The 72,089-nt window shown below is 35.6% G+C and overlaps 3 protein-coding genes, 1 non-coding gene and 7 pseudogenes across 4 annotated transcripts; 5 read left to right on the top strand and 6 right to left on the bottom strand.

Annotated features, from left to right (window-relative positions):
* Positions 1–11,664: 11,664 nt before the first annotated feature.
* LOC131642310 (NAD(P)H-quinone oxidoreductase subunit H, chloroplastic-like) lies at positions 11,665–12,246 on the bottom strand. The gene has a single exon (XM_058912586.1). The coding sequence runs from the start codon at positions 12,244–12,246 to the stop codon at positions 11,665–11,667; it is 582 nt and encodes a 193-aa protein (XP_058768569.1).
* Positions 12,201–13,313, bottom strand: LOC131642309 (NAD(P)H-quinone oxidoreductase subunit K, chloroplastic-like). Its single transcript, XM_058912585.1, is given in 2 exon segments — positions 12,201–13,060; positions 13,108–13,313. Coding segments are annotated over 2 exon segments (891 nt in total). The 3' UTR covers positions 12,201–12,375.
* Positions 13,314–13,927: 614 nt separating this feature from the next.
* Positions 13,928–14,996, bottom strand: LOC131642308 (NAD(P)H-quinone oxidoreductase subunit 5, chloroplastic-like; annotated as a pseudogene).
* A 21,797-nt stretch (positions 14,997–36,793) lies between these two features.
* Positions 36,794–44,104, bottom strand: LOC131642315 (NAD(P)H-quinone oxidoreductase subunit 1, chloroplastic-like; annotated as a pseudogene).
* On the bottom strand, positions 44,074–45,025 carry LOC131642314 (NAD(P)H-quinone oxidoreductase subunit H, chloroplastic-like; annotated as a pseudogene).
* A 5,250-nt stretch (positions 45,026–50,275) lies between these two features.
* TRNAP-AGG (transfer RNA proline (anticodon AGG)) lies at positions 50,276–50,349 on the top strand. The gene has a single exon. It is a non-coding gene; the product is annotated as a tRNA-Pro (tRNA).
* A 189-nt stretch (positions 50,350–50,538) lies between these two features.
* Positions 50,539–52,102, bottom strand: LOC131642312 (ribulose bisphosphate carboxylase large chain-like; annotated as a pseudogene).
* Positions 52,103–52,675: 573 nt separating this feature from the next.
* Positions 52,676–55,353, top strand: LOC131642313 (ATP synthase subunit beta, chloroplastic-like; annotated as a pseudogene).
* Positions 55,354–56,904: 1,551 nt separating this feature from the next.
* On the top strand, positions 56,905–57,662 carry LOC131642311 (small ribosomal subunit protein uS3c-like; annotated as a pseudogene).
* A 3,545-nt stretch (positions 57,663–61,207) lies between these two features.
* LOC131642316 (small ribosomal subunit protein uS11c-like) lies at positions 61,208–61,725 on the top strand. Its single transcript, XM_058912588.1, has one exon. The coding sequence runs from the start codon at positions 61,312–61,314 to the stop codon at positions 61,723–61,725; it is 414 nt and encodes a 137-aa protein (XP_058768571.1). The 5' UTR covers positions 61,208–61,311.
* Positions 61,726–64,463: 2,738 nt separating this feature from the next.
* LOC131642317 (photosystem II CP43 reaction center protein-like) lies at positions 64,464–70,904 on the top strand (annotated as a pseudogene).
* Positions 70,905–72,089: the final 1,185 nt, after the last annotated feature.

Genomic DNA, 72,089 nt, shown 5'->3' with positions numbered 1-72,089 from the left:
AATAATAGGGAAAATTCTCCGAATGTCGATCTCAGGGACTGCGCAGGAATAATGAGTTCAATTCAAGGTTCAATTAAACAAAAAACTTCAATGGGGTTTTGTTTGGTAATTATAACTTAACGAAAAATAGAATAAGCAGTAAATGAAATTGACTTTGTAACAAATGTGAGTAACATGCTAGGGATAGTGGATGATTGACAATGTAACAACTCTGAAATTTCTATTGCAACAACTTATTTTCAATAATCAATTACCGGTTCTTAAGGTTGTTTGATCCTAAGTCCTTAGCGAAAAAACCTTTGATCCTTCATCCTAAACCCTAAGTCCTTAGAAATTTACGATGAAATCAAGCAATTAGTTATCAAGAATATCTGGTTGCTATAAGGTATTCCTAGTCCTAGGTAATATCTATTATAGCATATTCTCATGAAAGCATTATCAATGGTGGTCCGCCTAAATGATAATCATAGATCAATTCCAATTTGTCCGAAAGGAAAAGCATTAGAAACATCAAGAGAATAAATCAACAATTAAAAACATGATTGTTATTGCAATTGCAAACTCAGAGTCATTACAACGTTAAATCAGAGCCACCCCCCTAGCATTGGGCGGTTTAGCTACTCACAGTATTCAAAGAAAACATAATAATGAATAAAGACATTACAAGAAATTGGAGGAGATTGAATCTTCAATTGCTTCCATTCATGAAGATATTCTTCTCTCCCAAACCCTTGCTTTCTCCAAACTTCTCTTGTATTCTTTTCTCTAATCTGTCAAAAAGTCCCCTCTCTCTTGCCCTAAAGTTGTTTTTATAATCACTCTTCCATTCCGGTTGAAACCAAATGCCAAGAATACCCTTAATGATCCTATTTGAGTGAGGAATCTTATAAACACATATTCAGCCCGCGCTCATCAACACGGGCCGTGTTCCTGCACACGGGCGCCCGTGTTGATCCTCTGACTTTGGTTCAAACTCGCATTTCCAGCCACATTTCAACACGGGTGGCCGTGTAGATTAACACGGTCCGTGTGAGCCCTTAACTTCATAATTTTTCTTTGTGTTCTTCATCAAAGTTGTAGCCCTTTTCGTTAGCGAAATTTCGCCACCGGAACCGCGTCATTCCGAGTTACGAAGCTCTAGTTATGATCAAAATACTACACGCATATCACGATGAGAAACATGCTGAAAATTTCCATATCTCACACTTGCTAACACGAGCCGTGTCAGCCCCGTGACTCTCATCTCTTTTGCATTTTCTTTGCCACGCTTCATCCTAACATGGCCAGTTTCAGGTGACACAGGTGGTCGTGTCATACCTCATGTAGCTTGACTTTTCACTTCCTTCGAAACTCCCCTTTTTGTACTTTTTGGCATTGATTTGTCTCGATTTATTCCTTTAAGCCTGCAAACAGTAAAATACACAACCAAAGCATAAAATGTAGAATAAAGAAATAAAACACTCAATAACATAAATTAAACATACTTAAAAACAATGGTAAATATATGTGTGAAAACCACTGATCAAACTCCCCCAAACTTAAACCGTTGCCACTGATCAAACTCCCCCAAACTTTAAAGGAAGATTACTTCTGGAAGTTGTCAATTTCTTGGAAGTCATCTGATCTCCTGGTACAGCAAGAAGCAAGCTACTATAGCTCTTTCAACAATAGAAGCAGAATACGTTGCTGCTGCTGGTTGTAGTACACAAATGCTCTAGATGAAGAGTCAGCTAGAAGATTATCAGATATATGAGAGTAACATTCCTATTTTTTGTGATAATACTTCTGCTATATGTTTATCTAAGAATCCTATCTTACATTCCAAAGCTAAACATATTGAGATTAAACATCATTTCATAAGGGACTATGTTCAGAAGGGTGTTATATCTTTAAACTTTGTGGATACAGACCATCAATGGGCTGATATCTTTACAAAACCCCTTGCTGAAGATAGGTTTAAGTCCATTCTGAAGAATATCAGTATGGATTTGTGCCCAGAATGAGAAGATGAGAAGATCTCTGTATGAATATCTTCTGAAATGTGTTAGGACTAGGCAGTCATAAGAAGTTCTGATATTAATCAATTAAAAATTCTGGTTCTGTTATCTCTAACGTTTCATTATCTAAGTTGATTCAGAATCTCTTTTAAAGCAAAACAGCTGTCACCAGTCTTTCCAAAAAATGAACACGTGTTCTCTATTTTTGGACAAGCATTCGTGCAGTTGAGGAGACGCCGCCCTAGGTAACTGTGCAAATCATTTCACTTTGTCACATTATCTCTCCTAATGTCATTTCTCATTAAATGCACATTGATGTTTTTTTTTCTTGTAATCATTTCATTTAAAACAGTTTTCTTTTTTCTTTAATTTTAATTTCTTTTTCAAACCGTTTAAATAACTCGCTTCATCTTCATTTCATCCTTTTCACTCTCTCTCTCCATTTGTGTATCTCTTTCTCTGCATTTGTTCCCTTCAAACCCTTGTTTCTGATCTGATCTCAAATCATAATCATCATGTATTCATCTTCAAGTTCATCAAGCCCAGTAAAAAGACTCACCTCTACTCAGATTCTTCTACGCAAATATGGGTATGCTCCTTTGAAAACATGCATGATTCCCACTGACGAACTGGAAGTTCTCTGTGAATCTGCTGTGGACTTCAACAACCTCAGAGCAAATGGTTTTCTGTATGACGTTAGAATATTGGAGCAAGGATGGTCAAAATATCTTGATAGGTTGGTTGGACCAATTTATCCTGAACTTGTGAAGGACTTCTGGGTACATGCAACGGTTACCCCAACTGCTATCATTTCCTTCGTGCTAGGGCATGAAGTGGTTATCACTGAAAAGCTCATCAGGAAGCTATACAATCTGAATGATGAAGAAGGTTGGACTGATCTTCAACCTGGAACGGTTAACTGGTATCAAGTTGAAAATCAAATCTCTCTTGCCTTCGGAACTGAATCTCATAAAACAGGCACTTTGAGGCCGTTTTATCAAGTATGGGCTGAGATTATTCTGGGTTCTCTTCACCACAGAAAGAAGATGTTCTCCTCCTCCGCCTACATCAGTCCGGATCACAAGTACACTCTCTTCTGCATTGGCAGAAAGATAGAACTCAACATCTCTCACATTCTGTTTGAGAATCTGAAAACTGCTATTTTTGAGTCAAGAGAAGAAGAAAGGGTTAAGTACCCTCATATTCCAAGGAACACTATTCCTTTTGCCAGAATGATTTCTGACATTCTGACTGAAAGCAATCTGCTGGATTCCATCAGGACCCTTGATGCGTCCCAATTTCTTGGAGTGGTTCAAGGTCCCGTCTTCAACGGTGTGGATTTGTTCAGACTTGATCTCATCCAGACGGTATCGTCTGTTGGTACAAGCTTCCTGACATTCTGTCAAGGAGAGTTCCTGTTGAAGGTTTTGCCACATTGTTCCATCTAGAACTTCACAAGGCTGTCAAGCATCACTTGGAAGATTCTGTTAGGAAGCAATCAGAAGTTGATCCTGCTTGGATCCGTGGCAGAGTACTTCTGTCCAAAGCTGATCTTCAGAAGAAGGATCAGAAGAAACAACAGGCTAGGCTAAAAAGAAAGGCTCATGAAGATGAGGCCAAGTAAGCCAAGAAGCTGAGGGTCACCTATGATCCTGACAAGGTGAACACTCCTGAATACAGGCAGCAGAAGATCAGAGATTCGTTTCGTACTCCCAGATCTGCAAATGCTCCTTCTGCAACAGTTACAAGGCATGTCTTTACACCTCCTCCTTCTGTTCCTCAATCTTCTACCCAACCACTTCCTTCTGAACCACAAAATACCTTCTCTATACCTAATCCTCTTCCACCTTCTCTTTCCTCTCCAGTCTTAAACCCTACACCACTGAGTATCCTTCCCCCAACTCCTTCTGATAAACCATCTTCATCAACCCCCATCATAATAATTCCTTCTTCTCCTACCCCAATATCAGATATCCCTTCATCCTCTATCATCCCCACAGATATCCCATCCTCCTCAAACACCGCACCTTCACCTTCTCTATCCCATCCCCTACCTACCAGAAAATCCAATCCCTACTGCCTTCTCTACCCTGACTACAAATTCACCTTCAACCCACCTGAACCTGAACCCCATATCTACCTAGAGTTGTTCAGACATGAGGTGATTAACAGGCTGGATCTTCTGAAGGATGCTTTCTTCAGTGGTATTGATGATGTTTCTATGCGAAACCTCTGGAGAAACTTTCGCCAGGAGTTTCAAGTAGGAGCAATGGGAGTACAGAAGAGACTAGTGGCTGCTGCCCCTGGTTATGCTGGTTACCTTCTGGAGGGTGACAATGGTATCTACTATCATCCCCTCAGAAACAGTGTTGCTGCTGAGGAGAAGAAGTTTGTGGATGAAATGGAAGAAGCAAGAATTGCTGCTGAAATGGAAGCAAATCCTTGCAGGGAAATTGTGGTATGGAAGCCTCACTACCCTGTTCTGCTGGGAGATTTCAAGACTCTCTTTGACTTTCTGAGGGAAAATCCTTCTGAGGAAGACCCAAGCTTAGTCATTCCAGAAGTTGTTGACCCACCAGAAGTTGAAGGACCTTCTGCTCCTAGGAATCTGGCTGCCATTCTTCAGGCACTTGAAGATGGAGATTCTGAGATTCCGGCTGCAGAATATGGAGATGCTTCTATGCAAGAAGCAGATGCTGAGGATCATGTTGCTGAAACAATTCCTGTTGAGGAAAATCATGCAAATGATCTTACTATGGAAGTTGTGGATCACAATGCCATCCCTGTGGATAGAAGTTGTGAAGCTTCTTCTGATGAACCTTCTCGTCTTGCAAGGACTCTGGAAGTTATTCAGAAGAACCAGGATGAGCAGAGAACAATCAATGATGAATTTCGTGCTTTCATGGAAAGGAAGAATGAGAGCAACAGTGGGATTCATGAGATGCTGGCCAAGATCATGTCAAAGCTAGGGTCATCTTAGATTGAGTCTTAGTTGTTTTTCTCTTTGGTTTTGCAGCCTCTGTTTTTGCATCTTCTTTTGCTTTCCTCTTGTACTTATGTACTTCTCTCTCTTTGAGCTTAATGATAATTATCCTTTTCTTCCATATATTTGTTTTGTTTTTCATCTGAGTCTTTTAAGTTTTTGATGTTATGACAAAAAGGGGGAGAAAAATGTGATAAATGATCTGATTTAATTTTATCAGTTGCTGGGAGAAAGGCTCCACATTTCTAACAGAACTTGCAAAGTTCTATGTTTTTAAGTGTTGTCTTGCAGGAATTGAAGATCCTCCTTAAAGCTCATCATGAGAAGCAAAGAGATGAGGAAAAGCTTTTCTATAAGGAATCAAGCTTTTGGAAATTGAAGCAAGCTGAGTGCTAGAAAGCTTCAAGATCAGAAGCAAGAAGGAAGAATGTTCAGATATTCTGATGATAGAATATACTTTCATTCCTATTCTTTATATGATGCTCTGAAACATTATGTTTATTTTCCCTGATACATATTATATGTTCTGAAACATATTCTATGTTCTGATTCATTCATGCTGACTTTTGTCGTTTAGTTTGTTCTATAACATTTCAGGATGTAGAGATGCTCTGATGATGCTCTGGTACATTCAACAATGTTCTGATACAATCTAGCATGCAATGATTCAAGAAGAAATTCAAGCTCTGAAGCTGTCCTATGGAAGCAAGAATCAGAAGCTGTGAATACTCTAAGGATCTAGGAAATTCAAGTTCTGAAGCTGTCCTATGGAAGCAAGAATCAGAAGCTGTGAATGTTCTGAAGATCTAAGCATATGTGAACGTCTCTACTGAAATAATCAGGGAAGTCTTTTATCATTAAAATTCTTCGAGTATCTATTCCAGGGGGAGATTATCTATCTCAGGGGGAGATTATCAATCTCAGGGGGAGACATATTCACATTGTCTATATGCTTATGCTATAGCTGTGTAATTGTCCTTTGCCGTCTGTTCTTTTCTGATTGCAAATTCATATCATTTATGTTTGTTTTTGTCATCATCAAAAAGGGGGAGATTGTTAGAACAAGATTTGTTCTGATCAATATTCTTAGTTTTGATGATAACAAGGATATGAATTTTGGCATAAGATAATGTGGTACTCTAATACATTGCAATTTCCCTTTCAGGAATTATACAAAGAGTATGCACAAATCAGCGCAAGAAGCACTGACTCAGAAGGTTCAGCATGCAACATCAGAACAAGGTCTGGCAAGACATCAGAAGATGGTCAAGCAGAATCAGAACATGGGTATATGGAAGCATCAGAAGAACTTGAGTTCAGAAGTAGAAGCACTGAAGTTCTCATGGTATCACGCTCAGAAGCACTTCAAGGTCAGAAGACAAGAAGATGCTCTGCACCAAGCTGTTTGACTCTGATGATATTCAAACGTTGTTTACACAAACATCAGATCAGAAGCAAGTACTAGATGGCAGGCTACGCTGACTGACAAAAGGAACGTTAGAAGCTATTACAGGCAACGTCAGTAGACATAGTGGAAACAAGGCTCGAGGTAGTTGACAAAAGAGTGAAACATTAAATGCAATGCTGTACGGAATACGCAAAGCATTAAATGCTCCCAACGGTCATCTTCTCAAGTGCCTATATATATGAAGTTCTGATGAGAAGCTCAAAACGATACTTGTGCATAATACAGAAACGCTGTCAAATTCAAAAGCTCTCAAACTTCATCATCAAGCTCACTACATTGTTGTTGTAATATATTAGTAAGATTAAGCTTAAACTTTAAGAGAAATATCACAGTTGTGATTATAGCTATTCAGAAGCATTGTAATACTCTTAGAATTTGTTTACATTAATTTGTAAAGGACTAGAGTGATCAGTATGTTGATCAGTATACTCTAGCAAGTCTTAGAAGTTGTCTAAGCAGTTTGTTCCTAGAGTGATCAGGTTGTGATCAGGATACTCTAGAAGACTTAGCAGTTGTCTAAGTGGAAAACCATTGTAATCAAGTGTGATTAGTGGATTAAATCCTCAGGTGAGGTAAATCACTCCAAGGGGGTGGGCTGGAGTAATTTAGTTAACAACGAACCAGGATAAAAATCATTGTGCAAATTGTTTTTATCTTACAAGTTTTAAAGCTACACTTATTCAAACCCCCCCTTTCTAAGTGTTTTTCTATCCTTCAGTGTTTGCTACTTATGACTCAGCAGGGTTTAATCAAGAATTTACTCATCAGTACAAGTAATAATCAATTAGGATTTTGTTCTCCCTCCATATCAAATGAACCATCTTCATCAACATTTGGTCCTCAAAGATTCATTTCAACAAGCTCAAAAGTTTTGAATCAACCAAATTAGGGTTTTGACTGAAGACATCATACTCCTGACTTTTGCTCAGGATTTTACCTATTGGCTTGGGACGTGACCTCAAGAACCCAAATCCATCATCTTGACCTAATATATTGGCTCAAGACATCTCCCACACAAGGATTGATCAATAGTGAAATTTCAAGTCATCAGACTAGGGTTTTGACCTATCAGGGACTGAAATCAGGGATCACATTTGGGAAACCTTAAAAGCTCCAAGGCATCACTCAAAGGATTCAATCATCTTCAAATAATCCCTATTTCAATATCCAATGGAAATTGTACTTCAATTCAAGAGCCACAGTCATCAATTTCATCTGGCCCACAATTAGGGTTTTTAACCTAATTCACCTGAACAACTAACTTTTTAATCAGGACATGGTTCCATAACTCAAAACATGGATCAAGATCCTCCAATAACTCAATATGATCCATTCATATCATTCATTTGATGAGGATAGCTTAATTCACTTGAAATCTCCAGAAACGCGATTGACTTGAAAAATTCAACTATACAAGATCACCATTGACTTTTTGGAAATTTTGGTCAGCCATGACTTTTGAAGTTTTAAATCATCAATATATGATATTTGAAGTCATTTGATCAAGGAAAATCAATCAAGAATTAAAAAAGTCAAAGTTTGACTTTTCATACTTAGAAAATTTTCTAAGTGTTTTCAAGTGGTTTTTACCAAACTTTGGAAGGGAATATCTCAAAATTTCACCTACAAACTGAAAAAAACTTCCAACATGAAAGTTTTATATTTTGATCCAATGAAAAACTTTGTCACATATAATTTTTTTTCCATAAGATTAACCATTTAAGAGATATGGAGCTTCAAAGTTGGTATCTTTTGAGAAATTCACTAAAAACTTCATTTTTTCCAAAGTTCATGGATATTTTTCACCCATTTCCTTAAAGATCTTGAAGAAGCTTTCAACTAGGGATTTTAAGTACATAACAAGAGCTTTCCAAAATGTCGTAGAGCATGAAAAAATATGGAGTGGAGCTATGGTTTTGAATTTTGACATTAGTGACCATTATGCTTGAAATTTCAAACCATTTTCACAAAGTTATGAACACTTTATGACCTATAATGCAAGCAATGACCTCTTGCAACTCCAAAGGGAAAGTTCCAAGCATTAAAGATTGGATAGGAAAGAATCTCCATGCACTTGAGATTTTTAACCATGGTTAAAGGTTTTAACCTTTTGCATTTAATATTAAAATGCCATTTTATCTCTTAATGCCAAATCACCAAAGAAAGATCAACTTGCTTAGCCTTGTATTCAGAATCCTTGGCCTATAAATAGAGGTCATTTCTTCATTCAAAATCTCACCAAAACCTTTCCAAGCATTGGTTTTCTCTTTCTTTCTTAAGTTGCAAGTTTCTTGATTTTCAAAGAGGTAGAAATTCCAACCTTCGAATCCTTGAAGTTATGGCCAAAGTGATGGTTCTAACATTTCATAAACATCATATGGGATGTGTTTGATCCACTCACACACCCCAAAACACCCTAAAAATCAAAATCACTACCTCACTTCCATATATGCATAAAGAGATCCTTATCATGTCAATTCTCACACTAGGCAATATCTGTCCAAACTAACCTTCCAAACATCATCAATACACTTCATATGAATGATCCAAACACTCACCATCAATCTAAAACATCAGAATCATCAAATTCGACTCCCACTTGGTCCTACTACAAATCGGGTACCACATATTGATCCAGAGGTTTTCAGATCATTCTAGGCATTGAAACACCTTCCATAAGGTCCATTGAAGCTGTCCAGATCAAGAGACAACATCTGGAACCTCTCTTTTGTAGAATTTGATTTCCAGTTTTGCAAGCTTTTAAGGTAAGTGTTTTGAACTTCAAACTCCATCATACATGCATCATAAATGAAATATTGCTTTGCTATCTTGTTTCTGCACTATCACTGATCATTAACCCTCAATCAATTGCATAATTCATCAATCATACACGATTTCATGTTCAAATTCAGTTTTAGGGTTCTTCATGATTTCCACAATATTGATAGCCTTAGAGTGATAATAAATGAAATTAAAGATCATCATTGTGTTCCTTGTGAAAAACCGAGTGAGATAGACTATCTACTCGATCAAAATGATTAAGTTTTAAAGATTTTCAAAATCAAATGGGGATGGTGTTCTTGGCGCCATTTTCTGTTCAGAAATTTCAAATATTAGTTTTTAAATATAATTACATGGAAGCGTTATATTTACAATCTGCGCGCGCAGCTCCGTTGGCAAGTGATTTGGTTGGTAACCTCCAGGTCGTGGGTTCAACACCCTTAGGGATCAAACCTTCTTTTTTAATACTTATTTTCTTCATTTATTTTCACAAATTCAACACTTGTTTTAACCAATCAAAACTCATCAGTTTTACTTCATTTTTTGTACACTCTTTATTTAATATGTATATTTTATGAATATCCCAAAAAATCACAAAAAATAATATTTATTTGATACATTTTTATTAGGTTTAAAATGACATATTTTTAAGTGTTTTTAATACTTTAAATGTTGTTTTTTCATTTGATTTTAAAAAACCTAATCATTTGTAAATATTTTGTGATCAAACCCTAATCACTTAGGTCTTAATTAGGTATAAGCTTTGTCTTTATCTTAATTAAGTTGACTTTTGCCAAAATTCAAACTGTTTTCAACAAATGATTAAAGTTTTTCAAAACGATGAAACCTCACATCTTTTAACAAAACAATCAACCATGTTTTATAAAATAAAACATGGGCCTCTCCTTATGAGTTGTAAGTCCCATTCCTTTTTTTGCTTTTGTACATATCTTCTTAAAAGTTTTTGTACATAACTTCTGCGAAACTTATGTTTTAAACCAAAACTAGGGTTTTCCAATAACAACAAAACACTTGGGCCTCCCTCAAGGTATAAGTCCCAACCCCCTTTGTAAATATTTGTTTACATAGCTTTGAATAAACTCATTGGGCCTCTCCCGAGTATAAGTCCCAATTCCCGTGTACATAACCTTGTTTGATAAATCGTTCATCCTTAAAGGTATATTTCCTTCATAAACTCCAATGTACACATACACTTTGTCATATATACTTGTTCATATACTTGTTCATGTTTGTTCATATACTTGTTCATGTTTGTTCATATAATTGTTCATATACATGTTCATGTTAAATATACTTGTTCAACTTAGTACAACACTAGGTTCCGCATAGCCTCCTATTGGGCATAGAGTATGGTTTCCCGGTGAAATCGCTCTAAGAGCTCAAACCAACTATACCATGCCTCCTCTTGGGCTTGATACAAACGACTTGTCCCTCCAATAGCCTCCTCTTGGGCTTACAATACAAGGACCCTCGATTGTCCCTCCCTTAGCCTCCTCTTGGGCTTACAATGCAAGGACCCTCGGATAGCCTCCTCTTGGGCTTCGTACAAGGACCCACGAGCTTCTTAAAAGCATCCCCATCTCTATGATAGGAGTATCTCTTCTATATCATCACAATCAAACTTTCTTTTTGCCACAAGGCTGGATCATCAAAACCTTTTGCCACAAGGCTGGCTCATCAAAACTTTTTGCCACAAGGCTGGCTTATCAACAGTTTTTGCCACAAGGCTGGCTAATCAAACTTGTTTTTGCCACAAGGTTGGCTAAACAAAACATCTTTATCATTCTAAGAACCATAAGTGGCACAACCCAGGTCTTATAATGAAAAGATTCAAACAAAAATCAAACAGATGTATGTGATGAAATAGATTAGATACATCGAGCATTAAGATGACATTTGTCTCTTATCCTTTGCTTCCACTAGCATAAGTGGGAACTACGATTGCTCTGACTTTCTCAACATCCCTTTGAGAATACGTAGGCAAAAGGTCTTATTCCTTGGCGAGCAAAACTTCTATCTCCCTCAAACCACTCAAACCTTAGCACCCCGTAGACCTCGAGCTACAGATGCTCTGATCCCCTCTATGGGATATGTATGCAGAAGATTGTGATGATCTTTGCGAGCATAATCAAACAAACACCTTAGGTCCCACCTATCTCACAACAGATAACCTCCCCAATAGAATAGAGAAAATAAACAGACAAACATAACAAAGAAACCTATAGAGTACTATAGATACGTAGGGTGCTAATACCTTCCCTTCGTATAACCAACCCCTTACTCGGAATCTCTCCCCCTTTTGCATTGCTTTTAATTTTATTATTTGCATTGCATATCTTTTAAGGTTTGTGCAACTTTTTCCCTTTTCTTGTTTTGGAAACAATAAAAAGTTTGGTCGTGACAAAAACAAAAAATCATTTCTTGAGCCCGAGCCCAGAGAAGGCATCCGGTTTCATTCTTTTAACTAATTGAGGAAGAATTTGCAAATTGATAAAACCAGGTGGACGAATTTTCCATCTAGAAGGAAAACCATTTTGATCTCCTATTAGAAAAATTCCTAATTCTCCCTTGGGAGCCTCAACTCTCACATAAAGTTCTTGTTTCGGCAATTCAAAAGTAGGAGACGATTTTTTTATCAATGAATCTATATTCAAAATCATTCCATTCTGGCTCCTTTTCTCTATCAAAGCAGCGAATTTCAAAATTTTCATAAGGCCCCCTGGAATTCCTTCCAAAGCCTGTTGAATTATTTTTATGGATTCCACCATTTCACCAATTCGAACTAAATAACGAGCTAATGAATCTCCTTCTTTTTGCCATTGAACTTCCCAATCAAATTCCTTGTAACACTCATAATTAGCAACATATAAAATAACAGCCATCGAATGCCAATCCTCGGGCTTTATTTGTAAAGTCTCTATTCCTTGGTAATCAAAACCCAAAGATCTATGAACTATTCCGTTTTTGACTAGCCAAGCAGACAAATTACCTTGCATTTTTTTACTTCTCCCGAGTTTTTTATAAGATTGGTATAAATATTTACCATTTATTTACATTTCAATGAAATTTTTTAAGATTGACTTGCTTGCTATTTCTTATTTTATTTTGCACAAAAGGATCCTTGTTTAATTCACTTTTTCGTTCGTCGGAGGATACTGAACTTTGTTATATTGAAAATATTTGTCAGAGGTTATCTCTGAAATAGATGATGGATGATAGAATAATCCTTGATTATAATTGCAGGAATGAGTACTGCGTCCAACATAAAATTTGTGGTCGGTAGTAAAACACATACTCTCTCGTTGATAACTAATTTGATCTTCATAGATTTCTCGAGATATTTTCTTACGAAGTTTTGTTATAGCATCTATAACGGCTTCTGGTTTAGGGGGACAGCCCGGCAAATAGACATCCACAGGAATTAGCTTATCCACGCCCCGAACAGTACTATAAGAACCGGTACTGAACATACCTCCTGTAATTGTACAGGCTCCCGTAGCAATAACATATTTTGGTTCGGGCATTTTCTCATATAATCGAACTAAAGAAGGAGCCATTTTCATAGTTACGGTGCCCGCTGTTAAAATGAGGCCTGCCTTCCTAGGACTAGATCGTGGTACCAGTCCATAACGATCAAAGTCAAATCGCGATCCTATTAATGAAGCAAATTCACTGAAGCAACAACTAGTACCATAGAGAAGCGATCATAAATTGGATAGTCTTGATCAATTTGAAAGATCATTTAATGTAGTAGAAAGAACTGAATTTTTGGTATTTTGATCAAGTAAGGGAAACTCAATGGAATTATAACTGTCTCAATGTTTTGTTTAATTGTCTAAATATTCAACAATTAAGACCATTCTAATGCTCCCTTTCGCCATGCATAAACTAAACCAACAACTAGGATAAGCACGGAGATGAAAGCTTCTATAAATACGGATACCCCCAATAGATCAAAACTCATTGCCCATGGGTAAAGAAAGACTGTTTCAACATCAAAAACAACAAAAACTAGAGAAAACATATAATAACGGATTTGAAATTGTAACCAAGCATCACCCATCGGTTCTATTCCAGATTCATAATTAGAAAGTTTTTCTAGCCCTTTCCTAATTGGAGCTAAAATTCCAGAAATTAGAAATGCCAAAATAGGAATCAAGATCGATATTATTAGAAATGTCCAAAAAAATATCATATTCATAAAGCAAAAACATAAATGTAGTCCTATGAATGGGGAAAATATACTGGATTCATATTAATTCTTAGTCGATTTGAATTGAAATTTTCAAATTATTATATTCATTAATCTAATCTAAATATAAATGCTTTGTATTTTATGAAGTTTACATTATTTCCAATAAAATGGATATTCTTATCTGAGTATACTAATATTATTCTATCCACTATGAATCTATTCCAATAGAAATTACTTGATTGATTCTTTCTATTACAAAAAGTATTGAAAGTATATTTATACTAGTAGTATTACTAATATGGAGTATTTTGTGTTCAATATAGTACTGATATTGTACATATAGTATTTGTACTAATATATTGATAATGACAGATATGAGATAATAAATATAAATATGAGTAGCATCGCTAGTAATATTAGGGCTATACGGACTTGAACCGTAGACCTTCTCGGTAAAACAGATCAAACTAGTATTATCAAAATTAATTCCAAACATATAAAATGCAGTTAATCCTGCGGTGGAACAAGCTATTATTGCGAAAATTGGTGAATACAACCAACTATCATTAAGAATCTCATCCTTGGACCAAAAACAAGCAAAACGTGGGATACCAGAAAGAGAAAGTGTACCTATTAAAAAAGCCGTTTTTGTAATTGGCGCATGTTTTGTTAAACCTCCCATAAGAACGATATTTTGACTTTTATCTGGAGAATATCCAACAATAGCTTCCATTAAATGAATAATGGATCCAGATCCTAAAAACAACAATGCTTTTGAATAAGCATGAGTAATCAAATGAAATAAAGCGGCTCGATAAGAGCCCATACCTAAAGCTAACATCATATAACCCAGTTGAGACATTGTAGATTAGGCTAAATTTTTCTTAATATCTTTTTGAGCAATAGCTAAAGTAGCTCCTAATACTACTTCTATTATACCTATCAAAGCTATTCCACTCATTATGCAGGGTATAACTATGAAAAGAGGAAGAAGTCGAGCTACAAGAAAAATTCTCGCTGCTACCATAGTAGCAGCATGTATAAGAGCAGAAATAGGAGTAGGACCTTCGATAGCATCTGGTACCATACATGAAGAGGGAATTGGGCAGATTTTGCAACTGATCCGCAAAATAACAAGAGGGCACACAAAGTAACAAAAAGATTATTCACCTCATTCTTATAAATTAAGTTATTGAATATTTGAAATAAATCCCTAAGTTCCAAACTACCGGTTATCCATTAAAAACCTAAAATTCCTAATAATAAACCAAAGTCCCATCCACGATTCGTTACAAACGCTTTTTGACAACCATTTGCCGCAATAGGACGTGTGAACCAAAAACCTATTAATAGTTAAGAACACATTCCAACCAATTCCCAAAAAAGATAAACTTGTATCAAATTTGAACTCGTAACTAATCCTAACATTAAAGTATTAAAAAAACTCATAAGTAAAAAATATCAAATAGCCTTGATCACGAGACATGTAACTATCACTATAAATTAGAACCAGAATACCAACAGTAGTAATTAATATTGACACAATAGAAGTAAGTGAATCGATCAAGTAGCCAAAGATCATTATTTGTAGTCCAAGACCATACATATTGATAGATAGAACCTTTTTTGATTTGATGAATAGAGAAATTGATCGAAAAAATCATAACTATGGTTAACAAGAAAATACTAGGAAAAGCCCACATACGGCGAAGATTTTTTGTTGCCGTGGGAAAAAGTAGAAGTCCTACCCCCATGAAAATAAGAACTGGAAGAGGGATGAACGGTATGATTGTGGACCTCCGATTTTTTTAATTCCGGGCCATACCTCTGATCTGTAGAGATACGTGAACTGACTCTTTTTTGTCGCTTAATGCTTTCGCATTTTGAAAATTCACAGAGTCGCCACCGACCTTTTATTTTATCCAATTAAGGAAAGGTTTATAAAAGAAACAGAAAAAAGACCTTTAAGAAATTCTGGGTAAGGGGGTAGGTTATACAAAGGGAAGGTGTTAGCACCCTTTGTATCCATGGTTATCCATGGGCTCTTAAGTTTGCTTAGCTCACTTGTTTTTCGATCACTTTTCAATTGCTCTGAAATTGCTCATATGTGGTTTCAAATACCTTTGTAATTTGAATTTTGTAATGATCCGTGTGTGGATGTATACAAAATGCTTGTTTATCTTTCGAAAGATGTTTTGAAAAGAACGTTAACTTTGTAATAATCCGTGTTTGGATGTATACAAAGTATTGTCTTTTTTGAAAGTTTTGAAAAATCAACAGTGTATGAGAATTTTGTTTGTTTTGATTTTGAGCAAGCAAACTAGGAGGTCTACCCTGAGTTGTAAGGTCTCTATCCTATTTCCTTTAAAAATCTATCCTTTCACCGGATATAAAAGCAAGGTTCGATTTTGTACTCAAAACAGTAGAATTTTGACTTTGATTTTGAAAGGAATGAGAAGGGATTACCTTAAGAGGTGCAAGTGTGATTGTGATTGGATTCAGATATTTATCTTTGAAGTTAGTGATCTAACGGTTCAATTTTATCTTTGACATACACGCAGTTTATATTTGCTGGAAATTAAAATGCGGAAATGTAAAGTGCGGAAAGTAAATCTACGCTATTACATCGATTGTGCAGGAAATGTAAACTAGCCTATTTACATGAATTTGACATCCTATACATTTATCTAGGAATTTAAATTGCAAGAAAAATAAAAGGCATGTTTTTGGATTTTTTATGATTTATTTTAATTATAATTAAAGTATGATTAATTAAATTAAAATGAAGAAAAAAGATGAAAATAGATTTAAACCTAAAAATAAGTTTAAAAATATGTACAAAATATTTGTCAATTGATTTTAAAACAAAACTAATTTTTTTGGGTTTTTTGAAATTGATTTGAAATTGATTTAAGCTAATTAATACATAATTATACAAATAATTATACAAATAATTAAAACTTAAAAAGAAAATTATTCAAAATATGTACAAAATTAGTTTATAATATATAAACAATATTTAATATAAAGAACAATTTTTTTTGGGATTTTTTGATTGGTTAGAATAATTAAAAAGCAAATATATAAATATATACTAATTAATTATGCAAAATATTGAATTTTTGAAGAAAAATAAAATATTTTTATTTCATAAAATAGTATATTATTTTAGAAGTCTAAAAATATTTTTTGTGTATTTTTTGGATTTTTAAAACTATTTTTAATTAATTTAACAAAGAAATTAAAATAAAATAGAAAATAAAATAGAAAATAAAAAGGATACTGATCCTGTGTGGTAATTTGTGAGGGAGCATGGTGTGGTGAGAGATCTGGCACGTTGGATCTGATTGGAAGTGAATCAGAGGGCTCAGATTTTGAGGAGCATGACAAAAGCATAGACAGCGCAACACAGGATCCAAGAATTTGAATAAAAGCTGGCGCGCGCATTCTGGCCAATCAGAGCCTGCCACGCCTTCATCTTCTTCCTCTCTCCGTTGCTATAGGCTCTGCAACTGTAGGTAAAGCCTTTAGTGACGGTTTTCGTCCATAGCTACAAGACCTGCACATGTCAAAATTTCATACAAGCAATATAAATTACTTAGGAGACCATGGTTAAGCTTAAAATCGTCCCCTGAGTTCAAATATGTCATTGGTTTCTCCTAATTTTGCCTAAATCAGAGGATCCCAAATTTTAGCTTAAGAACCCTAAAATGGTATCTTCGTGTGTAAGCATCTAAAACTCAATTAAAGCTCCAGAAATGATCTACACACCACACCAAGTGCAAATATATGTCTACATCGTGCTAGATATGCTTAGGTTATGAGACACGAGTCAGTTTTAGTTTGGATGAATCGAGACCTGTAGCGTTCGATTCAAGGAGTTTCAGAGCTTGCAAATGATATGGATATGTTCAGTGAAGCTCAAGGAACGTGTTTGAGTGTTTAGTTTGAATGGAAAGTGACTTAAATTTGGAATTCGAATTTCAAAATTCTTTGAATATTTTGAGAGATTACAAGTGTGTTACAAGCAAGAGTTTTGCTCTCTATTTCTTGTCTCCTTTATTACTGAAGTGCTATAGCCTATTTATAAGCATTAGAGTGCTTAGAAACTAAGCCAAAAGCATTGATGAGTTTTTTTGGAATCTTGACTTTTTCAACATTGGTAGCTTTGTCTTTAAGCCACCATGGCTTGATTTTCTTCTTCTCCTCTGCTGTACTTTGCTTTGGGACAGAGTTGAATGAGTCTTGCTTGGAAGACAAGCTATTCTTTATCCATTTCATTTTCTTTTTAATTTTAATCTTAAAGTAAGATAAAATCATGCAAAAAATGGATAAAAAAGGTATGGGCTTAGTCTTGGTCGTGGGAGGCCCATATCATCATGGAAATGATGTTTGAATGCTGAAAACTTGGCCCCATTTGGAAAAAATGCAATTTTGAACAATGTTGATTTCATGCATTTTCCCAAAATTTAGCCAACTTCAACAAGGTGTAAATCCTTCAATTTTTGTCATATGAAGGAGATCTTGCACTTTTTAGAAACCTCAAAGAGTCCTCTAACCAATGTCTTTGGTCTCATGTCAAAATGATTTTTGAAGCTCCTTGTGTGTCCTTTTGAAAAAAGTGTCTTTTTGTTGACTTTGAAAATGACCTGTAATGTCTTTGGTAATATTTTTCAAATGGTGAATCCAATGACCATGGGATCAATGGCATTTGAAAGATAATTGAATTTCCTTCAAGATGAGCTTTGGTTTGAATTTTTTGGATGAAGGATGAGAGAGTTATGATCAGTCAAAGTTGAGTTGACTTTTCAGGCAAAAACCCTAATTTTGAATCTTAGGGTTTTGTTGGTTTTTGATCTTTCCTTGATGAATTATGATCATCCAATGATCAAATGATGAATCCTTTGACAAAATATGGACTTTGACAAAAAATTTCATTTTTGACTGTCTGTTGACTTTTTTGGTCAAACGGGTCGTCTGTTGACTGTTTGAGCTGCTGACGGTGCGTCTGAGTGAATTGAAGTTTGAAAATTTGTATGATGGTACTTTGAGATATATGGATGTGTATGAAATCCATTTGAGCTCTCAAAAACTTGTTGCTCCTGTAAAAACAAGAAAAACCCTAGTCAGGGACTGTTTACGTAGGAGACAGTTAAGCGTACCTGATTTTCGTGCAGTGTTGAGTCTCTGCTAATCGCGTGATATTCAGAAGACTTCTAGAACAAAAATCTTGGAATTTTGAATTGTGAAAGATTGATTTGATTGATGGTACAAAACACTGAGAATTGTACTGCCAGCAGTTTGGCTGTCAACTGACTGTTCAGGTATTGATGTAGCAGTTAGAGTGAAAAATCAACAGTCAAAGTTAATTTTCTTTTTTGTTGTTTTTTGTTTTTGTTTTATGTGAAAAATGAAAGTTTATTTACATGACTTGTTAAAAAACATAGACATAATAAATAACTAATATACTGTTACCAGTACAGTCTGAGTTTCCTGATTCTGCGCCTGCAAAAAGATTTTAACTCTGTACCAATTGTGTCAGTACTATTTATCTGTAAATAAATAAATAGCATGTGTGAAGTAATAAACAGTATTTGGCGTTTGCGTAAGAATAAATTCAACTGCAAGCCAAAATACTGTATAAGAAAAATTCTAAAAACTAAGTATTTCATATGTCAGGATATTTGTTAAAATAAAAATCCATGATTATATGAGACTCTTAATTTTCAGATTGGAGTTTTCTTGAAAAAAGATGCGGGCAAATTTTGGGGTATAACAGTTGCCCCTATTCAATCTTCTTAAACCTGAAGAGATTGTCTGAAATCTGAAGGTAGAAGATGATTGAATATTTAGATGCCCTGAAAATTTGCACTTACCTTGATCAGAAGAGATGTTGGAAGTGGCATTTGAATGTCGTCTACGAAATGTTGTTGGCAGATTGAAACATTACCTGAGATGGGCTTTCATATGCCACCTGGTGAATGTGTTGATGGTTTGTTCATCAGAATGAATTCATTGATTATATCTTGATGAAGGATTTGAAAGTCTTTGTGTTGACTGTTTCGGAACCGTCCAAGGTTACCGCTTTAAGTCTTGGAAGATAATCGTTACGGAACTTGTCCAAAGTTTTTTTTTTTATTTTGGAAGTTGATCATTGTGGAACCGTCTGAGGTATCGCTTTTAGATCTGCAATGTTAGATCGTTCTGGAACCGTCTGAGGTATCGCTTTAGATCTGCAATGTTAGATCGTTCTGGAACCGTCTGAGGTATCGCTTTAGATCTGCAATGTTAGATCGTTGTGGAACCGTCTGAGGTATCGCTTTAGATCTGCAATGTTAGATCGTTCTGGAACCATCTGAGGTATCGCTTTAGATCTGCAATGTTAGATCGTTCTGGAACCGTCTGAGGTATCGCTTTGATCTGTAATGCTAGATCGTTCTGGAACCGTCTGAGGTATCAACTTTGATCTGTGATGCTAGATCGTTCTGGAACCGTCTGAGGTATCGCTTTGATCTGTGATGCTAGATCGTTCTGGAACCGTCTGAGGTATCAACTTTGATCTGTGATGCTAGATCGTTCTGGAACCGTCTGAGGTACCGCTTTAGATCTGCGATGCTAGATCGTTCTGGAACCGTCTGAGGTACCGCTTTAGATCTGTGATGCTAGATCGTTCTGGAACCGTCTGAGGTACCGCTTTAGATCTGCAATGCTAGATCGTTCTGGAACCATCTGAGGTATCGCTTTAGATCTGCGATGCTAGATCGTTCTGGAACCGTCTGAGGTATCAACTTTAGATCTGTGATGCTAGATCGTTCTGGAACCGTCTGAGGTATCGCTTTAGATCTGCGATGCTTGTTTTTGAGTTGGTAAGTGATCAGAATGAATCTTCGGCTTGATTATATCTGAGAGAACTGTTCATGGAATTCAGGTGAACACGGCATGTGATTGAGAACATCTTTGTTGAAGATATCTGCCTACCTGAAAAATCAAGTTAGTGATATGCAACGTTTATGATGCATGTAAATGTGAGATATTCTCGGAGAAATATGCATGTTATGTTGTGCATGATGTATGATGTATGATGTATGATGTATGAATGTGATGTCAAGCTTCTAATTGGAAAAATAAATTCCCGCTAGTCAGCTGGACATGAATGTATTGTGATCGTTGATGATCTTTTGTCTTGCTTGAGTACCCTCGTCTGGGGAAATTCTTTGAGAACCTGGGTATCCCGTTGAAGGATCTTTGACTACTGCTTGGGGAACCAAAGGTAACTGGAAGTTCTGATGCCCTTTCAAATGGGAATGAGGAAGATGCATAATCCTCCGATGCACTATCTGACCAAGTCCGGGTGCGGGGATCACACCTTCTGAAGATAGTAATCTGGAACAACCCTGCTGGGGAATAAGACTTCTTTTGAAGAGGAAATCTTTTTGAGGAATTTGCTGAGAAATGCGTTTCTCTTGGTGATTTCCTTCTGATGGAATGATGTCCAGCTGGCTGGGACATTTCCTGAATGCTATTCCTGTTTTTCCTGGTAAACATCAATCATATTCAAATGCATATGCTCATTCAAAATTATCATTGAGACGCTTACGTATTTAAACAGAAGAAATGAAAATAGTGATTTTTGAAAGAGCTGCATTGAAAAGAGCCATGATAGGCGGGTTAGCACAGGGAGACAACAATCCTAGAAGTAGGAAACTGTCAGAAAGTTTTGGAAAATATTTATGAAGATAAATAGCTATGTGAAAATGATCCAGTCAAGTTTCAACTCTGCTATTGCCAATCTGTCTTCGAGCATCTCATCCCTCACTTGTTGGAAGAAAGTGATTAGACTGATCGGTGTCTTTGAGGTGTTGAATCTTGATGGTGAGTAGGCAGCTGAACGGAACACAGTTGTATGCTTCATTCCCTAACTTTTGCCTAGGCCGCCCTTTCAGGTTTTCAGCCTACCGGGATTTTTTGTTTAGTCTCTAATTTTTGCCTGGACCGCCCTTTCGGGTTTTCAATCCACCGAGACGCTCATTTTTTGCCTAAGTTGCCCTTTCAGGTTTTCAACTTAGCGAGCTGTTTTTTTTCTTTTTAAGAGAAGTATTTTTTGACTATGTCAGCATTCACAGGGTGTGGGAAATCCTCGCCATCCATGGTGGTAAGCAACATGGCGCCGCCGGAGAATATTTTCTTGATTATGAATGGTCCCTCGTAGGTGGGAGTCCATTTGCCTCTGGGATCACCTTGTGGTAAGATGATGCGTTTGACAACCAAGCCACCAGTTTGGTATGCTTGACTTTTGACTTTTTTGTTGAAGGCTTTGATCATGCGCTTTTGGTATAGCTGACCATGACAAATAGCTGCGAGCCTTTTCTCATCAATCAAGTTTATCTGGTCCAACCGTGTTTGAATCCAATCGTCTTCGTCTAGATTGGCTTCTTTCATAATCCTTAGGGAAGGAATCTGAATTTCAATTGGAAGAACTGCCTCCATACCATAGACTAAGGAGAATGGAGTTGCCCCTGTTGAAGTACGCGCAGATGTGCGATAACCATGAAGAGCAAAAGGTAACATCTCATGCCAGTCTTTGTAGGTTACTGTCATTTTTTGTATGATTTTCTTGATGTTCTTGTTGGCAGCTTCCACCGCGCCGTTCATCTTTGGTCGATATGGAGAAGAATTATGATGTTTGATCTTGAACTGTGTGCAAAGTTCAGTAATCATTCTGTTGTTTAGATTTGTGCCATTGTCCGTGATAATCCGTTCAGGGATGCCATACCGACAAATGAGATTGTATTTGATGAACCGGGCTACCACATTTTTGGTGACAGAAGCAAATGAAGCTGCTTCTACCCACTTTGTGAAGTAGTCAATAGCGACCAGGATAAAGCGATGTCCGTTGGAGGCAGTAGGTTTGATTTCTCCAATCATATCAATACCCCACATTGCAAAAGGCCAAGGAGCCGTCAGGACGCTTAATGGAACTGGAGGTACATGTACTTTGTCAGCGTATATCTGGCATTTGTGACATGTTCGGGAGTGATGATGGCAGTCTGTTTCCATGGTAGACCAGTAATAACCTGCTCTAAGGATCTTTTTAGCCATTGTATGTCCACTGGAATGAGTACCGAAGGCACCATTGTGTATTTCTTCCATGATCTGTTCTGCTTCCTTCTTGTTTACACAGCGAAGTAAAGTCGAGTCATGGTTGCGTTTGTATAGGGTTCCATTGCTTAGAAAGAATTTGGCAGCAAATCTCCTTAGAAACTTTCTGTCATTAATGGATGCCCCTTCAGGGTACTCCTGAGCTTCGAGATATCTTTTTACCTCATGGAACCATGGTTTTTCCTCGGTTCCTTCGGTATTGATCTCATTGCAATAGGATGGTTCATCTTGCCTGTAGATGGTGATCATAGGCGCCTCGTTGTCCCACCTGACTTTGAACATGGATGACATGGTAGCTAAAGCATCAGCTAGTTGATTTTCCTCGCGTGGGATGTGTTCGAAAGTGATTTCTTCGAAGTAAAGAATCAAACTCAGCACATATTCTTTGTAAGGAATTAGATTCGGGTGCTTCGTGTCCCATTCCCCTTTGACTTGGTAGATTACCAAGGCCGAGTCTCCGTAGACTTCCAGGAATTTGATTCTTAGATCGATTGCAGCTTTGAGACCCAGAATACATGCTTCGTATTCGGCTATATTGTTAGTGCAATTGAAGCATAACCTGGCAGTGAATGGTGTATGACCTCCTGCGGGGGAAATGATCACAGCTCCGATGCCATTGCCAAGTGCATTAGAAGCTCCGTCAAAAACCATAGTCCACCGGGATCCTGGCCCGGGTCCTTCTTCTGGTCCTGGTTGTTTGTAGTCATTGACTAGCATAATGTCTTCGTCTGGGAAGTCAAAGTTCAATGCTTGATAATCATCTACTGCTTGATGAGCCAGATGATCAGCTACCACACTTCCTTTGATTGCTTTTTGTGAAGTGTATTGAATGTCATATTCTGTTAAGATCATTTGCCATCTCGCTATTCTTCCAGAGAGAGCAGGTTTTTCGAACACGTATTTGATGGGATCCATCTTGGAGATTAGGAAAGTGGTGTGATTTAGCATGTACTGTCTTAGTCGGCGAGCTGCCCAAGCTAAGGCACAACAAGTTTTTTCGAGTAGTGAGTATCTTGTTTCACAATCGGTAAACTTTTTGCTAAGATAGTAGATTGCGTGCTCCTTTCGGCCGGATTCGTCATGTTGTCCCTAGTACACACCCCATTGAGTCTTCTAACACAGTTAGGTACATTATCAGAGGTCTGCCTTCCACAGGTGGCAACAAGATTGGAGGTTTTTGGAGATATTCTTTGATTTTGTCAAAGGCTAACTGGCATTTGTCATTCCACCTTTCCACTTGATCTTTCTTCAACAGTTTGAAGATCGGCACACAAGTAGTAGTCATGTGGGCAATAAATCGGGCGATGTAATTTAGACGTCCCAAGAATCCTCTGACTTGTTTCTCGGTACGAGGTATAGGCATTTCTTGAATGGCTTTAACCTTGGCGGGATCAACCTCAATACCTTTGCTGCTGACGATGAAACCTAAGAGTTTGCCGGATCTTACTCCAAAGGTACACTTATTTGGGTTCAGTCGCAACTTGTATTTCTTGAGTCTGTCAAACAACTTGTGTAAATGACCCAAATGTTCTTCCTCGGTGTTGGATTTTGCAATCATGTCATCGACATACACCTCTATTTCTTGATGAATCATATCATGAAATAGCGCTACCATTGCACGTTGATAGGTTGCTCCTGCGTTTTTCAGACCAAAGGGCATTACTTTGTAACAAAAGGTTCCCCAGGGTGTTGTGAAGGTTGTTTTTTCCATGTCTTCGGGTGCCATCTTGATTTGATTGTACCCTGAGAATCCGTCCATAAAGGAGAATACCTTGCATTGTGCGGTATTGTCAACCAGTACATCGATGTGTGGTAAAGGGAAATCATCTTTGGGACTTGCCCGGTTCAGATCTCTGTAGTCCACGCACATTCTGACTTTCCCGTCTTTTTTAGGTACAGGGACGATGTTAGCTATCCAAGGAGGATAACTTACAACTTTTAGGAATCCGGCATTGAACTGTTTTTCAACCTCGTCTTTGATCTTTTTTGACATATCAGGCCTACTCCTTCGTAGTTTCTGTTTGACTGGAGTGCTACCTTCTTTGATTGGTAGGCGATGAACTACGATGTCCGTGTCAAGGCCTGGCATATCCTCATAGGACCAGGCGAATATCTCGACGTAGTCTCGCAGCATTTGAATCAGTCTTTGCTTGACGCTGTGTTCTAAATCAGCCCCTATTTTGACTTCTTTCTTTTCTTCGTTGCTGCCCAAGTTGATGACCTCAATTGGCTCCTCGTGAGGCTGTATGGCCTTGTCTTCTTGTTCTAGCAGCCTTGCAAGTTCTCTTGGCACTTCACAATCTTCCTCACTTTCGTCCTCAGTTTGGTAGATCGGATTTTCAAAGTCATGACGGGCAATAGCAGAATCGTTGTTGACTGGATCCAGAGTGTATGTGAATCTGCAAGTTAATTATGTGAGTATGTGTGAAGAAAAAACATAGCTATTAGAAAGCGAAGAAAGAAGGAAAAAGGATCACAAAATTTAAATATGCAAGCGTCCCATGATTTTATTGAATGCACATGATCATGATATGATAAGCCCTTATAGAAGGACCGGTGTGCTAAGGCACACGGCTTTCAAGCTCATGGTTCGATTGTTCAGGAACCACTTTTATCTTTGCACATTATACACAAAGAAAACAGGAAATGGCATTTACTCCTGGTCAAAGGAGATCACATCCTCAGCTTTCCAGTTGTTCAATCCACTGTTGTGAGCAGGGGGTACCCAGCTGTTCCAGTTGCAGTTGTCTTTTTCATCTTCCACAGCATTGATTTCATTAGTGGGAAAATGAGCCGGTGATCCTTCGGGATAAGGGATATACTCTGCTGGATACGAGAGCCCAGGCTGAGATATCTCTGTTGGCTGAGCGAGATGCTCGATAAGGCCGTCCCATGCAGTCGGGATGATGTTTTGAATAGAGACTTGTGCATCTTGATGAGGAGTGTATGCTGACAGAAAGCAACCCTCGTTATTTGGTATTTCCCTGGCTTTTTCAAGAGCGAAATTGTCATCGTAATGTTCATCCCATCCAGTTGGGACAATGTCCTCCATGGCAATTTGTGAGCTCGGAGGAGCGGAATATTTCACCATATAGTCATATTTGCCGCTGGGTTCTCCTAGCGTGTCCCATACTTCTTTGGGTGGATTTTGATATTGCTCAGTGGCGGGACTTGTGAAAATTTGATCATTTCCAACTTCATCACCCCATCCAGTCGGGGTAAGGTCCTCCATAGCAATATAAGAATTCTGAGGTTCGGCATACTGATAATTATACCCGCCGTTTGGTTCTCCCACAGCATCCCACATTCCCATGGAAATGGGTGGAATTTCATCTGGATATGGCTGAATGATATGGTTCATGAACACTCCTTCATCTTCAATAGCGTTTACTTCTTGGCTGACGAAGTGTGACATCAATCCTTCAGAACGAGGACTTTGATCATTCTTTTGATTTTCACTATCATAGCCCAGACCTAGCTTGTCAGACTTGTAGGGTATATCGGGAAGCTGTCCCCATACTGTGCAATCACCCTGTTCAATCATGGCTTTGGCATCTTTGAGAGAAGCCATAGTTGTAGTTGGAGTAGCAGGAATATGCTTGGTGGTAGAGACATCTGGAGAGACCACCTCAAATGATTGGCATGGAGTTTCGATGAATTCGTCCTCCAACTCGACATATTTGGAATTGCTTAGGTGACTAACCACATATTCCTCTTCGCCATAGACTGTGACAATCTTTCCTTTTACTGGATATTTTAACTTCTGATGCAGGGTAGAAGTTACAGCGTTTGCCCCATGTATCCAAGGGCGTCCAAGTAAACAGGAGTAGGCTGGGTGAATTTCCATTACGTAAAAGATAGAATCAAAGATTTGAGAACCCACTCTGATTGGGAGATTCACTTTTCCGTATACCGTTCTGGTTGACCCGTCAAAGGCTCTTACCACAACATCGCTTGGTTGTAACACAATTCCTTCGAAGTCAAGCTTTTCTAGTACTGTTTTCGGTAACACGTTCAGAGAAGAACCGTTATCTACTAGCACATGAGATAGAGTGGTGCCATTACATTCAATGGAGATATGTAAGGCTTTGTTGTGATTTTTTCCAGCAGGGGTTAGATCCACATCAGAGAAACCGAGACCATTGCTCACGGTTAGATTGGCAACACAATTCTCAAATTGGTCGACTGAGATCTCTTGAGGCACATGCGCAGCTTTCAGGAACTTCATCAGAGCTTTGGCATGAGCTTCTGAATATTTTAGCAGAGATAGCATTGAGATTTTTGAAGCGGTGTGCCCCAGTTGCTCAACAATATTGTAATCACTCTTGCAGATGATTTTCAATATTTCCTCCATTTCTTGCTTTGATGGATCCTCAGCAGTGATCTCCACCGGGGTTTGAATTTGTTCAACTTGTGGCTCTTTGCCTCGAGCGTTGACATTTTGATTAGGAACTGGGACTCGGACTGGACCAGCAGCAACATTTGGAGAAATTTCTGGTGAAAAGATTCTTCCACTTCTCGTGATCTTGCTGGTACCCACAATATTACCCACAGTTGGAGTAGTTAACTTTGCGGTCTCTTCAGTCGAGGTACCCTGCTTAACTCCATGAATGTAAACATTAGTGTCATATCCCCATGGGACAGCTTTGTCTGAGGAGTATGGAAATGGAGTTGGACTAGCAATGACTACTGATGCCACTTTGAGTGTAGCAGAAATTTTGAATGGAGCCTTGGCAGAGATTTTGAATGGTAAGCTGGAGATCACTGAGGCATCCTCTATTCTTATCCCGTTTGCAAAGACTTCGCACAGTACGTCCATAGAAGGGAGCCTCTCAAACATAATGATACGGCGATCCATCCATTTTTGAATTCCCATCCTCAGATTTTCACAACCATTGGGCAGGCAAGAGCAGTAAAAGCAGTCGGGGTCACATCCTGGGAAGTAACCAGCTCGGATTAGCTTTCCTTTGACTTCGCAGAGTGGAGTTGATAATTCGTTCACATCATAGATGTAAACAGTGTCCAGGATAGCGTTAACAGTTTTGTCATGCTTTGGCATAGGTGCTGTGATGACATTTGGAGTTTCTGGAGGATCGAACTCAATTTCACCAGCATCTATCATATCTTGTATTTTATTTTTCAGGGCCCAGCAGTGATCTGCGTCATGTCCTGGACAGTTTGAGTGATAGGCACATGTCGCATCAGGGCGATAATTCGGAGAGGAAGTGTTGACATTCCTTGGAGGACCTCTTAAGGTGATCAGATCTGCTTTTAGCAAGTGCTGCAATGCCTGAGAAATTGGCATGTTGATTTTGGTGAAATTTCTTCTTGGTGCATCTGGTCGATGCGTATATTTTGGCTGTTGATCTTTTTGAGGTGCAGATGCGGAGATCAGAACTGCCCCTACAGATTGATGCTGCTCACTTTTGCGACTTTTTTGAATTTGAGTTGCATTGACCTCATTTCTCCCACTGATGGGCCTTTTTGTAGTACCAGAGGTGGAACCTATTTGAATTTTTCCATTTTGAATGCCACTTTCGACACGTTCTCCGGTCAGTATCAGGTCAGTGAAACCTGATGATGAACTTCCCAGCAAATGGCTATAGAAAGGGCCAGTTAAAGTGCCCATGAACATGTCAACTAGTTCGCGATCAGATAAGGGTGGTTGAACCCTTCCAGCCATATCTCTCCACTTTTGTGCATATCCTTTGAAACTTTCTTTTGGTCCCATAGACATGCCCCTTAGTTGAGTACGGGTTGGCGCAAGATCAGCATTGTATTGGTACTGTTTGTAAAAAGCAGCAGCTAATTCTTCCCAAGTATGAACCTTGGTATTTTCCAGCTGGTAGTACCACTCGAGTTGTGTACCCGACAGACTTTCTTGGAAGAAGTGAATCCACAATTTGTTATCCGTTGTATGAGGTTGTATCTTCCTCACATAGGATCTCAGATGTAGTTTCGGGCAAGAAACTCCATCATATTTTGCAAAGACAGGAACTTTGAATTTTGGAGGGATAACAACATCCGAGATGAGCCCCAGATCATTGAAATCTAAGCCAGGTATTTTTTGTATCTCCATAGCTTTCATACGGTCTTCCAGCTGTTGGTATTTTTCATTATCCGGTTCGTCCCCAGAATGATCATTTTCTTCATTTGAAGAGAGAGAGGGTTTAGCAGAACCCTGGTTGCTTTGATTGTCTTCTTGTTCATCATCACCGACTGTTTCAGGGATCGGTGGCTTTGTGAACTTTTTGACTGGGATTTTGATCTTTCTTCTCAGGTGACTCACACCTACAGATCCTTTGGGCTTCTTTTTCTTCTTGATTATCAGGGCTTTCAGTTCTTGCTGCCCCTTTGCCAGTTCCAGAATTGCCACTTGAACTTGGGCATTCTGTGCTTCGAGATTCTTGATGCTCATTTCGGATTCCATCTCTTCTGACTGAAATAAACAGCGAGAAGATGAGAAATCCGTCATGTGAACCTGTTATGCAATGTGTATGACTGGATGCCATGTGTATGCAATGTATGAAATGTATATGCAATGTATATGAATGCAATGTATGAAATGTATATGCAATGCATGAAGTGAAATGTGTGTGCAATGTTTCAAGGATCTTAGAGTTTAGATTTGTTAAAGAAGAAACAAACGTTAGTTAATCAATTTATTTCTTTTTTTTTTGCTTCTTTTTTCTTTGCCTCATTTGGGCTTACAAGACAGAAATAAAATAAATGATCCTTCAGGTCTCCCGTGGACGCTTTCTCTTTGCCCCCAGGAATGTGTTGATCTGCTGTTCTTCTTGAAGCTGTCCGGTGAGCTCCAATATCCTTCTCTCATAGTCCTGACAGTATGATTTGAAGGTGTCTCTTTCCTCTTTGAGTTGAACCCAAGATTTTTGCAACTCTTCTAGGTCAGTTGGCATGTCCGGGTGTAGAATAACTTGAGGTTCATATCCTTCGACCTCTGGTTCAATAGTCACAGGTAGAACAGCAGGATATGGCATAAGGAGTTTCTGAGCATGAGTGCGGACCCATCTGAGGTAGGGTTCCATAGGAATAGAATTCCATTGCCCCAGAGTTTTGCTTTCTATTCTATAGACACTGCCCCATGCATGTATGAACCTTCGTCGGTGTCTATGAGAATCATTCTCGTAATCAAACACAATGCCATGGATAATCATGTCATGAGGACCGTTGCTCCTTGCATATCCGAATTGGCGTAGAGCTAAAGAGGGATTGTAAGTGATGCCTCCTTTGATGCCAAGGAGTGGCACATTAGGGTATTCTCCACAATGATCAATGATAGTAATGTCTCTTTGAAAGAAGTTGTTCCACCGGATATCTGAATGAGACAAAGACATAATCCTGCGAGACCAATGCATTCTTTGTTCATTTCTCAACACTGATCGGGGAAGATGAAATGTAAACCACCTAGCCAGTAGTGGTATACAGCACATGAGAGTTCCTCGTTTCTTCATGGTACGAGTGTGTAGAGAATGTAGAATGTCTCCCAGCAATGTTGGTACCGGGTTACGGATTAGGAAAAGGTTGATGATGTGTACACTTATGAACTGGTCGGGATTTGGGAATAAAACCAACCCATAGATCAAAAGTGCCATAACTTCCTCAAAAGCTGGATAACTTTTGTTTTCTAGCAGTAGTCGAGCCTTTTCCAATAAGAACTTGGCAAGTAAACCCTTAACTCCACTCTTTGTTTCCCAATTGGACTCGATTTCTGATTTCCGCAGATGTAAAGCAGCAGCAATGACTTCAGGTTTTGGAATCCTTTCTAAACCAGTGAAAGGTAATTGATTTCGAACAGGCAATCCAATTAGTTCAGAGAATTCTTCCAAAGTGGGTACCAACTGGTAATCAGGAAAGGTAAAGCAATGATGTTCAGGGTCAAAGAACTGGAACAGGACCCGTATCATGTCTTCTTCAAATTTTGAGGTAACCAAATGGAGTAGGTGACCATGCCTTTCAGTGAATTGAACATTCCTGGGGAATTCTGACACTAAGTCTTTTAGTTCAGATGGTACCGTTGAGATGTTGATTCGGATGTAATCTTTGGTGGCGGGAGCCATTACCTGCAAAAACAAAGGTAAACTCTTTGATCCTTGAAGTGTTTGGTGCAAAAATGATATGCTTATGATGCAAACATGTGGCACACAAAAACAAATCAAACAATAGCCTTAGGTTTAAAGGCTTGCATGGAGCTGATAGGTGATACCCTCCCCACTGAAGTTGAGTTGGTTAAAACCTGTCCTAGAATTGGATTCGGGTTCTATGATCCTTGGAAGTAACATCTCAATACGGCGCTCGAGCGGCCGATCAAAATATTCCTCGAGGATAACTAACTTCGATCAATTTCAAAGCTAGCCACTTAATAGGCCACAAGTCAAGTTCAACTAAAAAGGTTCTAAGACAAATTAGTGTTTAATGACATTTCGGAAGCCTAATATACTCCTTGATCGTTTTCAAGGGACATCAGTATAAACCAAAGTATCGCACTAACGATGACTACCAGATCAACCGTATCGGTACATGCCGTACAGTTTCCTTGGTCTATTGTCATATACTTAAGGTATCTCGAGATTCGGGTTAGAATCTTTCACACAAGCAAAATACCCAAGCAAGCCTTTGAAAAATAGAGCAATCAAGTCAATCAATTGAAAACATCGAAGTGATCTATTCTCTTAAGGTAACCCCTTTTGAAAACATTTTGTTTTTGAAAGTATTTCCCCAGCAGAGTCGCCAGTTCTGTGGACCTCCGATTTTTTTTAATACCGGGCCATACCTCTGATCTGTAGAGATACGTGAACTGACTCTTTTTTGTCGCTTAATGCTTTCGCATTTTTTTGAAAATTCACAGAGTCGCCACCGACCTTTTATTTTATCCAATTAAGGAAAGGTTTATAAAAGAAACAGAAAAAAGACCTTTAAGAAATTCTGGGTAAGGGGGTAGGTTATACAAAGGGAAGGTGTTAGCACCCTTTGTATCCATGGTTATCCATGGGCTCTTAAGTTTGCTTAGCTCACTTGTTTTTCGATCACTTTTCAATTGCTCTGAAATTGCTCATATGTGGTTTCAAATACCTTTGTAAATTGAATTTTGTAATGATCCGTGTGTGGATGTATACAAAATGCTTGTTTATCTTTCGAAAGATGTTTTGAAAAGAACGTTAACTTTGTAATAACCCGTGTTTGGATGTATACAAAGTATTGTCTTTTTTGAAAGTTTTGAAAAATCAACAGTGTATGAGAATTTTGTTTGTTTTGATTTGAGCAAGCAAACTAGGAGGTCTACCCTGAGTTGTAAGGTCTTTATCCTATTTCCTTTAAAAATCTATCCTTTCACCGGATATAAAAGCAAGGTTCGATTTTGTACTCAAAACAGTAGAATTTTGACTTTGATTTTGAAAGGAATGAGAAGGGATTACCTTAAGAGGTGCAAGTGTGATTGTGATTGGATTCAGATATTTATCTTTGAAGTTAGTGATCTAACGGTTCAATTTTATCTTTGACATACACGCAGTTTATATTTGCTGGAAATTAAAATGCGGAAATGTAAAGTGCGGAAAGTAAATCTACGCTATTACATCGATTGTGCAGGAAATGTAAACTAGCCTATTTACATGAATTTGACATCCTATACATTTATCTAGGAATTTTAAATTGCAAGAAAAATAAAAGGCATGTTTTTGGATTTTTTATGATTGGTTTTAATTATAATTAATGCATGATTAATTAAATTAAAATGAAGAAAAAAGATGAAAATAGATTTAAACCTAGAAATTAAGTTTAAAATATGTACAAAATATTTGTCAATTAATTTTAAAACAAAACTAATTTTTTTGGAATTTTTGAAATTGATTTGAAATTGATTTAAGTTAATTAAAACATAATTATGCAAATAATTATACAAATAATTAAAACTTAAAAAGAAAATTATTCAAAATATGTACAAAATTAGTTTATAATATATAAACAATATTTAATATAAAGAACAATTTTTTTTATGATTTTTTGATTGGTTAGAATAATTAAAAAGCAAATATATAAATATATACTAATTAATTATGCAAAATATTGAAATTTTGAAGAAAAATAAAATATTTTTATTTCAGAAAATAATATATTATTTTAGAAGTCTAAAAATATTTTTTGTGTATTTTTTGGATTTTTAAAACTATTTTTAATTAATTTAACAAAGAAATTAAAATAAAATAGAAAATAAAATAGAAAATAAAAAGGATACTGATCCTGTGTGGTAATTTGTGAGGGAGCATGGTGTGGTGAGAGATCTGGCACGTTGGATCTGATTGGAAGTGAATCAGAGGGCTCAGATTTTGAGGAGCATGACAAAAGCATAGACAGCGCAACACAGGATCCAAGAATTTGAATAAAAGCTGGCGCGCGCATTCTGGCCAACCAGAGCCTGCCACGCCTTCATCTTCTTCCTCTCTCCGTTGCTATAGGCTCTGCAACTGTAGGTAAAGCCTTTAGTGACGGTTTTCGTCCGTAGCTACAAGACCTGCACATGTCAAAATTTCATACAAGCAATATAAATTACTTAGGAGACCATGGTTAAGCTTAAAATCGTCCCCTGAGTTCAAATATGTCATTGGTTTCTCCTAATTTTGCCTAAATCAGAGGATCCCAAATTTTAGCTTAAGAACCCTAAAATGGTATCTTCGTGTGTAAGCATCTAAAACTCAATTAAAGCTCCAGAAATGATCTACACACCACACCAAGTGCAAATATATGTCTACATCGTGCTAGATATGCTTAGGTTATGAGACACGAGTCAGTTTTAGTTTGGATGAATCGAGACCTGTAGCGTTCGATTCAAGGAGTTTCAGAGCTTGCAAATGATCTGGATATGTTCAGTGAAGCTCAAGGAACGTGTTTGAGTGTTTAGTTTGAATGGAAAGTGACTTAAATTTGGAATTCGAATTTCAAAATTCTTTGAATATTTTGAGAGATTACAAGTGTGTTACAAGCAAGAGTTTTGCTCTCTATTTCTGTCTCTATTTATTACTGAAGTGCTATAGCCTATTTATAAGCATTAGAGTGCTTAGAAACTAAGCCAAAAGCATTGATGAGTTTTTTTGGAATCTTGACTTTTTCAACATTGGTAGCTTTGTCTTTAAGCCACCATGGCTTGATTTTCTTCTTCTCCTCTGCTGTACTTTGCTTTGGGACAGAGTTGAATGAGTCTTGCTTGGAATACAAGCTATTCTTTATCCATTTCATTTTCTTTTTAATTTTAATCTTAAAATAAGATAAAATTATGCCAAAAATGGATAAAAAATGATGTGGGCTTAGTCTTGGTCGTGGGAGGCCCATATCATCATGGAAATGATGTTTGAATGCTGAAAACTTGGCCCCATTTGGAAAAAATGCAATTTTGAACAATGTTGATTTCATGCATTTTCCCAAAATTTAGCCAACTTCAACAAGGTGTAAATCCTTCAATTTTTGTCATATGAAGGAGATCTTGCACTTTTTAGAAACCTCAAAGAGTCCTCTAACCAATGTCTTTGGTCTCATGTCAAAATGATTTTTGAAGCTCCTTGTGTGTCCTTTTGAAAAAAGTGTCTTTTTGTTGACTTTGAAAATGACCTGTAATGTCTTTGATCATATTTTTCAAATGGTGAATCCAATGACCATGGGATCAATGGCATTTGAAAGATAATTGAATTTCCTTCAAAACAAGCTTTGGTTTGAATTTTTTGGATGAAGGATGAGAGAGTTATGATCAGTCAAAGTTGAGTTGACTTTTCAGGCAAAAACCCTAATTTTGAATCTTAGGGTTTTGTTGATTTTTGATCTTTCCTTGATGAATTATGATCATCCAATGATCAAATGATGAATCCTTTGACAAAATATGGACTTTGACAAAAAATTTCATTTTTGACTGTCTGTTGACTTTTTTGGTCAAACGGGTCGTCTGTTGACTGTTTGAGCTGCTGACGGTGCGTCTGAGTGAATTGAAGTTTGAAAATTTGTATGATGGTACTTTGAGATATATGGATGTGTATGAAATCCATTTGAGCTCTCAAAAACTTGTTGCTCCTGTAAAAACAAGAAAAACCCTAGTCAGGGACTGTTTACGTAGGAGACAGTTAAGCGTACCTGATTTTTGTGCAGTGTTGAGTCTCTGCTAATCGCGTGATATTCAGAAGACTTCTAGAACAAAAATCTTGGAATTTTGAATTGTGAAAGATTGATTTGATTGATGGTACAAAACACTGAGAATTGTACTGCCAGCAGTTTGGCTGTCAACTGACTGTTCAGGTATTGATGTAGCAGTTAGAGTGAAAAATCAACAGTCAAAGTTAATTTTCTTTTTTGTTGTTTTTTGTTTTTGTTTTATGTGAAAAACGAAAGTTTATTTACATGACTTGTTAAAAAACATAGACATAATAAATAACTAATATAATGTTACCAGTACAGTCTGAGTTTCCTGATTCTGCGCCTGCAAAAAGATTTTAACTCTGTACCAATTGTGTCAGTACTATTTATCTGTAAATAAATAAATAGCATGTGTGAAGTAATAAACAGTATTTGGCGTTTGCGTAAGAATAAATTCAACTGCAAGCCAAAATACTGTATAAGAAAAATTCTAAAAACTAAGTATTTCATATGTCAGGATATTTGTTAAAATAAAAATCCATGATTATATGAGACTCTTAATTTTCAGATTGGAGTTTTCTTGAAAAAAGATGCGGGCAAATTTTGGGGTATAACAATGATCCATGAAGATTGATGTGTATATTCCATACAAAAAAAAAAGAATAAAAAATATTTAGATTCTTGATGAATTTTGTTTCTTATTTGTTTCGTTTGTTTTATCTCTTTTAGAAAGGGGTTCGGTTAATAATATATAAATAGAATTTTATATTCTTAATTGTTATGAATCTTTGCACAACGGTTCCTATATTGGAAAGTACAAAGTCAAAACCGGGGCCAATAAGAAAATTCCTAGTGAAAATAAAAAAATAATTATTATTATTTGAAGTAAGTAATATCTTAATTAATTAATATGAAATATTACTATTCATTTCTATGTTAGGTTAGGTTAGTCATTTTTTCATTTCTATATTAAGAAAAATGAATAGTAATAAAGAAAAAAAATTGTCAAATAAATTTTTTGATCTCTAGAGCGAGGATGAGGATCAATCAGTACACCAAAATTAACAACATTTGTTTATTTTGATATAAATTATAAAAAGAAGATAAAATAAGACTTTTTTTTGTTATTCAGAAACATTCGTTCAAAAAGGAACTAATTGGATTATTTTACATTACAATAAAAAGAGATCCATATATATCTATTATCTATGAAAAATTAGGAAAAGGTTTCTAATATTCAATGTTTTTACTTTAACTTTTGATCAAAAAAAGAAAGAAAGAGTGAATTCAGATAGATAAGACATACGGCTAGTTACAGAATAATTCGTTTTCATCAAACAAATGTCCTTCACATCAAACTATAACAACGAAAAAACTATACTAATTGTATGGCAGTTCCAAAAAAATGCACTTCTATATCAAAAAAAAAATTCGTAAGAACTTTTGGAAAAAAAAAGGATATAAGGCAGCATTGAAAGCCTTTTCATTAGCTCAATTTATTATTATTACAGGTAACTCAAGAAGTTTTTATTGTGAGAAAGACAATATTTCGGATATACTAATATCGATCTACTATTCAAAGGGTATTTTTGAATCGTCATTTTAGACTAATACTATTATAGAATATTATTATTATAGATATATTTAGAATATATTATATCTATAATCGTCATTTTTTTGACCCGATTCAAAATATTTCATTGAATAAACCTAAGTAGTTTCAATTGATATAGTTACGGTTATATAATTTCTGTCATTCTACTCTTTATACGAAAGAGTAGTTTGAAACGATATTAAAACTAAAGTAAAAAGATATAACATATATAACCATTCAAATCAAAATATTATTTAACTTAAATAATATTTTGAATTTAGATAATCTATTTCTCTATTCTATTTAAGAATAGATTTCTCTAAAAATTATAGAATATTTCTAATCTCATATCGACTATATTATTTTTTTATACAATTTTTGAAAATATTTTATTTTGATTATTCTATTTCTAGACTATATATATATATATATATATATATATATATATATATAGATATTTATAGATTCTATATAGATATTTCTAGATTCTATATAGTTATTATAGATTTCTATATATCTATATAGAATATTATTTTTTTTTAAGAATTGTTTTTATTGAATTATTAAAAATTGTCTTTTTTAATTTGAATTGTTCCAATTGTATAATCATCAATTATTGACATTGGTAAACGGCCCAAAGCAATTTGATTATAATTCAATTCATGACGATCATAAGTTAAAAGTTCATATTCTTCAGTCATTGATAAACAATTTGTTGGACAATACTCAATATAGTTACCACAAAAAATACAGATTCCGAAATCTATACTGTAATTTAGCAATCGTTTCTTTCGAATATCTGTTTCCATTTTCCAATCAACAACGGGTAAATCTATAGGACATACACGAACACATACTTCACAAGCAATGCATTTATCAAATTCAAAATGGATTCGACCGCGGAAACGTTCTGATGTGATTAATTTTTCATAAGGATATTGAATAGTTACAGGTAAACGATTTGCGTGAGATAAGGTAATCATGAAACTTTGACCAATGTACCTAGCAGCTCGGACAATTTGTTGACCATAATTCATGAAACTAGTAACCATAAGGAACATATCGTAAATATCTATGAATAGTTTTGTTTTATTTCTTTCTCTTATTTGAGACAAGTAATGAATATAGAAGATCCTTCTTTTACAGCGAAAACAATTGAGACGAAGTTGTTAATAAGAGATTACCGAGAGAAAGAGGTAAAAGAAATTTCCATCCAAGATTTAATAATTGATCCATTCTTAGCCTAGGCAAAGACCATCTTGTTATGATAGAAACGAATAAGAAAAAATAGCTTTTAGCTAATTTAATAAAGAGATCAATTGTAGTTCCAAAAACTCCATATGTTTTATTTATTTCAAAAAATTCAAAAACATATATGTACGGAATAGAGATATTTGAACCGCCCAAGTAAAGAAATGTTACAAATAATGAAGAAATAAAAAGGTTTAAATAGGAAGCAACGTAAAATAAACCAAATCTAATGCCTGAGTATTTTGTTTGATAACTAGCTACTAATTCTTCTTCTGCTTCTGGTTGTCATACCCCAAATTTGTCCTACCCTTAATTTTTAACTGACTTAAGCATCGCGTTCATCTGCATACCTCCATTAGGGCATTAACATGACCGCGCATTCATGCATTAAATAAACATACACAAAGCATGGGATCATTTGTCATGGACTAGGGTTTATTTCCCTAGTTATTTGAATCGAGACTCTTTAATTAGGGTTTCGAGCTCGTGCACACTCCATCAAGTCTTTTGTTACAATGGTCATACAATATTTCAAGACTTTGACTCACTCAGGTGGGCATCTTCTATTACAAGTGTTTGATTTGATTTTAAAGGTCAAAGAAAATGGGTTGGGGTTCTTAATGTGCTTGCTTAGAGAGGAGGTTATTGGTGTCAATTCGAATTGCGACTATAAATACTTTCAAGAACTTTGGTTTCAACCCTATGTTCCGGTGCTTATTCAAGCTTTCGAATGTTGTAAGAATCGGAAAAGATAAGAAAATTCCAAAGGGGAGGAATGAAAAGTTGAAATTCAAAGCCTACAAGTGGAGAGAAATTCTTTTCCACATTCAGAGTCAATGAGTGACAAAAACAAGTTATCCATACAAAGCCCATACATTCAATTCATCCAAAATCCACATCCACTCAATATCAAACATATTACATGTTCACCACAAGTATCCATGCCTTCATCAAGTCTATCCATCATAATCTCTACAAAATTCACTACAAAATCCTAAACCACTCATTGCATCAAAGCCATATTCATTACAAGTATAAAACTACAAAAATCTCACAAATAGTTCTAATCCTTTCTTCACCTTACAAACTATACCAATGTCCATTCTTTTCATACTTTTGGAACATGGAACAAAAAAGAAAAAGAGACATCATAATTTATTGCTAAACCTAAAAGCTCTAAGTTCCTAAACTCCTTTGAGCAAGCTTTATACTTTCAACTTTGCTTGGCCTTCATTAGGTGTTAGAAGCCCATGAGATATTTGCAATAATGCAAACAGCACCATACCTGCATAAAAGGAAACCACAGATCAACCAAACAGTTTCAAAACAGTCCCTGCAGAAAAACCATACACACAATTAAAATCCAAACCCAGCCTTACACTTCGATTTACTAACTTCTAGAACCATTCCTTATTGTCAAAACAAATACACATTCAATAGAAAACCAAATCAGTCAATCATATGGTGCATAGTCTACCGGTGGCAGATTTCAAGTGAGTTAACGCACCGGTTCGGATGTGGAATCTTCATACCATAGCCTTGTATTAGTCAATTCCAATGCTGCATATAAGAAGGACCCTGCAGCAGTTCGAAGAAAGAAGTCGGTTCAGAACTCAGCACACCTACATAACAGAACTAACCACCATGTTCTTATTTTTCTAACCACCAATCAATTCTCGAAACAATTCCCTGCATCACGAATAAACCAGCCCTGCACAAGTAGATACAAAAAGGAACAAACCTCATTTCAGTTAAACAACCTTTAACTAACTTTTAACAGTTACTAAACTTAACAGAATTCTAGCTACTTGTGACTCCACAGAATCCAAACACTCATCTCTAAACCAACTTGCAACTAACAAAAACAGAACTTTCCTAGCCATTCCCAACAAACATAACAGAACCTTCAACTTCATTCTAACTAACTCACAACCACATTTCAAGCCTAACAAACTCTAGTAACAGAGTCTAACTACTTATAACCACCTTCAACAACCTATAACAAAATTTTTTCGACCTCTAAACAACAACTAACAGTTTTTAACAAACTTAACTACCTGCATAACAGATTCACAACACCCATAACCAACTTTCAGCTATAGCAGAATCCTAACTGACCATAACTAGATTTGTAACCAACACAAACTCATAACTGAAAAACAGAGATAACTAACCTGCTAACCGAATCAATCTCTACCCTCCATCTCCTAACCGATTCTCTCTAATCCAATGGCCCTCAATCATCACTCTCTAACTGAATCTCTTCAACCTTCTCACCTATATAAACCACCTTCACTCCACCACTTCAACACACGCCATTCTCTCATCACCTCTCATCCATCTCCATCATCATCTTCCTCAAGCTACGCACTCACCTTCAACCTCCTTCAATCACCGTCACTTCTACAACTTCTCTTCTCTCAATTCCCTAACTCTCTCACTAAAGCTCTCTCACCATTGTTGTACGAGACTTCACCTTGAAATCTCGTTTCAACTGAGCTTAGCCTCAATCCGATACATTCTCTCAACACATCTCAGCTCTCACACAACAACAACAACCGCGCAGAAATCGCACACAGAAAGAAGAAGAATCGAAGAACACAGAAGAAAGACGGAGAAGAAATAGTACGCAAAGGTGACGAAATACCTGGAAGTCTCAAAGCGCGTCTTCTGGACTTCGCACCAACACTGACGAACACAAAGAGCTACCGAACATCATCTCAAGTTGGTAAACGTTCTTATTCCTTGGATTCTTACTCGTCTTCGTCATCGAATTGGAGTGTTGATCGAATTGAAGAGATTTTGAGATATGAGATCGAGACGAGAGTTCGAGTTATGAAATTAGAGAGGTGAGAGCGAGAGTTTGAGAACCGAGACGGGGAAGAGGTGAGAGGGAGCGGAGCTTGATCTGTTTCGTGGTTCGCGGCGGAAGAGGATCATCGGAGAAGAAAGGAGTAGCCACCGTCGTCGCCATTGAGAGAAGGATCGTGAGTTGAACAAGATGAATCGGTACACAGCTAACCCTAATTCCCAATTCAATTATCTTTTTATTTTTCTTTATTTAATTTCGTTTTTACTTTGAATAACAACAAATATGATTCTGGATCACCTCACTTTGCACACGAATTGCCATCCACACTCCCCTAGGCCCATCATTATCATCATTCTTTTGTGAACTGCAAAGTGAACAAAAAAAAACAAACTTCTTTGGGCCTCATCACGAATTGCTGTTCATCACCCCCCCCCTAAGGCCCACGCGCTCCATTTTTGGTGTGCTAAAGAAACTCTGAAAACAACCTTTGGGCCAAATTGCTCAGCGTACCCCCAGGCCCACGTCTTCTGAATACTGTAACAAAAAAACTCTGTCTGGGCCTGTCTCCTCGGGCCCTGCACCTATTACGTGCTGCACCACCAGTTTAATTTTGCACCCCCTGTTTCTTTTTTTTACTAAATTTAGGTTTCATTAGATTTTTTTCTATTTTCTTTTACTAAATAAAAATGACTTTTTTCCTATTAGCCTTTGATACATCATTTTGACATAAAAAAATAATCATAAAAAAATATTAGTCTTAGGCTATTTGTTTTTTAGTCTTTTTACTTGACTTGTAATTCAATTTCTCCCATAAAAATCAATATAAAAAATAGTAGTATTTTTAATTCATTTTGTACTATATTTTTGACTTGTTACTATATGCTTGTATGCCAATTTTTGTACCATTGTGTTACTCACTATTGACTTCTAATTGCGATCTTTATTTTCATGTTTCTTTTATTCCTAACCTTAGGTAGAAACCATGATAACATTAGGTAGAAATTCCCTTCATATTAGGCTAGTTTTTACTTAGGCTAGTTTCTTTTTCTTTTTCTTTTACAACTCTAAAACATCTAAAAATATTCAAAATAAAATCCCCATAAAAAATACAAAGAAAACACCTAAAAAACATTAATAAAAAAGTGAAAATCATTAAAAAGGGAATGGAAGCTTGAATCTCCCTTGCTTTAGGGAATCATTCAAGTGCTTGGATCTCCCTTGCTTTAGGGTTCCATTCGGGCGTAAGTTCCCAAATTCTAAAAGACACAAACCAAAGAGTAACTCGAGTTTCCCGTGCTTTAGGGATTTCCTCGGAACACTCAAACTCTCTCTCTTTCTCTCCTTTCTTAAGGGCATTGTTATCTCCGCTCTATTGCATCCTAGGTCGATCCCTTATGCAAGAGCGCGAGCGTTAACGCCGCCCAACTAAAAAACACAAAAACAAACAAAACTATGGAGCCGAACTACGGCGCTCTGATTCCTGAAAAGGATACGTAGGCATCAAGTCGCGGGGCTTGAACGAGCACATTTGTAAATATTTCCTTCTTTTCCCCGTATTTCTTTTTGCATTCATTCGCATATAGACATAGACATAGTACACACCCTTTAGATAGAAACAAACATAGGTGGATACCATCGAGTACGATGGGCGCGAGGGGTGCTAATACCTTCCCCTTGCGTAACCGACTCCCGTACCTTGATTCTCTGGTCGCAAGACCCTGTTCCTTCCTTTGTTAGGCTTTCTGATATTCCTTTCCCTTATGAGATAAATATATTGGTGGCGACTCTGTTCATTTTTCACGAGCGTGCCACACTGGTAAATCAAAAGGTAATCTTTCACATTCTGCTAACAAAGAAATTAGAAAAACGATGAAACCCATAGGTTGACGCCACAAATTCCAACCCCAAAAATCATATTTTGAATGCGCATCAACTGTATCAACTGTACTTAAACTGTTAGATAATCCTAGTCGGTGATAATATTACTGTTCCCATCTCTGTTACAGAACCGTACATGAGATTTTCACCTCATACGGCTCCTGGAAAGCCTTAAGTAAATCTAAAAACCGGGTCTATTATTTATCTCTTGATATATCCCTAAGATCTAGAAGATGAAAATAGATCGAACGGTTCTGAATTAGACCAATTCAATTTTGTCTGTTCTATAAATAACGAAATAAGAAAGAGAAGTCTATTTTAATAAAAGATGCAATTAAGGCACTTCTGAATTGATCTCATCCCTAAAATATAAAAATTTGTTGAGTAATAACTGGATCCTTAAATAAAATACTCTTTGATAATTATCAATAACCCTCATGATTTTGAATTACGAAAAAGAATTACAGATTCGTTTCTTAATTATGATGTGAATTTTATCTCCATGAATATGGATATAAGAAATAAAAAACGAAAGAGAAATCTATTTTTCGTTTTTTTATTTCTTCTGTGTTTTTTTTCGTTCCTATTCTTCTTTTTTGTGTTATGAAAAAGGGACTTAAAAATTTTGAAAGGATTTTTTCGTTCCTGATAGTCATTTATTGAATGAGTGGATGGAAGCATACTCTAGATCGGAGTTGTGGGGAGTACTGCTTTCTTTTTTCTACCAACTTAAAGCCCCAATTAGTATTCTTTTTATATTCTGCGTACAGTAAATTGTCTTTTGGATAATTTACAAAATATGTGTTACTAATCCTTTGTGTATCTTGGTTTTTCTAACCATCCACTCTTTTTTATTAATCCCCTTCTTTATTTTAATATATGTATGATAATTCATAAAAATGGTAACTAAAACTAAATAAGGTTGGTCTTTTGAGCCCGCTTCAAAACAGGACGACAATTTATCCAATCTTGGGTTAAATGGCCTCTTCTGTTTATAATTTTATTTCATTCTTATACATAGAAAATGAGACTCAATATTTTTACTACCATTTAAAATCATCATACTATCTATTAACTACAAGTAAATATAGTATTCTAAAATTTGATTCCATATAAGCTGTTTTATTTCACTAATATAACTATCTAATTTGGTTCTTCAATCGAAACTGCAAAAAAGAAAATAAAGACAATGAAGTTTTGTGTTCAATTTATTCGCCTCCTTTCCTATATAGTACTATAAAGAAAGGAGCATATCAATAGCATCAAATAGCTTTTTGGGTTTCAATGAATCACACGTAGAGATATTGATAAGACACATAGAGTTAATGGTATTTCATAACTAATCGATTGAGCAGCAGCTCGTAGACCACCCAAAAAGGAATATTTATTATTAGAGCCATATCCTGACATAAGAAGTCCAATGGGAGCAATACTCGAAATAGCAATCCATAAAAAAACACCTATATTGAAATCAGATAAAACAAAGTTATAGCCAAAGGGAATTACTGAATAAACAAATATCTCCCCTAGATGGAATAATATTCTCTTTGAATAGTAGTTTTGTTCCGTCTGCTAGAGCTTGAAGAATTCCAAAAGGACCGGCGTATTCATGTCCAATACGCTGTTGTACCCCCGCAGATATTTCTCTTTCTAACCATACAATTGCTAGTACACTTATTGTGATTCCCAAGACAAGAATCAAAATAGGCACAAGTATCCATAGAATTCCATAGACCTCTTTGAAAGATTCCAATCCGGAAAAGCAGTTTATATCTTGGACTTCCGTTGTATCAATTATCATTTCAACGATGAACTTCTCCCATAATGATATCTATGCTACCTAGTATTGTCATAATATCAGCCAATTTCATTCTTTTAACTAATTGAGGAAGAATTTGCAAATTGATAAAACCAGGTGGACGAATTTTCCATCTCCAAGGAAAACCATTTTGATCTCCTATTAGAAAAATTCCTAATTCTCCCTTGGGAGTTTCAACTCTCACATTAAGTTCTTGTTTCGGCAATTCAAAAGTAGGAGACGATTTTTTACCAATGAATTTATATTCAAAATAATTCCATTCTGGCTCCGTTTCTCTATCAAAGCAGCGAATTTAAAATTTTTTATAAGGCCCCACTGGAATTCCTTCCAAAGCCTGTTGAATTATTTTTATGGATTCCACCATTTCACCAATTCGACTAAATAACGAGTTAATGAATCTCCTTCTTTTTTCCATTGAACTTCCCAATAAAATTCCTCGTAACACTCATAATTATCAACTTCACGTAGATCCCATTGTATTTCGGAAGCCCGAAGCATGGGTCCTGATAACCCCCAATTTAGAACTTCCTCTCTACCAACAACACCTACTCCTTCAACCCGTTCTAAAAAAATGGATTTTGTGTAATAAGTTTTTGATATTCAATAACCCTTGTTAAAAAATAATTGCAGAAATCAAAACATTTATCTATCCAACCATAAGGTAGTTCAGCCCCAATACTAAAAAAACTATGCATCATTCTCATACCTGTCGCAGCTTCGAATAGATCATATATTAATTCTCTTTCTCTAAAAATATAGAAAAAAAGGGGTTTGTGCACCAATATCTGCCATAAAAGGTCCTAGCCATAGTAAATGAGAAGCTATACGACTTAACTCCAACATAATTACTCGTATATAGATGGCTCTTTTAGGTACTTGAATATTTCCCAATTGTTCCGGTCCGTTTACAGTTATTGCTTCTGTGAACATAGTAGCTGGCTCTTTCAATCGAGGATACATATGTATTCTTAATATACTGAAACGGCTTCCATTATGTGTATCAAACCAATAGCGGTTTATACAAGCTAAATCTTCGAATCGATAATTAGGCCAAAGAAAGAATTTTAATTTCTTTAGTTTTTTTGTATCGCTATCAAGATCTTCATTTTTAGTCAAAACTTGAGCAGAATTATTTATTTTTTTCTCATTGGAATTTCTTGTGTTTCTATCCATAATATTTCTATTCTGTGGGTTCAAACAAATTAGAATTCTCAATTCTCTACATCGTCTAGTGGACAAAAGATTTTCAGGAACAAGTAAATCATAATTATTTTTATGTTTCGTTTCTGTTCTCTTTTTGTGCCTCAATGATATGCTTATGGTTTGATATATAAATAACTGTTCGTAGTTTTTTCTAGAAATACGAGTAGGTTCAATAAAAAACATTAGTTGGTCCCTCAATTCCTCTGTGTCCCTACATTATGTATAACAAGTGTTCTTAATCGTTAGAGCCCCAAATTTTCGAAATCTAGGTCTCCCTTCTTTATTGACATTATGACAAATTTTTTTACTGTTTTCAATCTCATCAGGAGACAATATACGTTGAGATTATCCATTATTGTGTCTTCGATGGGACTCGGATAGTACAAAGAAAACCAAAATATTTATCTAGAAAGAAATTCCGTTCTCCTTTTAGATCGGTCCTGTATTTATTTATATTATAACGACTGTTCCTATAATAGTTTGCGAGAAATGATTTTAGATCTGCTTGACTCGCGTATTCGTTCTTTTCTAACGCTAAATCGACTCGATCAGTAATGTTTTTCTTTCCATAAAACTGCACAAAAAAGAAATTGATTGGTAAGATCCAAGGATTCTTCTTATATGCACTTAATTTTGAAAACAATCCCCCAAATCTCGGAGTGAATTATTTCTAATAGGTTATGGAATTCTTTTTTCTTTCTACATTCATTCTCGTACATTTAAAATACTTTTTATCCACCTTTCTATCCAACTTTTTTTCCCTATCCATCTCCATATACATCTCAATATATATATATCTTCAATTCCATCTTCTGCTATATAATTTTGCAGCAAGTTATTACCCATTATATCAAATAATTCGTTTATATTTTTAGGTATGTTATCATTATAAGAAATCGTTTGGTTTTTGTTTGCCTGCAATGGTGATTTATATTCATAAATATCAGATTTTTTTGTATCTGCATAATTTAGATGTTGATAGGAGAAAAGATCATATCCATATTGTTTTTTATTTTTTTTTGTAATTAGTCCATTTGTTGTTTTTTGTTAAAATTTAATGGTTTTTTTTCAACTGAATCATATTCAACTAAATCTTTCTTTTGAGCCACGCGATGTTCATGGATTCTATTCCTCCACTATTGTGGTGCTAATCGCGACCATACGCTCTCAGGTAAAGCATATTGATAATGAACCTTTAACCAATTTGTCCATTGATTCATTATAGAATCGAGACGGTTATTATGTCTTAATTTGGAATTTAATATTCCCCCTTGTATTAAATAATCCTTTATTTTATTCTTAAGAAAAGAATATCTTCCAGGAGATTCCGAAATAGATCTTAACTTATATTTATATCCATTGCTAACTTGCATTTATGATAATTTAAACAATACATAGGCTTGTGACAAGGAAGATACATCACAAGAATTGCAATAGAATAGAATTTCTCAATCCAGATAGAATTGCATTTCATTAATTAATTAGTATTAATAAAATAACTAAAATAGTTCAAAACTGGAAGAACCCAGCTAGAAAAAAATTGAGACAGTTTGATCCCTTAACTCAATTAGTATTACCTTTAGAGTCCACTTATTCCCCATACTACAAGGGAAAGGGAAAATGTAAAAACTACCATTAAAGCAGCCCAAGCAAGACTTACTATATCCATGTAAATTATGTCTCCTATCTATATCAATATGAATAAATTCTTTTCTTCATTCTTTTTTTTTTATTGTTTACTAATTTTTCTTGTATTCTTTTTTTTCATTTCACTACTTTAATTAATTTGAATCTGAGACGCAAATATTGAAAGCATTTTAGATAAAAAATATAGCGATGCGTAGAATTTTGAATTATACAAGTCTCAAGAACTCTGTACCTACACTTGCTCCCACATGGAAAAATACAAAGTTTCTGATCAAAAAAACGGAAGAAACTTTTTTGATTCTCTTGTCGATTAGGCGACACCCGTATTTGAACTGGGGAAAAAGGATTTGCAGTCCCCCGCCTTACCACTCGGCCATGCCGCCAAAATGATACAAAAAAATAGATCAGACTATCCCTCCTCTAAAAAAACCAACGTATACCTTTTCAGTGACAAAAGAAAAGTAAATTTTTTGGGACAAATAGTAACCGTTAACTTTCAATTCCCGAAAAATAAAGGAATCTTAATTTCTTAATGAGAAAAAAATAGAAATTGATACATAACAAATCAATATTCTTATTCTAATATTTTTTTTTAGAATCCTTCTCTAGTTCCATTATAACAGGAACTTTGAATATATGTCAACCCCAGAATATCCATTTTCATTGTTACACATTATTGAATCGGGTATCTTCTATGTAATTCTAGATTACAGGGAATTTTTAATAAATTCTCGTACTTTTGTTTTTTTGCCAATTTTTCATTAAATAGATTGATGAACGAATATAAAAAACAAATTAACATAACATATGCTGTCCCGAACAAATAGAACTGCAATAATGTAAGAGACATATTTAGATAGCTATAGCTGAAGTTAGATCTATACATGTTGAATAATTTTATGCACTGCAATCCTCCAATTCTAAAAAAAAAGGGTCAAAATATATCTCTTCTTTGTGAATTCTCATTCTTTTTTGAACACTTGAAATGGTAAAAAAGAGTCTATTTTTTCTGATCATTTTATTTTTTTTTATCTTTCTTTTCTTTCTCTCATGGAGCCAAGCAAATAAAATCCTGAATTTATTTTGGGGGTATCAATCGAAATGGAATATGTAATATCATACTATACTAATAGTATAAATAGAACTCATAGTATAAATAGAATTCATGTTTTTTAGATTGTTAAAAATACCCCGACCCGAAGCCTAGGCGAAATTTATCAATTTGTTTCCATTGATATTACAAATTAAATTCTATTTTGTTGTAAATTCTAATTGGAGTATCAAATTTCCTCTTTTCAGAATAGGTATTTCATAGACGGAGTTAGGTAAAATTTCATGTGATTCAGTTAAGTAAAAAGAACATAAATCCCATTATTGCTAAATCTATTCATGGGATTCTATGAAGAATGACAGCAAATCATGGGATATTTTCTATTAAAAAAAAAGGGAAATAAAAAAATGCTAGGGGTTGGGAATGAAGGACTGTCTACACTACCCGGATTGAATCAAATACAATTTGAAGGGTTTTGTAGATTCATTGATCGGGGCTTAACAGAAGAACTTTTTAAGTTTCCAAAAATTGAAGATACAGATCAAGAAATTGAGTTTCAGTTATTTGTGGAAACATATCAATTGGTAGAACCCTCAATAAAAGAAAAAGATGTTGTATATGAATCACTTACATATTCCTCCGAATTCATTATATCTGTGGGACTAATTTAGAAAAATAGTCGGTATATCCAAGAACAAATTATTTTTATTGGAAACATACCTCTAATGAATTCCGTGGGAACTTTTATAGTAAATGGAATATACATAATTGTAATCAATCAAATATTGCAAAGTCCCGATATCTATTATCGGTCTGAATTGGACCATAACAGAATTCCAGTCTATACTGGCACAATAATATCATATTGGGGAGGAAGATTAGAGTTAGAAATTGATAGAAAAGCAAGGATATGGACTCGTGTAAGTAGGAAACAGAAATTCTCTATTCTAGTTCTATCATCAGCTATGGGTTCGAATTTAAGCGAAAATCTTGAAAACATTTGTTACCCCGAAATTTTCTTGTCTTTTCCTCACTGAAAAGGTGGAAAAAAATAGGGATGTAAAATACGGATACGGGATATCCATCCCAGTCACTATAGACGCATTTGTCCATTTGACACCTCCGAAGGAATCAATGTCGGACTTATTGGATCCTTGGCAGTTCACGCAAGGATTGGTCGTTGGGGGTCTATAGAAAGTCCATCTTATGAAATTTCTGAGAGAGAAAAAAGAATACGAATGCTTTATTTATCACCGAGTAGAGATGAATACTATATGGTAGCGACGGGAAATTTTTTAGCACTGAATCGAGATAATCAGGAGGAGCATATTTTTGCAGCTCGATAAAGTCAAGAATTTTTTACTATTGCATGGGAACAGGCGCTACCTGGAGCTGTAGTAGGTTCCAAGGATTGGGTTGTTCGCCCAATAAAGCGGTACATGAGCTGCGTTCATAACATCGTGAGACAGTTCGGTCCATATCCGGTGTGGGCGTTAGAGCATTGAGAGGACCTTTCCCTAGTACGAGAGGACCAGAAAGGACTCACCTCTGGTGTGCCAGTTATCGTGTCAACAGTAAACGCTGGCTAGCCAAGTGCGGAGCAAATAACTGCGGAAGCATCTAAGTAGTAAGCCAATCCAAGATGAGTGCTCTCCTATTCCGACTTACCAAGAGCCTCCGCGGAGGGTGGGTTCTATGCCCCTAGGGGACGGAGCAAAATAAGTTTTGAGAATTCAAGAGAAGGTCACGGCGAGACGAGCCATTTTTCATTAACGATATGTGTCAAGTGGAAGTGCAGTAATGTATGCAGCTGAGGCATCCTAACAGACCGATAGACTTGAACCTTGTTCCTACATTACCTGGTCAATTCGATCAGGCACTCGCCATCTATTTTTATTTTTCAACTCTTTGATAACATGAAAAAACCAAAACCTCAGTCCCCCATCCCTTGAATAAATAGAGGTGGAAGGGCAGAGGCCTTTGGTGTCCTTTCCACTCAAGAATGAATAGCTCACACTCACAATGAAAAGTCAATATGCTTTTCCCTCATGTCTTTCTTTGATTTAGGGTTCCTATTCTGGTGTCCTAGGCGTAGAGGAACCACACCACTCCATCCCGAACTTGGTGGTTAAACTCTACTACGGTGACGATGCTATAGGGAAGGCCCTGCGGAAAAATTACTTTGCGCCATGATGTTCAAAAGATTAACACTTTTCACTCTGATTCTCTAATGAAAGTGTTGTCTTATGATAAACCCGAATTATCAAATGGAGACAAGGTGGGGCCTGTAGCTCAGAGGATTAGAGCACGTGGCTAGGAACCACGGTGTCGAGGGTTCGAATCCCTCCTCGCCCACAACTGGGTAAAAGGGGAGGGACCTTGGGGATAAAAAAATAAACTATGATTGAGGTTGAAATCAAAGAGTATTGCATTTTTCTTTCTTTAAAGGGTCTAATACCTATTGTATAAATAATATTCTACAGCCGGACTGTAGAATAAAGGAATATCCCTAATCTACACATAGGTATTGTATTGTGTATTGTATTCGGCTCAATCTTTTTAGTAAAAGATTGGGCCGAGTTTAATGTAAATTAATAGAACAAATGATTCTTACTGGATTACAAAGTATCCATTGCTGGGAATTCAAATTTGATTTTCTTCCATACTTCACAAGTAGCAGCTAATTCAGGACTCCATTTGCAAGCTTCACGGATAATTGCATTACCCTCGCGAGCAAGATCACGTCCCTCATTCCGAGCTTGTACACATGCTTCCAGAGCTACTCGATTCGCTACGGCACCATGTGCATTTCCCCAAGGGTGTCCGAAAGTTCCTCCACCGAATTGGAGTACAAAATCATCTCCAATTATCTCGGTCAGAGCAGGCATATGCCAAACGTGAATACCCCCTGAAGCAACAGGGATAACACCTGATAAAGAGACCCAATCCTGAGGGAAATAAATACCGCGACTTCTATCTTTTTCAATATAATCATCACGTAGTAAATCAACAAAACCTAAAGTAATATCTCTTTCTCCTTCAAGTTTACCTACTATAGTACCAGCGTGAATATGATCTCCACCAAACAAACGTAAGGCTTTAGCTAATACACAAAAGTGCATACCATGTTTTTTTTGTCTATCGATAACTGCATGCATTGCACGGTGGATATAAAGAAGTAGACCATTATCGCGGCAATAGTGAGAAAGGGTAGTATTTGCAGTGAATCCACCTGTTAAGTAGTCATGCATTACGATAGGAACGCCTAATTCTCTAGTGAGACAGGGTAGTATTTGCAGTGAATCCACCAGTTAAGTAGTCATGCTTCGACACAAAATAAGAAACGGTCTCTCCAACGCATAAATGGTTGAGAGTTCACATTTTCATCATCTTTGGTAAAATCAAGTCCCCCGCGGAGACATTCATAAACTGCTCTACCATAATTCTTAGCAAATAAACCCAACTTTGGTTTAATAGTACATCCCAATAGGGGACGCCCATACTTGTTCAATTTATCTCTCTCAACTTGGATTCCGTGAGGAGGACCTTGGAAATTTAACATAATCATTAGGGATTCACAAATCTTCCAGACGTAGAGAGTGTAAGGCCTTGAACCCAAATACATTACCTACAATGGAGGTAAACATGTTAGTAACAAAACCTTCTTCAAAAAGGTCTAAGGGATAAGCTACATAAGCAATAAATAGATTATCTTCTCCAAGAACAGGCTCGATCTCTTAGCAGCGTCCTTTATACCGATCAAGGCTGGTAAGTCCATCGGTCCACACAATTGTCCATGTACCAGTGGAAGATTCTGCAGCTACCGTTGTACCTGCTTCTTTAGGCGGAACTCCAGGTTGAGGAGTTACTCGGAATGCTACCAAGATATCGGTATCTTTGGTTTGATATTCAGGAGTATAATAAGTCAATTTATAATCTTTAGCACCCGCTTGGAACCCAACCTTTGCTGTAGTTTTTGTTTGTGGTGACATAATTCCCCCCTACAAGGCATGAATTAAGAATTATAGCAACAACAAGGTCTACTCGAAATAACTTAGGAGTTAATAAAACCTTTTTACAAATGATCCATCAACTAAGATGATAAATTAATCTGAATGGGTCATTGTTCAATTTTACCATGATATCTGATTTTGCAAATACATCATTATTCTATACTCTTTCATATGTATGGTGCAACCCAATCGTTCTTTTTTTAGTCTCTTATATATATATATATATATATATATATATATATATATATATATATATATATATATATATACTTTTGGAATCTCATTTTCTAATCTAAATAATAAAAAATATACTCTTGACCTTGACAGTGATATATGTTGTATATGTAAATCCCAGATGTCAAAATCGGCAGAATTTTCCCAATAAAAAATCAGTAAAAATGATATCTTAAGTATAAATCTTATGTATAAATCCTATGTATAAATCCTATGCTGAGGAAATAAAAAAGAAGGACCAATGACATAGAAGAACGGAATCATAAACAAAGTTCAGGTTCAAATTTCATAGAGAATATAGATATTATTGTCTAGAATCTAGAATGATAAACAAATGAAAGACTTTCAAAAGATTTCATCCAATTCAAATTTTCATAATGTTGCTTAATCAACTTGCTTAGTTATCGAATGTTTTTTCTTCATTTCAATTTTTTTTTGAAAAAAAAACGGATATTTTTCAATATGACAACAACGCTTGCCCCCTCTGATATTGAGGTTTCTGGACTTGAAAACAAACATCTGGGGCGGATCATGCAAATAATCGGTCCGATACTGGATGTAGTTTTTTCACCAGGGAAGATGCCTTATATTTACAACGCTCTGATAGTTCAAGGTCGAGATAGGGCTGGCGAACAAATTAACGTAACTTGTGAAGTACAACAATTATTAGGAAATAATCGAATTAGAGCTGTAGCTATGAGTGCTAGAGATGGTCTAAAGAGAGGAATGGAAGTGATTGACACGGGAGTTGCTGTAAGTGTTCCCGTCGGCGGAGCAACCCTTGGTCAAATTTTCAACGTCCTTGGAGAGCCTATTGATAATTTGGGTCCTGTAGATACTCGCACAACATCTCCTATTCATAGATCTGTGCTTGCCTTTATAGAGTTAGATACACAATTATCCATTTTTGAAACAAGAATTAAAGTATTTGATCTTTTAGCTCCTTATCGCCGTGGCGGAAAAATAGGACTTTTCTGTGGAGCTGGAGTAGGTAAAATAGTCCTCATTATGGAATTGATCAATAACATTGGAAAAGCTCATGGAGGTGTATCCGTATTTGGCGGAGTATGTGAGCGTACTCGCGAGGGAAATGATCTTTATATGGAAATGAAAGAATCCGGAGTAATTAATGAAAAAAATATTGCAGAATCAAAAGTAGCTCTAGTCTACGGTCAAATGAATGAACCGCCCGAAGCTCGTATGAGAGTAGGTTTAACTGCCCTAACTATGGAGGAATATTTCCGAGATGTCAATGAGCAGGACGTCCTTCTATTTATCGACAATATCTTCCGTTTTGTCCAAGCTGGATACGAAGTATCCGCCTTATTGGGCCGAATGCCTTCCGTTGTGGGTTATCAACCCACTCTGGGTACTGAAATGGGTACTTTACAAGAAAGAATTACTTCTACCAAAAAAGGGTCTATAACTTCTATTTAACCAGTTTATGTACCTGCAGATGATTTGACCGATCCTGCTCCTGCCACGACATTTGAACATTTGGATGCAACTACTGTACTACCATGAGGATTAGCTGCCAAAGGTATTTATCCAGCAGTAGATCCTTTAGATTCAACGTCAACCATCCTCCAACCTCGGATCGTCGGTCAAGAACATTATGAAATTGTACAAAGAGTTAAACAAACGTTACAATGTTACAAAGAACTTCAGGACATCATCGCTATTCTTGGGTTGGACGAATTATCCGAAGAGGATCGCTTAACCGTAGCAAGAGCACGAAAAATTGAACGTTTCTTATCACAACCTTTTTTCGTAGCAGAAGTATTTACGAGTTCCCTAGGGAAATATGTTGGTCTAGCAGAAACAATTAGCGGATTTCAACTGATTCTTTTTGGAGAATTAGATAGTCTTCCTGAACAAGCCTTTTATTTGGTGGGTAATATCGATGAAGCTACTGCGAAGGCTACAAACTTAACTTAGAAATGGAGAACTAATTCAAGAAAAGACTTTAAATCTTTGTGTACTGACCCCCAATCGAATTGTTTGGGATTCAGAAGTGAAAGAAATTATTTTATCTACTAATAGTGGACAAATTGGGGTATTAAAAAATCATGCGCCTATTGCCACAGCTTTAGATATAGGTATTTTGAGAATACACCTTAACGACCAATGGTTAACCATGGCTCTGATGGGCGATTTTGCTAGAATAGGCAATAATGAGATCACTATTTTAGTAACTGATGCAGAAAGGGGTAGTGACATTAATCCACAAGAAGCCCAACAAACTCTTAAAATAGAAGAAGCTAACTTGAAGAAGGCTGAAGGCAAGAGACAAACAATTGAAGCAAATCTAGCTCTCCGGCGAGCTAGGACACGAGTAGAGGCTATCAATATGATCTCGTAACAAATTGGTGCAGCAAAAAAATAGAAAAAAGATATAAAATGACAATAAAAAAAATGGTGAGTAGAAAAACTTATTAGATACCGGAATTAATGGTATCTAATAAGTCTCAAATCCCTTACCTACTATTGGATTCGAACCAATGGCTACTGCCGTATGAAAGCAATACTCTAACCCCTGAGTTAAGTAGGTCATTCATTTATCATCGTAAATAAAAAAAGTAGCTGTCTATCATTAATTATAATATGTTATATTACTTATAAAAATACAAAGGAAATATAAATCAAAGAGATTGTATCATGTAATATTTATCTTGACAAGAATTTATTTATCGAATATGATAAAATATGTATCAAAAGCACAAGGGCTATATCTCAGTTAGGTAGAGCACCTCGTTTACACATGCGCCAATGTTTTTTCATAGGAGTCCATCATGTAATTAAAAGATTTGATCTTCATTGATATGAGAAATCCATGTCTTACTCCAGGAACAAAATAAGAGAACAATAGCCTGACAACGGAAAGGATTTAGTTAGACGTCAAATGGAATCCATAATGGATTTGAGATAGTGATAAGGTGAATACTTAATTTATTCAATGCTAGGCAATGAGTCTAGGGACCTCAAAAAAATTCTCCTTTCTTCCTATCTTATGAACTTGAAGGTGTATGCAGTTTCATTTCCTATTTGATATTTTTCTTTAAGTAGGTTGATAGAGAGTCCATTTAACTTAAGTTGATCCAGGCCAGAAGCAGACCTACGTCACGATAACCTTCTTCTTTGAAGAACTTTGGTAGTGCTCTTAGATTTTTATCTAAATAATAAATCAGAGCACATCGAGTCATTTCGTTTTTTTTTTGTAAATAAAAAAGATGATAGACTAATTGATATTTCTATCAGTTAATGAAATAGCCCAATGCAAAAAAAATTCACGTTGGGTCTTTAAAACAATTCAAATAATTTTGATAATAATAGTTTGAATTGTTTTACCGAGAAGGTCTACGGTTCGAGTCCGTATAGCCCTAATATTACTACCGATTCTACTCAGATTTATATTTATTATCTCATATCGGTCATTACAAATATATTAGTACTAATACTATATGTACAATATTAGTACTATATTGAATACTAAATACTCCATATTAGTAATACTAATAGTATAAATATACTTTCAATACTTTTTGTAATAGAAAGAATCAATCAAGTAATTTCTATTGGAATAGATTCATGGTGGATAGAATAATATTAGTATACTCAGATAAGAATATCCATTTTATTAGAAATAATGTAAACTTCATAAAATACAAAGCATTTCTATTTAGATTAGATTAATGAATCTAATAATTTGAAAATTTCAATTCAAATCGACTAAAAATTAATATGAATCCAGTTATCCTGCACTTGGAAGAAGACCTAGAAAAAGGAATAAATATATTGTTAATTTGATTCTTCTTCGCCGTAGTAAATAGTGGAGAGTAGATAAAATAGAATTTATTTCTTCTTCTTTACAAAAGAAAAGACTGATTTACTATGACATTATATGATTTTCTTTTTTTAGAGATTCTAGATTTTAAAATATAGAAGAGAAGAGAAAAAAAATTAAAATATAAAATCGAAGAGAAAAAGTTATCTTTTCTAGAAATTGGAGGAATTATAAACTATGCCACGTTCACGAAAAAAAAAATCCCTATGTAGCGTACCATTTAGTAAGAAAAATATACCAGCTTAACACAATAGGTGAAAAAGAAATAATAAAAACTTGGTCCAGAACATCTACCATTATACCTATAATGATTGGGCATACCATTGCTCTCCATAATGGAAAAGAGAATTTACCTATTTATATAACAGATTGTATGATAAGCCATAAATTGGGCGAATTTGCACCTACTCTAAACATCCCAGGCTTTGGGGAAAATGATAATAGATCTCGTCGTTAACATTCATTTGAGCGTAAATTTAGTAATAGTCATTAAAAAATTAAATATGAATTAAATATTCAAATATTATAAATTACTCAAAAAGAATTGTATTATTCTGCAATCAAAAATATGCATTTCATTTTTTCGTGAAAATAGAACTAATACAGAGAAATATAACCCTTTCTTCAAAAAATATTTGTGTCTATTCTTAACACAAAGCGTATGAATGGTAATTAATAATAGTCCAAAATTGAAAGGGTTTTGATAATAGAACTTATGCTTTATGGAGTTGGGCATCTTATTCCGTTTTTTTTTTTTGAATTACTTTAGTCTGGAGCAGAAAAATATATATAAAGATATTTGAATATAAAAAAAAAAAGAAAAGATATAGATAAAAAAGTAGACAAATAAGACGTAACATTTTATATAGAGTAGTGAGGGATTATGGGACAAAAAATACATCCGCTTGGTTTCAGACTTGGTACAACTCAAAGTCATGATTCTATTTGGTTTGCACAACCAAGAATTTATTCCGAGAATCTAAAAGAAGATAAAATAATACGAGATTGTATCAAGAATTATATACAAAAAACGATAAGACTATCCCCCAGTGTTGATTTCGAGGGAATTGGACGAATAAAGATTAAAAAAACAATCGACTGGATTCACGTAATAATCTATATGGGACTTCCAAACTTAGGAATAGAGGAGAAGTCTTTAATAGAGGATAAAATTAAAGAATTAAAAACAAATGTGAAAAAAAAATTAATTGTGTGAACCGAGAAATCAAAATAGGAGTTACAAGAATTCCAAATGTTTATAGAGACCCTAATATTCTTGCAGAATTTATAGCTGGAAATTTAAAGAATAGAATTTTGTTTCGTAAAGCAGTGAAACAAGCTATTGAATTAGCTGAAGAGGCAAGTACAAAAGGAGTTCAAATACAAATTGTGGGACGTATCGACAGAAAAGAAATTGCACATATCGAATGGATCAGAGAAGGTAGGGTTCCTCTACAAACCATTCGAGCTAAAATTGATTATTGTTCCTATCCAATTCGAACTATTTATGGGGTATTAGGAATCAAAGTTTGGATATTTCTAAACATTGACTAATAAACTTTTATTTATAATGTTCCATCTTTATAAGATTGAATCAAAAAAAATTAATTAATAATTTTATAAATAAGCAGTTTCTATGCTTAATGTGTGACTCGTTGGTTTTTTTCAGAGTAGTTAAATTTCTACAAAAATTTGTAGAATTCATTACTAAAGAATAAATAACCTACTCATCGCTTCCCATTATCTAGATATAAGGAACCGCCAAAAATCGAAAAATCAAAATAAGGATCGATGCAGTGATATAATTATAGCAACTGAAATAAAAAAATCAGATTATTAGTTGTAAAGCAATAAGGATATACAGATACATGAAGGGGTGAAAGAAAGATAGAAAAAAGGATATCAATGATATAGAATTCTACTATGTAAAGGTCTATGGGTCATCTCATAAAAAGTAGTGTAATAAAGCATCAATATTCAAAATTGATAGAATAGACGAATCAAGAGCCACGAATCAAGAAAACTGAGAAGGTTGATTCAACAAAAAAGAATAAAATAAGATTAAAATTTCAAAAAAAAATGAATCTTGTTAAAAGAGGCTCCATTGTAGAATTTAGACCTAACCATAAATTGAAAAGCAATGGGAACGATGGAACCTGTGAATACAAAAGATTATATGAAAATTATAAATCTTACTGATTCATTAGATGGGATGGCGGAAGGAACTAAGAATTCATTGTTTTTTCAGGAGTTGTGGACTAACCCAACATTACATCTTGAATTTATAATGAGAGAGAAAATATTCGCCCGCGAAAATGTGGATATTTTTTTTTTAATTTAGAAAATTTTCCCAATCCAATATGATATGATAATAATAAAAAAAGACAAATACGGATTCCTTATATCCTTATATTGAAAAATATTAGCTAGTTAGATCCGGATAGCAAAAATGGTCTATAAAAATACATATTTCCTTATATATCAAAACAAGACTAAAAAAATTATAATAGATCGATAGATTCTATTTAATGTCAAAAAATCCCACGATTATATTCTATTTCATTTTATTAAACATATGTGTCTTATTGTATTCATTATTATTATTTTATCGGTTCAATAGTTTTCAATATATTTATTCGCAAGGAGCCGTATGAGGTGAAACTCTCATGTACGGTTCTGTAATAGAGATGGAATTGAGAAATAACCATCAACTATAACCCAAAAAGAACGAGATTCTGTAAACACCATAGACGAAGAATGAAAGGAAAAGCCTCTCACGATAATAAAATTTGCTTTGGAAAATATGCTCTCCAGGCACTTGAGCCCGCTTGGATCACATCTAGACAACTAGAAGCGGGTCGACGGGCAATGTCATGAAATGTTCGTCGGGGTGGACAAATATGGGTACGCATGTTTCCAGACAAACCTGTTACAGTAAGACCTACCGAAACGCGTATGGGTTCGGGAAAAGGATCGCCCAAATATTGGGTAGCTGTCGTTAAACCCGGCAAAATACTTTATGAAATGGGAGGGTGCCAGTAAAGATCGCTAGAAAGGTAATTTCAATAGCGGCATCCAAAATGCCTATACGAACTCAATTCATTCTTTCCAAATAATCATTAGAACGAAAGAGGTCTTTAGTATGAAAAAAGGTAATTCTCCATTTCTTTTTCTCTTTTGAACACAGAATATTTTTAGTACTTCAACTTTTTTACTGAAAGATAAGAAAAAAGGATATGATTCAACCTCAAACCTATTTAAATGTAGCCGATAATAGCGGAGCGCGCAAATTGATGTGTATTCGAATCATAGGAGCTAGTAATAGACGGTATGGTTATATTGGTGACATTGTTGTTGCTGTAATCAAAAAAGCAGTGCCAAAATCATCTGTAGAAAGATCTCAAGTCATCAGAGCTGTAATTGTACGTACTTGTAAAGAACTAAAACATCGTAATGGTATAATAATAAAGTATGATGATAATGTGGCGGTTCTCATTGATAAAAAGGAAATCCAAAAGGAACTCGAATTTTGTCCGCAATAGCCCGAGAATTGAGACAGTTCAATTTCACTAAAATAGTTTCATTAGCACCCCCGAGGTATTATAATAATAAGAGATCATGGTATAACTATATTATTTATGACTTGAATGAATAGGAAGGAAATATATTAGAAGACGAATAAAATCTATATTCGATATTCAATTCAATATCTTCAAAATAAAAATTCGAATTCTATTTGTATAAAAACATAGAATTCAAATTCAATATGAGATTCCTTCTATAGTTTCGAATAGGTCCTTCGTTCCTTTTCTTTCAATATTTTTTTTAGTTTTAGAATACTCTATATTTAGAATCTCCTAATTACAATCAAATTTTCTATACATATAGAGTAGTCTTATATTCTCATATTTTCTATTCAATATAGATAGAGATTTTATTGAATAAAAAAAATCAAAAAACGGGAGCACGTTGATTATATCGAAAGTAAGGAGAAAAAACCGATTGTGGGTAAAGATATTATCACTGATATACTAACCTTGATACGCAATGCTGACATGAATAGAAAAAGAATTGTTAAAATACCACTTACTAATACCACCGAAAACATTGTAAAAATTCTTTTACGAGAGGGTTTTGCTGAAAACGTCAAAAAACATCGAGAAAGCAACAAATACTTTTTAGTTTTAACCTACGCTATAGAAGAAATAGGAAAGGATCATATAAAACTTTTTTAAATTTAAAAAGGACAAGTACACCTTGTCTACGAATCTATTCTAACTATAAAAAAATTCCGAAAGTTTTAGGAGGGATGGGGATTGTAATTCTTTCTACTTCTAGGGGTATAATGACGGATCGATAGGCTCGATTAGAAAGAATCGGGGGAGAAGTTTTATGTTATATATGGTAATTTTTCCGATATCTCAATTATATGAAAAACTTAGAGACAACATTCTTGTAGAGAAAAAATAGATTGCTAATATTATCTTATTCATGATACATAAGTGAATATGTGAAGAGGTTTTAACTAGAATAGAAATGAAAATGAATGAAGATTCAATTAATCAACAACTCCTGAGGGTATGTTGCAAGTTGCTTTAGAGAATTCAAATAAGATTGATTCTAGGCTCTATTTCCAAAAATACTTACTGCATACGACTAGTAAAGGAAAAAATGGAAGTATAGCTGACTCAATTCGATTAGAATATTTTCTAACTTCAACAAATTTTTTAGGAGGATTATTTGAAAGTTCAAAATGTAAGGAAACCCTATTTTCTTTCAATACATAAATTTGGTATTAAATTGAAGGAGTTAAAAATATGAAAGTGGCGACCTCTGTTCGTAAAATTTGTGAAAAATGTCGCTTGATCCGTAGGCGAGGTCGACTTATAGTAATTTGTTCCAATCCAAAAAATAAACAAAGACAAGGATAAAATTCAAATAAAAAAGGGCTTTCTATTAATAAGATTTTTTATTTGAATTTTAATAGAATTCAAATAATTTTTTTTACTAATATTCCATTTTCTTAAATACTAAATCATAAAAATCTAAAAATTTAGATTCTATATTCCAATATAGTCTATAGTTCTACGGTATTCTATATTAATCGAATTATAGAATACAATAGAATAGAATAGAATAACTTGTTAGAAAATAGTAAAGAATCCTTTTTTGACAAGAAATGGATATATTCATATATTTCGGACTTATATTTTTTAAAATAAAAAAATGGCAAAATCTATACCAAAAATTGGTTCACGTAAAACTGGACGTATTTGTTCGCGTAAGCATCCTCGTAAAATAGGAAAGGGGTTCTTTTATATTCAAGCTAGTTTCAACAATACCATTGTGACTGTTATAGATGTACGAGGTCAGGTGATTTCTTGGTCCTCCGCCGGTTCATGTGGATTTAAGGGTACACGAAGGGGCACACAGTTTGCCGCTGAAACCGCAGCGGGAAATGCTATTCAAATAGTAGTCGATCAAGGCACGCAACGAGCAGAAGTCCGGATAAAAGGTCCCGGTCTAGGAAGAGATGCGGCATTAAGAGCTATTCTAGTAGCTAGTCGTAAAAGTGGGATACTATTAAGGGTTATACGGGATGTAACCCCTCTTCCACATAATGGGTGCAGGGCTCTTTAACCAAGAATTTGGATTCTTTAAAAAAATAAGTTGATTTTGTTGAAATCAAATACATGAATAGGAATGAAAGAAACAATGTTTTACTAAAAACTTCTTTTTCTATAAATTATTACAGGTCTCAATTTATTCAACAATTGGATCGTTAGGGTTATCGTATTATTTGTCTGGGTTTTCTCTTTTTAACGGTAGGTATTCTTTCAGGAGCAGTATGGGCTAACGTGGCATGGGGTTCCTATTGGAATTGGGATCCAAAGGAAACTTGGGCCTTTATTACTTGGACCATATTCGCAATTTATTTACATACTATAAAAAATAAAAAATTAAAAGGAGTAAATTCTTCAATAGTGGCTTCTTTAGGATTTCTTATAATTTGGATATGTTATTTGGGGATTAATTTATTAGGAATAGGACTACATAGTTATGGTTCATTTACATCTAATTGACTAAAAACGAGTAAAGAACCTGAGAAATAAAAATATGGAAAGTATATATTTATATGCTTTCCATAAATCGTCGAGAACCCTTTCAATCAAGTAATGTAATATTCAAGGGATTCTCACAAACACCAAACATATTTTTAAGTGAATGTAACGGAAAAAGATTTTTTTTTATCTTTTTTATTGATTGATTGACAAAAATAATCCATAAAAAATGAGATAGAATAGCTTCAACCTTGTCAACCGAAAATGAGAAAATGAAATCTGGATAAATACCAATACCTAGTATGGGTATAAGGAGATAAATTGAAATAAATAATTCTCTGGGCCAAGAATCAAAGAAAGAAGAGTTTGGTGGATTAAAAAACTTGTATCCATAGAAAATATTCCGTAAGATAGATAATAAATAAATAGGAGTGAATATCATTCCAATTGTTGTTACAAAAGTAATTAGTATTTTCATCATGAAAAGATATTTTTGACTAGTAATTATTCCAAAAAAAAACTATCAATTCTGTAACAAAACCGCTCATGCCAGGCAATGCAAGAGAAGCCATTGATAAGATAGTGAAAATAGTGAATATTTTTGGCATGGGGATAGCCATTCCGCCCATTTCGTCAAGATAAAGAAGACGCAGTCTATCATAACTAGTTCCTGCCAAGAAAAAAAAAGGCAGCGCCAATAAATCCATGAGATATTATTTGTAAAATGGCCCCGTTGAGACCAGTATCACTTATAGAACCAATTCCTAGAACTATAAAACCCATATGAGATACTGAAGAATAAGCTATTCTTTTTTTTAAATTACGCTAACCAAAAGATGTTGAAGAAGCATAGATTATTTGAATAGAACCTAATATCATTAACCAAGGGAAAAATATGGAATGAGCGTGGGAGAAAAATTCCATATTAATTCGAACCAACCCATACGCTCCCATTTTTAATAAGATTCCGCTAAAAGCATACAAGTGCTGTAATGTGCCTCTCCGTGGGTATCTGGTAACCATGTATGTAAGGGTATAATCGGCGATTTGACAGCAAAAGCAATAAGAAAGGCCATATAAAATATTATTTCTAGTGCCACGGGATACGATTGATTAATTAATGTTTCAAAATTTAATGTTGGTTCATTAGAGCCATATAAACCGATACCAAGAATTCCCATTAATAAAAAAACAGAAGCTCCTTCAGTGTACAAAATAAACTTTGTAGCTGAATACAAATGTTTCTCCCCCCCCCCACATGGATAAAAGTAGATAAACGAGAATTAATTCCAATTCCCACATGATGAAAAAAAGTAAAATGTCTCGAGAAGAAAATGGTCCTATTTGACCGCTATACACTGCTAACATCAGGAAATAGAATAATCGGTATTCTCGAGTAACAGACTGAGCCGCTAAAGTGGCTAAAGTAGTTATAAATCCCGTGAGTAAAATAGGTCCTATAGAGAGTCCATGTATTCATAATCTCCAGTAAAAATAAAAAACATTGATCCATGTAGAATTCTTCAGAAGTTGAATTAGTGGATCATCCAATTGGAAATGATAAAAAAATGTATAGGATGTTAGAAGGAGATTGATTAAGCATATACAAATGCTATACCACCTAATTACCTTATTTCCCTTATGAGGAAATAAGAAAATGAAGGAACCTGCGACTATTGGGAAAACAACAACTATTGTTAACCAAGGAAAATAATTCGTGATAAAAATAAGATACACTTGGGCCAGAAAAACCCGCGCTCAAAATAAAATATTTTCTATTTTATTTTGAGCACGAGTTTTTTCCAGTAAAAAAGGTATTCCTGTGGTATTTTTTGAAACGTATCAATAAGCTAGACCCATACTTTGAGTTGTTTCATGCCATAAATAAACTCGAACACTTAGGAAATCCACCGGACAAGCAGACTCAAACCTCTTACAACCAACACAGTCCTATATTCTTGGGGAAGAAGCTATTTGCTTAGCTTTACATCCATCCCAAGGTATCATTTCTAATACATCTGTGGAACAGGCTCGGACACATTGAGTACATCCTATACATGTATCATAAATCTTTACTGAATGTGACATTTTATCTATAGTAATTTTTTATGTTCAAAAATGAAAATGATCGATCTAGTAAACTCGTAAATGAATATTATATTTATATACCATATGAATCAATGATTTGTGATAATATTGTTATTGTTAACTATTAATAAAACAAGACGTCTAGATAAATTTAAAAGAGCAAATAGAAAGGAATAACCCAATTAAGTTAATGGATTTGACCTAGATTAGATATAAATCGACAAATTTTTTTTTCTATTCGAAACCTAGTAGAAAAGAAGGGACAGTCTACGAGAAATCATATCATATAGAAAATGAAAAAAGACTCGATGGTTCCATCCCTTAAAATGCTAGGAGGTGTTCGGAAATGGTTGGAAGTAGTTGAATAGGAGGATCACTATGACTATAGCTCTTGGTAAATTGACCAAAGATCAAAATGATTTATTTGATATTATGGATGACTGGTTACGGAATGACCGTTTTGTTTTTGTGGGTTGGTCCGGTCTATTGCTCTTTCCTTGCGCCTATTTTTCCATGGGGGGTTGGTTCACGGGTACCACCTTTGTAACTTCGTGGTATACTCATGGATTGGAAAGTTCCTATTTGGAAGGTTGTAACTTCTTAACTGCAGCAGTCTCAACTCCTGCTAATAGTTTAGCCCACTCTTTGTTGTTACTGTGGGGTCCTGAAGCACATGGAGATTTTACCCGTTGGTGTCAATTAGGTGGTCTGTGGAATTTTGTTGCTCTTCACGGTGCTTTTGGATTAATAGGTTTTTATGTTACGTCAATTTGAACTTGCTCGCTCTGTTCAATTGCGTCCTTATAATGCAATCGCATTTTCTGGTCTAATTGCTGTTTTTGTTTCTGTATTCTTGATTTATCCACTGGGCCAGTCTGGTTGGTTCTTTGCGCCTAGTTTTGGTGTAGCATCTATATTTCGATTCATTCTCTTTTTCCAAGGGTTTCATAATTGGACATTAAACCCATTTCATATGATGGGAGTTACTGGTGTTTTGGGCGCTGCCCTACTATGCGCTATTCATGGCGCTACCGTAGAAAATACCTTATTTGAAAATGGTGATGGCGCAAATACATTCCGTGCTTTTAACCCAACCCAAGCAGAAGAAACTTATTCAATGGTTACTACTAACATGTAATACGGTGAATTGACTTTATCGAAATGTCGCGGTTAAGCAAGAGTCGCCTCCAACTTTTATTTTATCCAAATAATCAGAAAGGCTAAAAGAACAGGAAAAACCTTTTAAATAAAAAAACTGAGTTCGGGGGGTAATTATGCAAAGGGAAGGTGTAAGGCACCCTTTGCATCCACGGTTTTCCATGGGCTCTTAATTGCTTTGCTCTTTGAGTTCAGAAATGTAGACTAAGAGAATACGGACTTTAGCTCGTAAATGAGTGTAGCCATATTCAAGGTTTATGAAAAAAAGAGTAGAAAAGGATTTTAACCAGAGCACGGAAATTAGGAGCAATTACCTTAATATTTGTAGAAGAGTTCTTTTAGCCTTTCAGGGTGAAAGGGTCTATCTGTGCCATAAGAGGGCAGGAAGCTTTTCGTTTGGATGTTAATGGGTCATCGAGTTATCATTCGCCAAAGACTGTCCCTAGCCATAGAGGAGGCAGGTAGTCTAAGGGAAAGATCAGAATAGCCTTCTTCGTTAGGCAACCAGAGGATACCTAAGCCCTTCGTAGGCAACTTCCGAGGGACGAGATCATGTTTAGTGTATCAAAGGCAGCATCATTAGGGGCCTTTATGATCTTTGCATTATCCGAGGTAACATGGCTGAGGTATCCTCGTATTCGAGGGACATGGGTATTCTGCAAAAACCACAAGGCAATAAGGCAACAGGCAGAAAAAGAGGTTACCAAGAAAGTGTGCGTGGGTGCAACAATCATGTGATTCAATTCGAAATATATTATCTTGTAATTAAATGGCTCTAATTCAATTGGCAAACCCTCAAAAGGTGGGAAAAATAGAAACCAAAAAAAGGGGTGAGTGCATTATCAATTCAATGGCAGGTACGGTTAACCCTAATCAAAATAAACAGGATAAAAGAAAAGAAAAAAAAATATAGAAACTTAGCTTTGATTTGATCTGATATGGTTTGTAGTCAATGGTAGCCTCGGGGTTAACCCTAAAAAATTGGCAAAAGAGGTAAAATGCGTGAGTGTAAAATAGTTCATTGACTTTCGAGGGTTTAACCTTAATAATGATTTTATAAGGCAAATAATTATTAAAAGGAAAATAAAGGAAAATAAAAGTCGGGACTTAGCTTCGTAAAAGGCATGGCGCGTAGTCGAAGGAAACCCTATTGCTAACCCTGAAAAAATGCACAAAGAAATATTTTTTCAGTGTATGGCTAATTCTCGCAAATCTTAAATCGGGCATAAATTAAATAAACTTAGATTTAATTAATTATTGGTTTTCAACCTAATTAATTAAATCAATCAAAAATACAATTTCGATTTTTAAAATGCCAAGATTTATTTTTAATCAATTAATCAAAATTAATTTGTTAATTAAAACAATTTAAAAAATTTAAACTATTTTAAAGTAATTAAAAATCGAATAATCGATGATTGAAATTAAATAAAACAAATTGTTAAGATAAAAAAGTTTTTAGAGTTTTGTAAAAAAAGAAAAAAAATATATATAAAATTTATGTAGTTAAAAAAATAAAAAAAGGTTTTATATAATTAAAAAAAATAGAAAACCTTAACTTTCGATCCTGTGTGGCAGGCCTTTGAGGGTGCGTGGTGGGCTCCTTGCTTGATAAGTGTTTGATCTGGCACTAGAGAGATCCAACGGTCTGATCTCTGGGGGTGTATCGTGAGCTCAAACATAGTAGAGGCGCTGGATTCCTGAAGCTTAAGTCTCAATACGTTTTTTAAAAAATATGTGATGGGGGTGTATCGTGAGCTCAAACATAGTAGAGGCGCTGGATTCCTGAAGCTTAAGTCTCAATACGTTTTTTAAAAAATATGTGATGCACCACCAAAGCTCGAACTGAGAACCTTGAGGTCACCTGCATCCGCTAGTTACCATCCAGGCTGTGATCGTTAGCTGTAAAATAAATATGCGTGGAAGATAATAAGAAAAACAATTAGTCAATGGTAGAATCCACGCGTGTCTGGCCCTCATTCGTTGATACCAAAAAATATTTGAACGCGCCCAATCTCCTTCTTCTTCCTCGCGATGGCTTTTCAGGAACAGATCTTTACCTACGGTTTAACCGTAGCTATAGGGCCTGCCACAATCAAACTCACAAAATATGGCAAATAAATTCCAGATAAGATCAAGGATCGATCAAAGAACATCTACTGAATTCAATGGTACCAAATTTTTTTTCCTAATTTCACCTATTCTGTAAGACCCCAATTTTGTAGTTATGAACCCTAGTAATGGTGAGTGCTTCGTTTGGCACCTAAACTTCAATCAAACTACCCAGATAGTGCCGAAAACTCAAGACAAACACAATTACACGATTAGATTTCAATAAATATGCATGAAAGTATGAAATCGAAAAAAGAAAAAGGGGTGTGAACCGTGACTGCGTTTTGGCGTTTCAAGGCACGGGAATGGCTTGTGAATGTCTTGGATGAATCAGAGGAGATCATGTAACATATTGGAATACTTTGTTTTGCCTGAAACGATCTGAAACCTTGGTTGCTAATCACTTGAATTGCACTGATTTCTTGAGCTTTTTAGGGTTATTGGAAGCTGTAATTCGTGCCAAAAAACCCTCCCTATCATCTGAACACGTTCAAGTATATATAGGGATGTTATTAGGTCACCAAAACCGAAACAAATCCTCTTGAAATCAAAGATTGCATTTGATTTGGAAAAGTGTATGAGAAGTTTCTATTTAGACCTTCAATGAACACCAATCAAACCTTAGCCAATCTTTCACGATTTCTTTGAGCCTTAAGATCTGATTTTGGTCTGATTAAATGATTGGAGATTTACCATATAATTTTTCCTTTTAATTAAGAATTTCTTTAATTTAATTATGAATTTAAATGAATAAATTCAAAATTAAAAGAGTAAAAAATCATAAAATAAGAGGGGATTGATTTATGGGTTTCTTATGGATTTGGATCCACGTGAGATACTTGAATTTAAAGGCCCATAACTTAAACTTTCAAAATTCACCCATTAGGATTTCATGTAATTCTCAAATTTTGCCCATCTTGCATCAATCATAAATCTTTCAATATTTATCATATGGGGATGATCTAGGACTTTTTGGAAAGCTTAAAGAGTCCTCTAAAAACTCCTTTTGATTTTATCTCAATTGAGTCTAGCATGTTCAGGTTATGAGTTTTGAGAAAAAAATGACTTTTTGCGATCTTTTGGAAGGACCTGTAATGTTTTGGCTCCTATCTCTCAAGTGAAGCATTTTTAGACTTGGCTTGTGAGAGACAAAATTGTAGAGAATTCAATTTCCTTCAAAATAAGCTTTGGATGGAAAATTTATGATGTTCCATGTAGGAGTTATGGCTGGTCAAAGTTTAGTTGACTTTCTCCTATGAAAACCCTAAATTAGAAACTTTTGGAATTGCTAATTTCTGATCTTTCCTTGATGAACCATGATCAATCATTGATAAAATGGTGAATGATACTTCAATATCAGGATGTTTGACAAAAAATCAGGAGTTTTGACTGTACTTTGACCATAGTTGACTTTTAGGTCAACCTAGTCGACTATTGACTTTCTAAGCAATTGAATGGTCAATCTTTTGAATTGAGACTTGAAATTTGTCATGGAGGTAGTGTGGGGTATCATAGACCATATGGGATGCCTTGGAGCTTTTGATTCATTAATTTTCCCTCAGGACAACAAAACCCTAATTCTTTGAGCCTTGTTTATGAGAGAGTGTCTTTGAGCTTTGTGCCTTGATTTGAATTTGGATAAGAGAAATAGTATGGGCAAATTTTGGGGTATGACATAACCGCCTTTGGTCCCACATCTTTGGGGTTGCTTTTTCCAATAAATGTTGGTTACATTTCTTTATGTTATTTGTACCAGTAACTGGTTTATGGATGAGTGCTCTTGGAGTAGTCGGTCTGGCCCTGAACCTACGTGCCTATGACTTTGTTTCTCAAGAAATTCGCGCAGCGGAAGATCCTGAATTTGAGACTTTCTACACAAAAAATATTCTCTTAAACGAAGGTATTCGTGCATGGATGGCGGCTCAAGATCAGCCTCATGAAAACCTTATATTCCCTGAGGAGGTTCTACCACGTGGAAATGCTCTTTAATGGAACTTTAGCTTTAACTGGTCGTGACCAAGAAACTATTGGTTTTGCTTGGTGGGCCAGGAATGCCCGACTTATCAATTTATCCGGTAAAGTACTGGGGGCCCATGTAGCCCATGCCAGATTAATAGTATTCTGAGCCGGTAAAGTACCGGGGGGCCATGTAACCTATTTGAAGTTGCTCATTTTGTACCCGAGAAGCCCATGTATGAACAAGGCTTAATTTTACTTCCCCATCTAGCTACTCTATGTTAGGGGTAGGTCCTGGAGGGAAAGTTATCGACACCTTTCCATACTTTGTGTCTGGAGTACCTCACTTAATTTCCTCTATAGTATTGGGCTTTGGCGGTATTTATCATGCACTTCTAGGACCTGAGACTCTTGAAGAATCTTTTCCATTCTTTGGTTATGTATGGAAAGATAGAAATAAAATGACTACTAATTTAGGTATTCACTTAATTTTGTTAGGTATATGGGCTTTTCTTCTAGTATTTAAGGCTATTTAATTTGGAGGTATATATGATACCTGGGCTCCAGGAGGGGGAGATGTAAGAAAAATTACCAACTTAACCCTTAATCCAAGCATTATATTTGGTTATTTACTAAAATCGCCTTTTGGGGGAGAAGGTTGGATTCTTAGTGTGGACGATTTGGAAGATATAATTGGGGGGCATGTGTGGTTGGGTTCCATTTGTATACTTGGTGGAATTTGGCATATTTTAACTAAACCCTTTGCATGGGCTCGGCGTGCACTAGTATGGTCTGGAGAAGCTTACTTATCTTATAGTTTAGGTGCTTTAGTCGTTTTTGGTTTTATAGCTTGTTGCTTTGTCTGGTTTAATAGTACTGCTTATCCTAGTGAGTTTTATGGTCCAACTGGACCAGAAGCTTCTCAAGCTCAAGAATTTACTTTTCTAGTTAGAGACCAACGTCTTGGAGCTAATGTAGGCTTCGCTCAAGGGCTTACCACTTTAGGTAAATATATAATGCATTCTCCGACCGAAGAAGTTATTTTTGGCAGAGAAACTATGCGTTTTTGGGATCTGCGTGCTCCATTGTTAGAACCTCTAAGAGGTCCTAATGGTTTGGACTTGAGTAGACTGAAAAAAGACATACAGCCTTGGCAAGAACGCCGTTTCGCGGAATATATGACTCATGCTCCTTTAGGTTCTTTAAATTCCGTGGGTGGCGTAGCTACAGAGATTAATGCAGTCAATTATGTCTCTCCTAAAAGTTGGTTAACTACTTCTCATTTTGTTCTAGGATTCTTCCTATTCGTGGGTCATTTATGGCACGCGGGAAGAGCTCGCGCAGCTGCCGCAGGATTTGAAAAAGGAATTGATAGAGATTTTGAGCATGTTCTTTCCATGACTCCCCTTAATTGAGACATGAAACCCAATGCTTGACGTAAGATTCACTTTGATTTTAGTATACATATTGGGTTGAGTCGAGCAGATCCTATTGAAGATTTTTTTTTCAAATCATTTATATCTAATCTTTTTTCGGGCTTGGCTAGGTGGTGATATATCCGAGCTCAAAAAAACTGATCCAACCTAAATCAATAAAATAAAAAAATTCATTCCCCAAGAAAAAGGAGAGAGGGGGATTCGAACCCTCGATAGTTCTTTGTTTCGAACTATACCGGGTTTTAAGACCGGAGCTATCAACTACTCAGCCATCTCTCCAAAAGCTAATTTCTATTTTATCTTGATTCCACTAAAGAGAACATGACCATACGAATTAATACCCTTTCTATCATAAAGATATCGAGTGTGAATCTATTGGTCTAGTTCTCTATCCGTATATATTCTATATGCATGATCCAGCATGCTCTTTTGTGAAGTAAAAAAAAACTACCCCTCGATCCATGCCTCGAGAAGGGGGTGTCATCTAAAATCAATGGATTCATGATAAAACCCTCCATAATGATAATGTGTTTTTGATTTCTTTTTTTAGAAGGGGTCAAAAGGGGGTTGGAGGATCAAATGGTATAGTTCTTTTGTTGGTAAATTAGAGGATTATAAACAAGACTGAGAGCAAGATGATATCAATGCTGAGTTCCGTTCATTCATGGAGAAGCAGACTGAGAGCAATGCTAGGATTCATGACATGCTAGCCAAGATTATGTCTAAGCTAGGGTCTTCTTAGTCTTTTGTGTCTTAGCTGTTTCTTTGTTTCCCTTGCATCTCCCTTTGTATCTTCTGATAATTCTCTTTTGAAATCTATAAAAATTATCTTCTTTTCTCTCATATTGTTTGTTTTTCATCTGAATCTTTTGTGTTTTTGATGTTATGACAAAAAGGGGGAGAAACTGTGATAAATGATCTGATTTATTTTATCAGTTGCTGGGAGTAAGTCTCCACATTTCTAACAGAACTTGCAAGTTCTATGTCTATTGAGTGTTGTTTGTAGGATTGAAGACAATCTTAAAAGCTCAACATGAGAAGCAAAGACATGGGGAAAAGCAATTATGTATAGAAACAAGCTCATGGATATTGAAGCAAGCTGAGTGCTGTGTGTCGCACGCTCGCGAAAAATGAACAGAGTCGCCACCAATATATTTATCCCATAAGGGAAAGGAATATCAGAAAACCTAAC

This window comes from Vicia villosa, unplaced genomic scaffold, assembly GCF_029867415.1.
Source record: "Vicia villosa cultivar HV-30 ecotype Madison, WI unplaced genomic scaffold, Vvil1.0 ctg.004795F_1_1, whole genome shotgun sequence".
NCBI lineage: Eukaryota > Viridiplantae > Streptophyta > Magnoliopsida > Fabales > Fabaceae > Vicia > Vicia villosa.
Note: the sequence above shows the minus strand (reverse complement) of the source record. Positions and strands in the feature narration are given on the sequence as shown.

Coding starts and splice junctions, on each gene's coding strand:
- LOC131642310 (XM_058912586.1), bottom strand. CDS start 12,246: ATGCAAGGTAATTTGTCTGCTTGGCTAGTCAAAAACGGAATAGTTCAT.
- LOC131642316 (XM_058912588.1), top strand. CDS start 61,312: ATGGCAAAATCTATACCAAAAATTGGTTCACGTAAAACTGGACGTATT.